Raw genomic sequence first — 72089 nt, 5'->3', positions numbered from 1 at the left:
CGGTAAATAATCCTGTTGAATGTGATGAGTATAGGAGTTTATGTGATGCTAAAAGGCTACGAACATTTTTGTCCAGGAATTGTGGGATGTCAATACAAGAGTTGATCTCCAACTTTAAATTCTTACGCATCTTATCTTTGTCTTACTCTCTTAACATAAAAGAGGTTCCTGAAACTATAGCCAATCTTATACATCTCCGTTCATTAGACCTTTCAAGCACAGACATAGAGAGACTTCCCGACTCAATTTGTTCACTTTATAACTTGCAAGTGTTGAAGCTCAACTACTGTTAACCTTCTGAAGGAGCTGCCCTCGACTTTGCATGAGCTCACTAACTTGCACCTCCTTGAACTTATTGGAAGTTCATTAAGAAAGGCTCCGGTTCTTTTAGGAAAGTTGAAGAATCTTCAAGTATGGATGGGTGGGTTTGAGGTTGGCAAAAACAATGAGTCCAATATTGAACAACTAGGAGAACTTGATGTTCACGGAGAGCTGTCAATTAAAAATCTTGAAAATATGGTGAATCCCTGTGATGCATTGGCAGTGGATTTGAAGAATAAAACAAATATTGTGGGGTTACATTTACAATGGAGTTTGAAGCAGAACACTGACGAATCAATAAAGGAAAGAGAAATACTAGAGAATTTGCAACCTTGCAGACATTTGGAGAAGTTATCAATCTATGGCTATGGTGGAACACAATTTCCCCGTTGGTTATCTGATAATTCTCTATTGAATGTTGTGTCCTTAACTTTGAATACCTGTAAACATTGCCTGCAGTTGCCTTCCCTTGGAATTTTAACATCTCTCAAGTACTTGAAAATTTACTGCCTTCATCAAATAGTGAGGATAGATGCTAATTTTTATGGGAATAGCTCATCTGCATTTGCATCCTTGGAAACATTGATCTTTGATGATATGCCGAAATGGGAAGAATGGGAATGCAAGACAAGTGCTTTTCCAAGTCTTAGACATCTTTCAGTGTGGAATTGTCCAAAACTGAAAGGGTACTTGTCAGAACACCTTTCTCATTTAAAGTATCAAACTATTGATGTCTGCAAACAACTTGAGGCTTCGACTCTAGAAATTGAAGGTGTGGAGATGGAGACATCTTCAGTTGATATGCTCCTATCTCATACTCTTCTTCAATCCTTAACTATTTATTGTTGTCGGGGCATTAATATTCCCATAAACCATTGCTACCATTTTCTTGTAGAATTGCGTATCATTAAATGTTGTGACTCTCTCACTAACTTCCCTCTAGACTTGTTTCCGAAACTCTGCTACCTTAGTTTAGGCAGATGTCATAACCTGCAAATGATATCACAGGGGCACCCTCACGGTCATTTGAAGAGTCTGATAATTAAAAAATGCTCTGAATTTGAATCATTTCCCAATGAAGGATTATTTGCACCTGAGCTAGAGACATTTCATATTGAAGAATTGGAAAAATTGAAATCAATGCCTAAATGCATGTCTTCCCTACTTCCATCTCTTAGTTATCTGCATATAAAGGATTGTCTAGGAGTGGAGTTGTCTGACGGATGTATGCCATTAAATCTAAAACACATCTATCTCTTGAATTGCTCTAAAGTTGTTGCCTCACTAAAAGAACGGGGTTTGGGGAACCAACCCTTCCATACAATCTTTGTCTATTGAAAAGGAGGATGTGGAGTGTTTTCCGAGTGAAGGTTTGCTCCCAGTCTCCCTTACTAAGCTACACATAAAAGATTGTCCAAATCTTAAGAAACTGAACTACAGGGGTCTCTATCACCTCTCTTCTCTTCAGAAATTGTTGCTCAGTAACTGTCCAATACTCCAATGTTTGCCAAAGGAGGGCCTTCCAGAATCCATTTCACAACTCAAAATTACAAATTGTCCGTTGCTCAAACAACGGTGCAAGAAAAATGAAGGTAAAGACTGGGAAAAGATTACTCACATTAAAACTATATGGCTTGATAGGAAAGCGATAAACAAATATTGTTGAAGAGATTAATAATATTTTATTACTGTTTAAACAAATAATCAAACATAACAAAATTATATCAGATATACTGTAATAATATATTATAATTTTATTGAAAATGACAAGTCACAATTATGTCAACCTCTTCTGTTTTTATTTTCTCTTGTTATTCACACACTAATCCTTTTCTTTAGGTTGAGATATAAATTTCCCACAGATTCTTTAATTTTCTTCTTGCATTCATCCAAATAAGCCTTTTTTTTTCTCTCACCTAACCAAACACAACACTACAAAATAAAGGTTATTTAACATTTTTACAAGTTCCAGTTTAACTTTACTGAACTAAAACCTCCTTTCAGATCCTTTCAGATTTATTGACTTGAATTTTTTAGTGTTTTTGATGATTTCCTCTTGTACTAGAAATTCATTGTACTATATACTTTTTTTTCATATTTTATCTCCACTTTGCTTATATCAGTCACAAAGTTAGTATTCAACATTCAGAGGTTTTTATGTTATCAAGTTACTTCTTTTAGAAAATTGAAAAAATCTAACATCTTATATTGGAATTTTTTTCATTTATATTATTTTCATGGGTATGTATCCTGTAAATAACTCAAATACTTGTTAATTACGTATTGATAGTAATCAGTTATCAAGCCAAAATAGTGTTAGCTAACAATTAGATGAAATTATCCCATACTAAAATAGTGTTAAATAACAGGAGAATAAAAGTAGTCTCAGATGCCAAGTAGTACATATTATAATGAAAGAGATTTTATTTCAAAAATTGACTTTTATGATATGTTGTAAATATAAATTTCATACAAGGTTGATAAAATTCTAAATAAGGTTGATTGTTATTATTTTTTTATTATATTATAATTTTATAATGTTTTTTCCTGAATGTCTATTATAATGATGATAGTAAAATTTATGGTGATATTTTTTTTATTATTATTACTTTATAATATTTTTCCTCTAATATATATTATAGTAGCTGGTAAAAAGGTAAACACTATCGCAAATATATGTTTATATTTTTATTATATAATCAAAATATCAATTGTCAAAATAAAAATAATAATTATAATATAAAGGTATAACAAAATTTGTTCTGAGGTGAATTTTTTTCAACTTTTTTCATCTTCCCTTTATAATTTTTTATTTTTGTATAATATTTAAAATTGAAAATTTGTTTCTTGAATTTCTACAACTTTTACCTGTGACAAACAAAAAATTAAAGAAAAAATTTTGTATAAAAAGAAACCCATTACTCAGTTTCAAAAGAAGATTTCACTTATTGCACTCAAACCTAGTGTGAACATCGTAGGCAGCAAACAATACCTACATAGTTTTGTTTTGTGGTTTTATTTGTTCGTGTCTTTTGCTCCTAAAAGAACATTAAAATTCACACCATTTTTTTTTAATTTACACTGATCATTTTCATTTTTTTATTTGGTTCAAATTTTAGAACTAATCTTAATTTTGTGAACGTGATTCTTACTATTATATTGTCTTTTTTATCCATTCCTGGAATTTTGATGGAATGATTATTCTCCCAGTGGAAAATCGAAAGTCGATAACTCTGTTAGAACAGCTTCATAGTTTTTACAGGAGTAAACTTGATGTGTTCAATTACTTTAACTTGCACAATCCTTTTTTAATATATTTATTTCTTACTAAATTTCTATCTAGGAAATAATTCAAATGTCCTTCAATTCTTATGATCCCAGATATTTCATCACTTTTTGAAAGTCTAATTAAAATGAGAATTCATTTATTACAAAGTACGAGAGAGATGTAACAAGAGTTACAGCAGTTTTTTTAATCAAAGCTGAAGTTAACAAAATTTGAAATGCAAGCTGGCCAGATAACTCACCATGTTTAAGCTTGAAAGGCAAAGTAGGTTACTTGTAATGCTGAGACACTTCCCAAACCAGCTTATCCATGAAATGGCATTTCTTGTCAAATCTAGGTTGCTCTGCATCATATTTCAGACCAAGCATAAATAATTTTGAGCATTACGCATTTATAGAAAGAATTATATCATATACTGCATCTACTACCACATGACCGAGAGATCGAATGGTTGACAAGGCCGAATAAATCTAAGAATAGACAATAAACTCATAATTAACTTTAATTAAACAAGTTTAATTATAAACTATGATTAAGGCATAATTGGGCCCAAGTCTGAATCCAAGAGCAAATCCATAACAGTTGAGACTCATCTCAAAGTTATAAATACCATAGGACATCTCGGAGAAGGGAAGTACAAACTGAAAATCACCATAAAAGCCGGGAGAACGAGAATACGAAGACAAAAGAAGTCATTGTAAGAGGAATCCGACCTTGTAAGAACACTGTGTTGGATTTAATAGTGCCAAAGTTCAAGAGGGGGGGTGAATTGACCTTTTAAAACTTTCTCGCAGAAACAGTGTTTAACCCAGTTTTACAGAAAATAAATCGATTTATGTGAAAATGAACAGATTTATTTCAGCACTGTTTTTATTTGAAAAGCTTTTAATACAGCAAGGTTAATCACAAGATTATGCAGATAGATTTTCCAGATGCACACACACAGATATCATATTGAAAAAACAGTGAAACACAAAAACAGCAAACCTTAATTCCAATTTGTGTGATTTAGGTTCAGTTAAGGGCTTGACAATTAGTGAGACAACCTATCACACACAACCTGTTTTATTAGCCTTTAACAGATTATCAGTGTTCTTATTGAAACCAGACACTTTTCCAGAAATTAAGAACAATGAATCACAGAACAGCAAGCTTCAACTTTAAGCAATTGTTTAAGGTTCAATTAATAGCTTTGACAATTTCTTGAGCAACCTATCACAGTCAATCTGTTCCAGTGGCTTTTAGCAGATTTTATATGTTCTTATCAGATTCAAACAACTTTTTCAGAAATTAAGAACAGTATGCACAGTGCCCAGAAAGAACAGATTTATTTTCAATTGAACAAATTTATTTCTTTGCTGTTTTATCAATTATGCAGAAACGAAATTGCAGAGAGTGAGAGAGAATGAACACAAGCAGTTATACTGGTTCACTCAACTGAGCTACATCCAGTCTTCACCAAAACCAGGTGGAAATCACTAAAACACAGTACAACCAAGTACAATTCCCACTGTTCTTGAAACCTACAAGAACTTAGGTACTCTTGCTGAAAAAACCTATTTCAGCACACACCCACTCTTCAAGAAAACCTATCAAGAAGAGTGTTCAACCAAACTATCACAAGAAATGAGAAGTGAAACGACTACACCTGATTGAGGATACAAAGATCTGCCTTAAACCAGTAGGCAAGATTGCTAGAACAGTAGCTGCACCTCACACCAAGCTTTTGGAACCAAAACAAGAACAAGCACTTTGTGATTTTTGAAATCTTTGAAGAACAAATGTTAATCCTTTGTAAACTTTTGATTCTCTGCTGTCAAAACTTGTTTTTTGCAAATGTATGAACGATATTTAAACTCAGAAACAAGTTTGCATTTTATAGAAAACCAACTTATAACAGATTTTTGAAAAACAGTTAAAGCTGTTATAAAATGAACAGATTGAAAATAAAATGAACAGATTTATTTTCAAAATCAGTTAGAGAATTTGTTAAGTGAGGAGACTTAGTCAACCATTCTGGTGCTGAGATAAAACTGAAAATCGTTTAAGCTTGACATGGCACCAGAGACAAAAAGAATCTATTCATTTGCAGATGAACAGATTTATTTTTCAAAACGAAAACAGAGAAAGTTTAACTATTTAAAACTCAGTCGTTTTGAAAGATAGAAGACTTAGCCAAAATACATGATGCACAAAAACTAATTTTCACAAGACTTAGCCAAGGCATCAGTGTAAAAATGAATCTGTTTATTTAGAAAAGAACAGATTTATTTTTATGCAGTAAACGTGTTTTTTGTAAAACATGTGAAAAACAGTTTAAGAAAACTTATGCTTGTTCTTATCACATGGCCAGTGGTTATGAGGTGAGTTACTCAGCAAAAAGCCCACTCTTAGACAACCTCTAAGCACTACCTAAGACATACTTAAAGCAAAGCAAAATACAAATGCAATGTACATAGAAGTCTTCATCAAACACAATCTTGAAGGGGCAGCAACCATCTTCAACACACTGCACATAACACTACAAGAAAAATTGGAATTACATACAGTCAAAATCCGTATGTAATGTAAAAAGTTTATTTTTTAATTTTTTCATTATTACTAATTATTATTAATCCTAGAGGCATTCTGACCAGACAAGTTCTTTGGTCATATTATCATTTTTATTATACTTATACATAATAATATAATTTATACATATTAATATAATTTATACATATTAATATAATTATTATTATTAATAATAATAATAAAATAAATTATATTTATATTATTAATATTATTAATATTTATTAATATTATTAATATTATTAATATTTATTAATATTATTAATATTATTAATATTTATTAATATTTATTAATATTATTCATATTATTAATATTTATTAATATTATTATTAACATAATATTCATATTATTAATATTATTATTAATATTATTAGTATTAATATTCATATTCATATTATTATTAATATTTATTAATATTATTAATATTATTATTAATATTATTAGTATTAATATTCATATTATTAATATTATATTCATATTATCAATATTATATTCATATTATTAATATTAATTTTGATATAAATATACATTTAGATATTTATTGTGTGTGTATAGTAGTTTTATTTGACTTGAGTAATATTACTTTTATCCGGATATAGATAGATAGAGAGAAAAAGGAAGAAATTATATAATATTAATATAACTTTAATACTATAAATACATATATATTGATTAATATATTTTTTTATTTAATCATTAATTTTTTAAAACTCATGGTTAAATTTAAATTTACTTTCATATTATATATATATATATTAATATAAAATTATTTGATATCTTATTTTCAAATATAGGTTATTATAGGTAGTTGTGAAGTTTTTGTTAGATGGCTATATAGATGCTTGTATCTTACACTTCTTTTCTGATTTGAGATTCTTGTATAAGGATTGAAATATCCTTAAAATGTTTCCTTTAATTTTTTTTATTCTTTGTCGATAAAAGAAATCTTATTTTCAAATATTTACTTACATAGATTAAAATTGATATAATGTATAATTTTTAAAGTATTTTAAATTATAAATTATTTAATCACTTTGTCATTATGATTTATATATTAGTAGAAAGGGTTATTTAGTAACAACTTTTTACATAGATTTATGGAATAATTAATATAGTTTAAACTATAATGATATGCTAACTAGTAATCTGTTTTTGAAATTTAATTAATAGTTAATGTAAAAGTCATCATTCTATGTTAAAAGATAATATTGTTTGTTGACAATATTCTTTACTATAACACACAAGTAAAACCAACTACCTATAATGAACTTAATTAAGTCAATATGATCGTAAAATAATAATTAATATGATAGTTGATTTTAATGTAATAGGTAATATGATGACTATGAGTATGACATATATTAAATGTGATTCATACTAATAGATAATATAATAAATTATGTTTAGATTCAAGTAGATTATAGATAAATTAAATGTGATTCATATGTTAATATTGTTAGTATCATTAATATTGTTAGTATTATTATTATTGTTAGTATTATTAATATTGTTAGTATTATTAATAATAATAAGTATAATAAAACTAAAGAATTTGCTTGGTGTAGTGGTTAAATTTTCTTTAGTTGTTGAAGGATTGCTTAAGGAACTTGGCTTCGAATCCCATTCATTGCTAATTTTATTTTATGGTGCCAATATTTACATACGGAAAAAATCCGTATGTAATACCTGTTTACATACGGAATTAAATCCGTATGTAATAATCTGTATGTAATTCGCGTTTTTCTTGTAGTGTAAAGCATCCAAAACAAACAACAGGTTTTTTTATATGAATGATCGTGTGTAGAAGCGTCTAGGTCCTCTCGTAAGAGATTTCGAAGAACGTTTAGGCTTTGGACAAAGGGAACCTTTAGGTGACTTCCGATTATACCAAGAACAATGATAGAGAATTGAGAAAAGGAAACAAACTGCATATATTATTCATATCTCAAATAATAGTTCAATACTCTATTTATAGAGTACTAAAGATTACAAATGATAAAGATAAATGATAAAATCCTAACTAATTAAATAAATGATAAAATTCTAACTAATTAAATAAATGATAACATCGTAATAAAATCCTAACTAATTAAATCCTAAAACTTTAGAATATAACAATGCCCTCCCCACAACAACATTCTTGCCCCCAAGAATGGAACAATGGGTACTTTACAGGCCTTTTGTTGACAGGATTAACTCCCTGAAGCAAAGGAATATGATGATCATGGCCTGGTCGAAAATGTGGTAATTGTTGTGGTTCTGGAAAAACATCTGCAAATTCGTGGAATGGATTCGCGATCTCAGTTGGAATCTCCTTTTGTGCGGCATACAAGGAATGCAACAACATCTCCTCCTTTGCACCAATGTGAATCATAGATAAATGCACATCTTCAAGAAAAACTTTACTCAATTGTTGCTTGGGTGTAAGTTTGATCTTGGGGCCCACAGAGCCACGTAGAACATGTTGCCTTCCTTGTACATTGAACTCCATAGTGAGTTTGTCGAAATTCCATAAAATATCGCCCAATGTTATGAGCCACTCAATTCCTAGCACTAAATCGCAACACCCCAAAGGAAGGAGTAGCATATCAGCAGTAAAAGTTGTGTGCTGAATTGTCCAACTAAAATTTTTGACCACGTAAGATATCTTGATCTTTGACCCATCTGCTACCACAACATTCAAAGGGGCAATCGTCTCAATTATGCACCCATATTTTTAATCCATTTGGGTATCTAAGAAATTATGAGTGTTGCCACTATCAATGAGAATATGTAAAGGTCGTGTTTTATGATATCCAGTTATTCTCATAGTTTTGAACCCAGCCACTCCGGTTAATGCGTAGACTGAGATTTGTGGCTCCTTCCTTTGCAATAATTCAGTCGTTTCACTGGGAGGACGATCAAGGGGGTCATCTTCTTCCTCCATCTCCATGACGTGAAGTTGTAATTGCTTGTGTACCCTACTGTGCTCCATTGAGTAGGGTTCATCACAAAAATAACAAAGGCCTTTGGCTTTGCGTTCTGCTATGAACTCCAACGTTAAGTGGCATTTTGGGTTGGGTGTGGGGGCCGCATTGATTGGAGCAAACGATGACATAGGCACTGGTGTTGGACCCAAGACTCCCCTATCTAGGTTGGCCAACGAATTGCTTGAATGGGCTACTTCATACGTCCTGGCCAAAGTAAACGCATGTTGTAGAGACGTAGGATGGAACATGTGTACCATCATTTGGATGTCTTGCTTTAAGCCACCAAGGAAGCAGTTGAGAATATGATCATTAGCTAACTTCAACCTTGTAATGATTGAATCGAACTCTTCGTGATAGGCATCAACGAAAGTCTTTTGTCGTAGACACATCAACGCAACCATGGGATCATCGCCAATTGCACCAAACCGATCTTTTAGACTTTTGGTGAATCCTGGCCATGAAGGTGCATCCATATCTAAATCAGAGTTCATAAGTGCGATATGCCATTGCAAGGCCTTGCCTTCTAGATGCACAAGTGCCAACTGTACCTTGAATTCCTCTGGAGTCTTGTCAATGAGAAATTAATTTTCGCATTGGTAAATCCACTGGTTAACATTTTCGCCATTGAATCGGGGAAAGTCGATGCGTGTCAACCGCGTGCCACAAACATAAGAAGACCCCGTGCGAGGTCCGCGCGTGTCATGTGAGGGTCCAGGGGAGCGTTCACCTCGAGATTGAGTAAGTAAATCCTGAATGGTGTCTTTCATAGAAAGAGTCAAGGTTTCCTTCAACCTAGTCGCGAGTTCCATAAACCTATTATCCATCCTTTGGCAAATTCGATCTTCCATCTCTTTAGTAGCTTGAGCGGAGCGTGTTGAATCTGCCATTGAAGTACTGGAAGGTCCTAGCTGATACCAATTGATATGAACGATTGTGTGTAGAAGTGTTTAGGTCATCTCGTAAGAGATTTCGAAGAACGTTTAGGCTTTGGACAAAGGGAACCTTTAGGTGGCTTCCGATTATACCAAGAACAAGAACAATGATAGAGAATTGAGAAAAGGAAACAAACTACATATATTATTCATATCTCAAATAATAGTTCAATACTCTATTTATAGAGTACTAAAGAGATTACAAATGATAAAGATAAATGATAAAATCCTAACTAATTAAATAAATGATAAAATCCTAACTAATTAAATCCTAAAACTTTAGAATATAACATTTTTAACCTTCCGAGTTCCATTGTAGTTCGTTTCAACATAAGAAAACTACTTTAAATTGAAGATATAACTAGCTAAGCAGTAACCCTAACCAACCACTAAATATCTCATTGTCCATCATTTAGTTAATACTTTCTTCTGCTGTACATAATTTCTTTAAGTTAGTAAATTGTTTATTTCTTCCGAAGAGGTGACTGCAGCAACCACACCATAGAAACTCAGCCACACGAATAACAAAAATAGAAGTTACAAACATACCATTTTATATATGAAGCCCGCTGAAATAACAAATAAAATCAAAACTAGATGAACTTTTAGAGCACTGCAAAAGAATAATCCAGGGAATTTTCAAATAATTCATCGAGCAAGCTCCAAAGTCCTAACTTTTCAGTTATAATCAATCTCTTATGCGAAGAAAATTGTTAGCACACAATTATATGCTTGTAATTTTAATGAAGAATCTGCAGTCAGATGTGGATAACAGAGATAGAAGGATTATAAATCAATCTCAGGACAAGGAAATTAATGCCAGACTCAGGAAAACAAAATCCTCAACACAACAAGATTTAGACATTAGATATACTCACCATCTGCATCATCTCCAACATATGGCCCTATATCATCTTAAGCATCTGCATCCATGATTCAACCAAGCCTTTCATCCATATTCATCCCTTTGTTCCTCTTCTTGTGCCTCGGCCTCTGCCCCTGCCTCGGCCAAGCCCACCCCTCTCTCTAAACCCTATTCCTCTTCCAGTTCCACCTACATCATCCTCCCCTTCTGACAAAAAGTTTCATGCATTCCATTTATAAAAGCAATTGTCGTCTTTTAACTTGTTCTTTCTTAACCTTTTCTACATGGAAGAGCTTCCATTTATTGAAGTCCAAAAAAACCATTGTAACTTTTGTATTATAAAGGATAATGTTAGACTTTTATTATCATTGTCCATCATTAAAAACCATTGAAAGTTTGGTGATTATCATTGTGTTTGGCCACAAAATCATCAAGACGCTTATGTAATTGTTCTGTTGCACTTGTTGAGGCACTTGCAAGTTCAATTATATCATAAAATTTCTTGCACAATGATGACATTTTACGGTAAGTGCACCGCGTTTGTCAGAAGTAATAATTGTCCTTAAGGACGGATATCGATCCCACAAGTCTATCTCACAAGTAATAATTAACATTTCAAGTCTATCTCTAACATTCAAATATGTTAAGTATTGATGTTTAGATCTAAACCCTAAAAATACCTCTCGATCAGATTTAAGATTCTCAATTTGTTACGGATAGTTAAAAGTAAAACAACAATACCAATAATCAATCAAGAACTGAATATTAATATATAAGATATCACCTCAATACATAAGAGTTTGAGCAGATTACTCCCAATCCAAAAGGGTAGAATTAGTCACGCATACTTCTAGCACCTTTCATTCTCCCAATTGGGTTACAATTCTCTCTATGGTGTTTTCCTCTCAATCTGGCACACTAGGGTTGAACCTCTAGCCCCCTATTTATTCTACTTTTCTAGGGTTAGGTGGCTTGCTGTGTCGCGTTAATGGGCTAAGTGATAAAACATAAAAAAGGCCCAATCTTTCTTTGCATGTTTTTCCATTCTAGGACCTTCCAGCTTCCTCTTTTTAGCTCAAATTATTCTCCTTTACTCTAAATCTTCAATCGTGCCTAAAAATCTGCAATTAACACCAAATTTGGGAATAAAATACTCTTATTCAAATAAAGATCATAAAAAATGTAAAAAGATATAAATTCATAAATTAGGGATTATTTTATATGTAAATTAGCAATAAATCCTCATAAGTGTCTATATTTTAATATGAAATATTACTGAAATTAGACACTTATCACACAACCTGTCATATCTATCAATTTGTGGATCATTGTCCTTCATCCCATATGAAGCTCTTATGTATGTGTGTTTTCGGCGAAGATTTTTACTCCATCTGGTCAACACATATTTCATTGGTACTTGTGCCACTTTTTCTTGTGCTAGAACAACCAAGCAGTGTCGACACAATATTCCCCTAAACTCAAATAACAAGCATGCGCAGGAAATATGAAGGTTATCCCGGTTAAAACATACGTCAAAGTTCATGTGTTTAGTTTTTTCATTACAGAAGGAATCTTCAACAACATTGAACCGACAACTTTGTCCCTCAACAAACACATTATGAGCAACACAATTCATTTTCAATCTAAATTCTTCTTGCACTTCACTGAATTTTGCATGTGTGTACTCCATTTGGAATTGTCTTTCGATGCTAGACTGGGATGTGCAAGGAATAATGGTGTTCAACAAAGCAAAGTCTGATTCACATTCTAATTGTGCTTTTTTTTTTGTAGTGCATTGTCACATTGATGTACAAATTGTTGGAGTGAGGTCATTGAATTGATATACCCATAAAAAAAGGTTGGTCATGATGATTAACACCAACAAATGGTGCAAATGGCATGTCATATTTATTAGCAAATACGTAGTATCAAAACATAGAACATCCCCAAAGCTTTCCCATGTTGCAGCACGACTACGTGCATCTGCCCAAAAAATATGACGAAAGCGGTTATCAATGTTGAAATCAATGTCGAAGAAAAAGTGTTGATTAAGCTCCCTCATACGAGAGAAATGAGTTAACAGTGATATCCCATCTCCTTCCTTTCACAAAACCCTCCTTTGTTTCCTGACATAGTTTCACACATCTCGTTCAACAAATTCTAGATTATCATAACCACCAGCTGCTAAAACAAATTATTGAAAACTCTTATTAATTTGTACCCCAACATCGTCATTCATATCAAGCGCCCTCTTTGTGTGTAAACTAATTATTCTATTACCCCAAAACAACCGTGACTTTGTTGGGCTGAGGTCATGTGAATGTTCTTGGTGCACAGATATAATATACCACTTTCCATTTTTTATCCCAACAGTTATTCGAGCTGGACATTCAATTGTTTGAGTTGGTTGGGTATTAACTTCGGTCAGAATAGGCGAGACATATTTTCCGGCTCTTGCACACACCAACATGAAGTACTTTAGCTCTTTGTCCGGTCCTTTCTTAGAACTTCATGTTTTGATGCTAAAACCCTTTGAAATGGCATATTGTCAACAAAATTTTTTTAACACTATCAGCACTATCAAAACACATGCCCATTGTAGGAACCAAATCATCATCAATATTAATTCCTTTGTTATTCTCCATTTCTTCAAACAAGGGAATGTCATCAAAGCTGATAGTCTCCATTTCGTTAATATTCTGCATTATTAAAATCATTATTAGATGGAAGTATGAATATACTACATTGTAAAATAAAGAAAAGAATATTATCCCACCTTGTATGCTATTGAATCTAAAATAAAATAAGTAACAAGTCAGACATAAAATCTCCATTTCGGTCATAGTGTACAATGTTTAAAACATTTTTGTATGTAAGTATTAATATACTACATTGTTTAAAAAATAAAAGAAAAATGTCCCACATTCTATGATATTGAAACAAAAAAAAAAAACAAGTATGAACTATTACTCAGATATCAAAACTGTAATAAATGGGAAAAAAGTATGACAAACCATGAATGTGTGGAGGTATTGAATGTCTAGGTGAAGAAGTATCCAAATGCATTGAATGCAGCGTTTGGGAATGAGCTTCACATTGAATGCAAACGTTCAAAATCACCTTCTTGTACCTGTGTATTGAAAGAAACTATTAATGGAGTAAATGGAAGCATTCCACCAACACCGTTCTTGTTGTGGGTATGTAGTAAAAGAAGCAGTTAATGAAACGAAAATGATTTTTCAACACCCCCTTCTCTTTTTGCGCCAGGTTACACCTTGCTAAGGTAGCTATGAAGCTAACGTGGTAAGGGGTATTTTTGTCAAATGAAATAGCACAGGATTTTGTTTTGAAAAAACCCTATTGAGAGGTGCAGCAGGAAAAGAGAAGAAACTTGAGAGCGCGAAAACGTTGAACCCTTAGAAGGCGCGGACTGTGTGGCGGAGTCCGAAGAGGTTTCATTGAGAATGCAAAGAGGTTGTGGGTGGTTACTTGAGCCCAGAGTTTTCGTTTGGCGAAATCGCGAAGACGTTGAACCCTAAGAAAGTGATGATTGTAGGTGGAGTGCGGCGGAGTCCGAAGAGGTTTCCTTGGGAGTGCGAAGAGGTTGTGAGTGCTTAAAGGTTGTGCCTGCAGTTTTCGTTTGGCAAAAAGATATGTAGGGTTTATTTTTATTTTTTAGTTTTTTGTGGTCGCTTTTTGAATGCATTGGTGTTGTGGCCGTTTTGGTTTTGAATGCATTGTTTAGGTTTTAGTGTTTATTTTTGGGAAATCCATGGTTGTAACAAAATGTGATGAATGTGGGTGACTTTCTTAATAACCTGCCCTATCGAAGTGGAGAAAGTAGTATGAATTTTGAGTTATTTTTCATGTGTCAATATAGAGCTCTGATTTTTTGGAAAAAGCTTTGGACCTAGCAGCCCAAGAATTAATAGCACTTGCATCACCAGGACAAGGTTTAATCTGTCTTCTTGGCTTCCTTTTGTTAATCCTGATATCTGCCAAATTAAATATAGGCTTCCCACAATGGCAGTTTCACAGATACAGCTTGACCGTGCCAAGGAATCCACGAAGTCTGCAATACTAATGAATTTGGAGTCCAGAGTATGATCTCTCTTCCCACTCTGGAATATAATATTGTGACTCTCTTGCATCACTGCTTCCTTTTATATTATCTATCATGAATTAATTTCTCTACACATTTTGTCACAAATAGAAGGAGAATTGTGTTGGTCTTATTTCAAGTAGTTGTCATTTGCTTAATACTCATTACTTTTGCAGATTATTGCATCAGAGGATATAGGAAGGTAGATACTGACTTATGAAGAAAGGTAAAAAATCAATCAGAGGCCTATTTTTTATTCAGTCATCAATTCCATTTTTTTTCCCTCTTATTTAAATCCTCCTCCCGCTACTTTAAAGTGAGAAGTATCCCTTAAGTCATGGGCATAATCTGTGATATGAGTATTTTGTGTTGTGACCTTTTTCAGAGTGGAGCAGTTCTTAGAGGCAATCACTTTGAATGATATCTCTGAATTTTCTCAGAAGATTATTTCCTCGCCTCTCACTATGGCTCAAGCATTAGGTTTGGTTACTGATAATGTTGTTGCAATGTGCTTCTCTTGCAGTTATGAATGTCCCCAGCTATGAATTCGTTAGCAGCAAGTTCCATGCATAATGAAATTGCTTTTCACCCTGACCAATGCAAAATAAACCCGAGAGATTTTTTGTATGGATTTGAGATTAACCTTTTATGTTTTGGTTTGAGTATTCTCACCCATTGAAATACCACGACATTTTCCTTCTTTTTCTCAAGTAATTAATTTTATGTATTTCTTTTATTATTAATTTTTAGTGATTTGGTTTTTACTTCTGCAAGAAAAATGTTTTATCTGGCATCTTTTAAGAAAAAAAGTTATTTCTATTTAGTTGTCTATTTAAAAATTTAAAATAATATCAAAGATGACTTTCTTAATTGTTTCCAAAAAAATACAAAAATAAAATATGTTACAATAGAAAAGAGAGAATAAAAGATATATTAAGAAACTAGTGATACTTTTAATAAAAGGAAGGAGACTAATCACTAATTTCTAAAATTTAAATCCACTCTAAACTAAAAATTGGTTGTAAAATTTATGTTTTTTTAACTTACATCTAAAAATAGTCCTGAAAGTTTATGAACGTTTATAGATAACGGGGTAAAATACATTAATTTTAACTTTCTTTTCATCAATGTTAAGAGAATCTTGAAACAAATTTAAGACAATTAATGTTATGAATTAAAATAATTCTTTTACTTCAATAAGCACTGTGAAATGCATTGATTTTAAGTGTTTGTAAGTGTTTTCTTAATGTTAAAGGTAATTTTGAGAAAAAAGAAAATATATTTAAAATATATTTAATGTTGTCAAATAAATTAAATAATTACTTTAAAATTGATACTTTTTTTAGACCCTCCAAGCTCTAGAAAAAATACATTATTGTTGGCACTGACTGGAAGACTTGGGAAAGATCTAAGAATAAGGATGTGTGAGTTTTACTTTTGTTTCAGTAACTATTCAGATGAACAAGAATCATTTAAGAACCCTTTACTTTCACACACTACATTTCAAGCTCGTCTTACAAAATTTAATTACCTAATCTCCAATGACCTCACTTTACTCTCATTTCAACTCTCACAACACAAAAAAAGGACATGCAAATAACTTCTTCATAGGTCACCACTTAAAAACAAAGGGGTCACCACTTACCTCCACTCAATACATTTCAAGCTACCATTACAATATTCAATTGTTTAACCTCCAATCACCTCAATGAACTCCCATCTCAACCCTCAGAACACCTGAAAATAACATACAAACATTCACTTTGATGGTTACAGGACAGTGCATAAAGTTCTTCATAAGTCACCACTTAAAAACAAAGGGTTCACCACTTGCCTCCACTCACCACATTTCAAACTACCATTACAATATTAATTGTCTAACCCCCAATCACCTCACTGGACTCCCATCTCAACACCTAAAAATAACATGCAAACATTCACTTGGATGGTTACAGAACAGTGCATAAAGTTCTTCATAGGTCACCATTTAAAAACAAAGGGGTCATCACTTACCTCCACTTACCACATTTCAAGCTACCCTAAGAATATTCATTTCTCAAACCTCCAATGAGGTAACTAGAGTCTCATCTCAACCCTCACAAGACCAAAAAATGACATGCAAACATTCACTTCAAGGATTACATAATAGTGCATAAAGTTCATCACAGGTCACCACTTACCTCCACACACCACATTTCAAGCTACCCTTACAATATTCAATTGCCTAACCTCCAATGATCTCACTGGACTCCCATCTCAAGCCTCACAAGATCAAAAAAGCACATGCAAACATTCACTTCGAGGGTTACATGACAGTGCATAAAGTTCTTCACAGGTCCCTACTTAGATTCACGTACCACAATTGAAGCTACTCTTCCACTATTGAATTGCCTCACAACACAAAAAAAAACACATGCAAACATTGATTTGGAGGCTTACATGACAGTGCATAAACTTCTTCATAGGTTCCCACTTAAAAACAAAGGTGTCACCACTTAGATGAACATACCACAATTCAAGCTACTCTTCCACTATTGAATTGCCTAACCTCCATTGAGCTCACTGGACTGCCATCTCAACCCTCACAACACCAAAATTACCACATGCAAACATTGATTTGGAGGCTTACATGTAATGCATAAACTTCTTCACAATTCCCCATATAAAGACAAAGGGGTCACCATTTAGATTCACATAGTAGAATTCAAGCTACTCTTGCACTATTGAATTTCCTAATCTCCAATGAGCTCACTGAACTCCCATCTCAACCCTCACAACACCAAAACAAACACATGCAAACATTGATTTGGAGGCTTACATAACCGTGCATAAACTTCTTCACAGGTTCACACTTAAAACCAAAGGGGTCACCACTTAGATGAACATACCACAATTCAAGCTACTCTTCCACTATTGAATTTCCTAACCTCCGTTGTGCTCACTGGATTGCCATCTCAACCCTCACAACACCGAAAAACCACATGCAAACATTGATTTGGAGGCTTACATGACAGTACATAAACTTCTTCACAATTCCCCACTTAAAGACAAAGGGGTCACCACATAGATTCACAGAGCAAAATTCAAGCTACTCTTGCACTATTGAATTGCCTAACCTCCAATGAGCTCACTAGACTCCCGTCTCAACCCTCACAACACCAAAAAAACCACATGCAAACATTGGTTTGGAGGCTTACATGACAGTGCATAAACTTCTTCTCAGGTCCCCACTTAAAAACAACGGGGTCACCATTGAGATTCACATAGTAGAATTCAAGCTACTCTGGCACTATTGAATTGCCTAACCTCGAATGAGTTCACCAGACTCCCATCTCAACCCTCACAACACCAAAAAAACCACATGCAAACATTGATTTGGAGGCTTACATGATAGTGCATAAACTTCATCATAGGTCCCCACTTAAAAACAAAGGGATCACCACTTATATTCACTTAGCAGAATTCAAGCTACTCTTGTACTATTGAATTGCCTAACCTCGAATGAGCTCAATGGACTCTCATATCAACCCTCAAAACACCAAAAAAAATGAGATGCAAACATTAACTTAGAGACTTACATGACAGTGCATAAAGTTCTTCACAAGTCCCCACATAAAATCAAAGGGATCCCCACTTAGATTTACATACCACAATTGAAGTTATTCTTCCACTATTGAATTGTCTAACCTCCATTGAGCTCATTGGACTGTCATTTCTGTTGAACCAAGTGGTGTTCAAGCTTTGAAGAATCCAAACCCTTTGAAGGATGTTGAAAGCTTGGTTGTGCTTGCTGTTTTAGTTAGGATCTGGGGTAGATTATTTTGTAATCCACTCTTGATTGAATCCAAAGCATAGGCATTCTCAATCTTTTAAAAAGAAAAGTGTTTTTCATACTAAGTGAAAAACAACCGATTGTTTTGTCGAAACAACCGATTGTCTTATACTTAGATGTTTTTAGAAAAGATTGAAAACTGTTTTTCAAATGGTTGAGCTGTTAAAACCAAAACAACCGATTGATTCGAGGAAACAATCGATTGTTTGTTTTGGTACCATAACAAAAAAATAGTTTTTGTTTTGACTGAGCTTTAAATGATTCTAACTGTTTACGCTCCAGTCTTTAATGCTTTGACCAATCTTTAAATGCAATGAATAAGTTTGTTAAGATTTGATAACAAACATCTTTGAATAAATTCAGTAAAACAGATTTGAGAAATAACAATCTTTTTTAGAACAACAAGATTCTGAGTTTTTCAAAGAGTTGAGATTGCTTAGAGATTGAGATTGATCAAAGAGTGTGAGATAGGATTTCTGCTTGTATTGATTTCAGATTTTCTTCTGTAACAAGTGTAATCCTTGTATTTGTTGAACAAGTTTCTTCTGTATGTTTGCTGAGAAGTGTTGTGTGCTCTTGAGGGGATCAAGATCAGCATTCTTAGTGTTGGTGTGTTGGCCAAGAGAAGTGTGTGTCTTGAGGGGATCAAGGTCACTTTCTTGGTTGTGTTGTAAGTGATTTAGGTTTGATTGCTTAGTGGAATTCCTCAGTGGTTTCTGAGAAGACTGGATGTAGCTCTGGGTTTAGAGTGAACCAGTATAAATCCCTATGTGCATTTTCTCTCTCCCTTAACTCTTTCAATTCAGTTTTGATTTTTGTAAACTGGTATAAACAACCGATTGTTTTTCTGGTGTTGTGCTTTTAGCTTTGGGTTTTGGCATATTGAATTCTTTATCAACTGAATCTGGAAGAAAGTTCATTCAAGGCCTAAAAGTTTTTTGAAATTCCTCTTTAAACCATTCACCCCCCCCCCCCCTCTAGTTTAAAGCCATACTTTCTAACAATCTCAACCCTCACAAGACCAAAAAAAAAACAACCACAAGCAAACATTGAATTGGATGGTTACGTCATAGTGCATAAAGTTTTTCACAGGTCCCCACTTAGAAACAAAGGGGTCACCGTTTAAATTAACATACCACATTTCAAGGTACTCTTGCACTAATCAATTGCATAACCTGGAATGAGCTCAATGGACTCCCATTTGGACCCTTAAAACACCAAAAAAACCACATGCAAACTTTTTATTGGAGGGTTACATGACAATGCATAAAGTTCTTCACAAGTCCCTACTTAAAAACAAAGGAATCACCACTTAGATTCACATACCAGATTTCAAGCTACTATTGTAGTATTCAATTTCCTTAAGTATTGAGAAGTTGTGCATAAAGTATTCACAACCTGACCACCACGCACTGCAATTACTACCATCACATCCACTGAACTCAGTTTTACACAAAATAGAATTGACCACATTCACTACAAAGTTCAACAAAATTTTTTGAACAATACACAAGAATCAGAAATATAATTGCAAAGCTCACAAAGTCAATAAACAATGTTGAATGAATCACAAAATAAATCCAGTCACACATTCAGAGTTTCCAGAATAAATAAATCCTCAACAAAAATATTTGTTACGACAATTTCATAAAAACATAAATTGTACAATACCACATAAATTACAATCGTTTCAACAATGTTAATAAACCATAATCCACTAACTTAAAAGCAAAAAAACCTAAAAACATATCAATTAACCAACTACTTAAGCATAAGTTTTTGGGTTTTTTCTCTTCCTCCATAAATATGTTGTCTAAGGTGTTTTCAAAACAACAGTCTTGAAACGTTTCCTGGGTTCACAGTTCATTTTAGAAAACATGTTGACTTCTTCATTTGGCTGGTTTTCATCTCCATGTAAGTCTTTCTTTTCATCTACATCTTCATGACTACTTTCTGGCATTTTGAAGTATGTGCAATCCACTTAAAGAGGTTCAACTTCAACTACTTCTGAACGAATATCATCAGGAACAAAATTTCTTTTTACAATAACTCAAGTATGTTCTTAACCTCTCTCCATACTTGTGATTAATACCTCCTACTCCTCACATTTGCGGATTAGTTCAACAACTTTCACCGTCATTGTACGAACTTCATCCTTTGTTGCTTTCTTAAGTGCTTGTTCACAACACCCAAACACTTTGACCTGCAATTATGCCTAAACACCTGTATGTCAAATCAAATACAAATACACTTTAATGCATAAAATTATCAAAAAATAAATATACCATCATGTCTACATTAAAACAAAAATCATCATTTCAATCAAACCTTAGGTTGAGGCTCGAGATGAGGACCAATCGTAACAACCTCCTGATCTGAACGTTTGCTACTTGACAGTATATCCTGAACAAGTAATTACTTAATCAATTGAAAACCATGAACACCATAATTCAATTCTAACAAAACCAAAATAAATATTGCCCCAGCAAAATACATGCAAGAAATTAATAAAAGCATATGAATTTTAACTATGCAAAAACGTGGTACCTATTCCCACATAGCTCACCTCTTGCCCATCCTCCTTGCCCATCTCAACCCTCATAAAACCAAAAAATCAAATCCAAGAATTAAGTTGAAAGGTTACAAGACAATGCATAAATACCTACACATGCCACATTTAAAGCTATCATTACAATAATCAATTCTCTAAGCTTCAATCAGCTCACTACACTCCCATCGCAACACCAAAACAGCACATACAAACATAACACTGGTAAGACAATATGATAGTGCAAAAAGTGTTTCATAGGTCACCACATAAAAAGAAAGGGGTCACCACTTACCTACACATACCACATTTGAAGCTACCCTTACAATTATCAATTGTCTAACCTTCAATCACCCTAAACCTTGCAATATCACTGCTCTATAAAATAAGAGGTAAAACTTCATAGGAATGTTTAAATTTCGCCTTGTCAACAAGCTTAAGAAATTACTATGTGCAGACAAAATTTGGTAGGGCAAAATCATAACTACAATGATGATTGATGAACTACTACCTACCATAAATTTGGATGTTCCTTCGTTAGTTAATATAATATTTCAACAGCAAATTAATGATTCATTCTTACAAGTTGGAAATAGATAAAATCGTGGTATAAAAACCATCACCAAACCAACAAAATATGACCAAACTTTGCTTCCATCCACCACCATTACAACACACACGGTGTGTACAAACATGTAATTTTGGTGGGTGCATATTATCAATGGAAAAAGGACCCCCACCCTCCCCCTTCTATTAAAATAAACCTTGGGACAACTTCACATATCTACTTCATATTTAACTTTCGATTCTCCATTTTTGTAATTGCTCCACTTTAATTTCTATCAGTTTTATATATACCTATAATAAAAAATGTCACCTCTTATGACTTATTTGTATTTGAATTAAAATTAACATAGTTGTTTTTGTTTTCAAAAGTAATTATAACATGGTTGTTTTTTAAAATTTTCAAGAAAAATAACTTTTGTCAAAAGTAACAATATTGTGTTTTCGAAGAATATTCAGTTACCTTAAACGTAACTACATACAAACATCTATTTAATTGACCCAAAGTGGGAAAACTATTTTTCTTGAGAAAGTTATTATGTGATGATTTCTACAATGATGGTCGTTATCACAACTCCATGTCATTTTATACTTTGCAGAAACATACATAATGCAACAATAATGATTTCAAGTTCAAATTAAATCCAATTCAATATTCATGTGTCATACAATCCTATGACCGGTTCATACTCTAACATAGTAACATCTCTATCTCACCAAAAAAATAAAAAATAAAAGACCAAAACAGGACATGCAAACATAACACTGGTAAGACAACATGACAGTGCAAAAACTGCTTCATAGGTCACCACATAAAAAGGAAGGGGTCACCACTTCCCCATGTCAGTGTCAATAATTCAGGACATTAACATTCACATTGAATTCTATCACCAGTAACTCGGTCCCTAACCTTCTGGACAAACAAAAACTTCAAAACCAGTCACAAATTCGCAGAGCACAAAACAATGAAATCCAAATGCATTCAAACTTCAAAACTCAAAAACCACACACCAAAAAAACAAACGAAATTAACTTACACTCAACGCTAAAAAACGGAAAGCAAAGCAATAGCAAAACAATTAACAAAATAACCCCGTACCAAACGAAGCAAAATACATACCTCAATTGAAATCCCATTCCTAAACATAAACCCTAAACTCCTCAAGATGGCAACACCCCTCTCCTATGCTTCCTTCTCCCTTCAAAAACCGTCGCAATTGAAAACCCTAATCCTTCCAAATCCCGTTGTTGCTTTCGCTGAACGGCGCACACAAAATCGCACGTCTTCGTTTGCAACCAACAACCCTCAAACGCAAACGGTCTCCCTTCCCAGTCCACAACCCTTAAACAAAATGTTCTTCCTTCTAAATCCTACCTTTCAAACGCTTTTCATTCTAGAAACGCACCCTTCAAATGCAATTTTTTTCAATTTTTATACCTCGACAATTGGGACCCACACACTATTTGTTTAATATTAAAACCACTATATCATATTGTTGTATTCTTGAGCAATGCAAATAGGAGTATCAAAATATAGATATTCTTTTATTTTTGTAAGGGTCCCAATTTTTGGACAACTCTAAATGAGTTGCTTCACCACACAACTACCAACGTGGCACAAAAAATATTATTTTATTTGAGTTGTGGGGCCCACGTAAAAGTTGAACATTTAGTATTTGGGTGTTTCAGAATGTGAAATTAGGTTTTAAGAAAGAGAAATTGGAGTTGAATTTAGGTTTATGCTTGTCCTCCACATCCTCTTCCAGTTCTCCGCAAGCTATTTCTTCCAAGTTCTCCACAAGCCATTTCTTCCAACTTCTCCGCAACGTTTATCTGCAACAGCGTTCATCGTCGTCCTGGTGCATCTGTTTTCAGGGTGGTTTGGTGGCGGTGTCGTCTTCGACATTCTCCTTTCACGGTGTTTGGGTGGAGGTCTCGTCTTCGACATCCTGTTTTCACGGTGGTTAGGTGGCATTTTCCTCTTGGACATCCTCTTTTCAAAGGTAATACATTTATTTTTTCATTTGTTTAGGGTTTAGAGTAACATTGATCTTGTGTGATTTTTGTTTTTGGGTCATTTGTGTTATTTGTCCTATGGTGACCCAAAGCTAATTTTTTGCACACACTGTTAAGATAAATGTATATTTGTATTTCATGTTGGGTTTACTTTGTGGGTCTGTATTTGACTAATATTGTAGTATTTTATTTCATAGTAGCATGTTAGGATACACAAAGAAAAAGGATCGGTGGAGCAACTCATTTAGAGTTGTCCAAAAATCGTGACCCATTTTTCTTGAGTATGACTTAATTTTTTGTGGAAAATATTGTTGTTAGAAATATGTGTCTTGGTGTATAAATAATGCATATTGTTTGTTTAGAATGTTAGGTTGATGAGATACGAAAATTTTAAAGGAAATTTTGTAATGTTGACATGGATAAGAAAGGTAAAAAATGAGCGTTAGTGTTTGTGTTACTGTTAGTGTTTGTGTTAGTATTAGTGTTGATGTTGGTTGGGGAGGGGCACTTCCTACACAAACCCAACAAGGGAACTTTTTCTGGAAATGTCAATTGTGTTCGTGTTGGTTAGGGAGGGACACGAGGTGGGTAGAAAGTGGGTTAAATGAGTTATTTAGAGGCTGTGAGAGTAGGACCGTGTGAAGTAACCACAAAATTTAGTCAAATTAGAGAGTGATAGTATGTGGTGACCCTTTAGGGAATATGTGGTGACCCACTTTACACTTCCTACACAAACCCAGTCGATTTTTTTTTCTAGATATGGGAAGTGAGTGTTCGTGTTGGTGAAGGGTGGGCCACGAGGTGGGGAGAAAGTGGGTTAAATGGGTTCTTTAGAACCCATGAGAGTAGGAAAGTGCGAACTAACCACAAAATTCACTCAACTTAGATAGTTGCAGAATGTGGTGACCGTAGAGGGAATATCTGGTGACCCACATTATAGTTGTATCACAGAGGCAAGGTAACTTTTTGTTAAAATCTTAGGTTTGTTCTGTTATTAGTTAGGGTGAGGTGGGGAATAGTGTAAGTTTTTTGTCCTTCTTATGTTCCTTGTGTTGAACCAAAGTCAGTTTATTTACAACCAACATATAAAAAAAAAGGACTATGGTAAAATGAAGGTGAAAGTAGTTGATATGCTTCGCCAAGTGCAGGAACAACAGGTTGTCATAAGCAATTTGGAGAAGGAGTTGAAAGAGTTACAAGAATTTTTAAGTGTACATGCAAAATCTTATGTGAGTGATAGTCCTTCTGCAGATGATGACGAACATATGCAGACGTCTTACGTTGATGATAAAGATGTACCCGATGAGCAAGGTGTACCCGAAGAGCAAGGCGTACCCGAAGAGCAAGGCGTACCCGATGAGCAAAGCGGACCCAAAGACCAAGATGTACCCGAACAACAAGATGTATCCCAAGAGCAAGACGTACCCGAAGACCAAGATGAAGGAGAAGAAAAAAGTAACATATTCACCCGAGTGAAGCATAGAGGTAGGAAACGTGTGAAGTCGGTTGTGATGAAATCACCATAGACTAGGTATGGAAGGGGAAAAAATGATTTTGTTAGTCATAATTGAAAGGGATCGTACATGATGTGTTTAGTACTTAAGTATGTTTATTATGAAGTAGTTGTTAGGAATGGTGAATGTTTATTTCATTGGGTGTAATGTGGTTAGAGAATTTAAGACATGTATTTAGCAACTGCGTTCTAATTTTACTAACTGTAAATTGGTTGGACTTTCTTAAGTGTTTTTGAATTTTAATTGTGTTCCATTTATGTGGTTGAAGTGAACGTAATTTTTAAATTTGAATGTATGGTCGTCTCATCACACAGAAACTAAGTTCATACAAACTAAGAAAGACAATGTGTTATTCGGTTATTTGTACTATAACTTATTCCAATATGTTATTCAGTAAATTTGTTATACATGAAGATGTTTTAAAGTCATGTTTGTTATTCCATTGCAGGTAAAAAACAACGCACTCAATAAATTTTAACAGATGTGACAATGTATTAAGGATGGAGTTTATGAATGACACATGTACAATTTTGTTATGTAATCTTGAATAATTGTGGTAGATGTTCAGCCACCCACATGCAATGACTGGTTGTATATGTTTGTATGAAATTTTTTTGACTGTATTCAAAATATTTTGTAAGATTACAGTGTACATGGTTATCCCCAAAATGCGGTAAATTTATTCTAAATCGATGAATTATGTGAGTAGTCTTAGCAGTGATGCCTTTTCCCTTGACACACGTAATTTGAGTCTACCCAAAGGAAAACATTACTTCTATTTAAGCACTAATGCTTTTTGGCATGCACTAAATAATATCCTTGAAGATAAATATGTGTAGTGGTCAAAGGGTGCGTTTTTGGTCACACTAAAATTAATGGCTTCAAAGACATTCATGGAGTGTTGAAGGGGTGCAGTTTAGGTTGCATTACATATATTGGATTCAGATGAAATTCATCGACTCCTCAATGGTTGCACTTTAGCTTGTACTAAAAAATTGGATTGGGCCAAAATGTTAAATTGCTGAAGGGGTCCACTTTAGGTTCTACTACAAAAAATGGATTGAGCGAAAATGGTGCAGTGCTGCAAAGGGGTCTAGTTTAGGTTGCACAAAAAAAATTGGTTTGAGCGAAAACGGTGCAGTGCTGAAGGGGTCGAATTTAGCTTGCACGAAATAATTTGGATTAAGCGAAAATGGTGCAGTGCTGAAGGGTCGAATTTAGCTTGCACGAAATAATTTGGATTAAGCGAAAATGATCCAGTGTTGAAGGGGTCCAATTTAGCTTGCACGAAAGCGAAAATGATCCAGTACTGAAGGGGTCGAATTTAGCTTGCACGAAATAATTTGGATTAAGCAAAAACGGTCCAGTGCTGAAGAGGTCCAATTTAGCTTGCACGAAATAATTTAGATTAAGCGAAAATGGTCCAGTGCTAAAGGGGTCCAATTTAGCTTGCACGAAATAATTTGGATTAAGCGAAAACGGTCCATTGTTGAAGGTGTCCAATTTAGCTTGCACGAAATAATTTGGATTAAGCGAAAATGGTCCAGTGCTAAAGGGGTCCAATTTAGCTTGCACGAAATAATTTGGATTAAGCGAAAACAGTCCATTGTTGAAGGGGTCCAATTTAGCTTGCACGAAATAATTTGGATTAAGCGAAAATGGTCCAGTGCTGAAGGGGTCGAATTTAGCTTGCACGAAATAATTTGGATTAAGCGAAAACGATTCAGTGCTTAAGGGGTCGAATTTAGCTTGCACGAAATAATTTGGATTAAGCGAAAATGGTTCAGTGCTGAAGGGGTCGAATTTAGCTTGCACGAAATAATTTGGATTAAGCGAAAACGGTCCAGTGCTGAAGGGGTCGAATTTAGCTTGCACGAAATAATTTGGATTAAGCGAAAATGGTTCAGTGCTGAAGGGGTCGAATTTAGCTTGCACGAAATAATTTGGATTAAGCGAAAACGATCCAGTGTTAAAGGGGTCCAATTTAACTTGCACGAAATAATTTGGATTAAGCGAAAACGGTTCAGTGCTGAAAAGGTGCAAACGGTAAAAAAGTTGCCAAATTTTGAACTTTAACTTAATATAACTTTAAAATTATTTTAGTGTAGCAAAATGGACAAATGTAAATATTTATAACTTTTTTTACTAAGTCCAACGAACTAAGAACGAAGTCATACTTAACCATGGACAACCGTTAAATTAACCTTCCACAGTATGTGGCACCTGCTAATAGATCCTTTAGGTTTCAATACGAATAAAACCATTTGTGGAAAACTTGTCATCATAATTAGAAATGATGGAAAGTAATATTAAGTGTAATTAGAAGGTTTGTTGCATCACATGGGACAACAATTAAAAGGTACTAAATGTTGTCTAATCCTAAAACAATTATCATCAACACTCCACCTACTAATCAATTCGCGAAGAAGGGGACTTGATATGTCCAATTCTTGTTCTAAGTGGAGCATCCACTTAAAAAGGGTTGCCTCTATTCTTTGTCGTTGCAATGACGTTAAATTTCTATTGATGTTAACAATATGTTCAGGTTGCACTTTGTGTCTAACTCGAATCTTCAAAATAAACGTGCAAGGGAAATGTTTAAATTGAATATAATTACACAATTTCATAATTAACTATCAGCTATCAACCTAGTAATATAATAAATCAAACCTTCATTTTGCTTCCTTCATGATCAAATTTTTCATCGTCATACTTCCCCATCGAACCAGGATAAGCAATTTCAAAACTTTCCAAAAGAAAATATATCAACCAATTTATCCAAAAGAAAATAAACAAATTAAGAGAGAACGTATTCTGGAAATGTGTGTGTGCAAGAACACCTTATTTAATTCAGTTTGTCCCCACCTCATGCCCCTCCCCAACAAAGACGAACACTCACTTCATATTTCCCAGAAAAGTTTCCTTAGGTCTATGCAAGAAGTGTAATGTGGGACACCAGATGTTCCTACTTGGGTCACCACATACGACAATCCTCAAGTTGAGTGAATATGTGATCACTGGACACTGCCCTACACTCATGGACTCTAAAAACCTGATCTAACACACTTTCTGCCCACATCATGCCCACCCAACCAACACGCACTTCAAATTTCCAGAATAAGTTTGCACTGGGTCTGTATATGAAGTGTAGTGTGGGTCACCAGATGTTCCTACTTGGGTCACCACATACTGCAATCCACTAAGTTGAGTGAATTTGTGATCACTGGACATTGCCCTACACTCATGGACTCTAAAAATCTGATCTAACTCACTTTTTGCCTACATCATGCACATCCCAACCAACACGCACTTCACATTTCCAGAATAAGTTTGCACTAGGTCTGTACAGGAAGTCTAATGTGGGTCACCAGATGTTCCTACTTGGGTCACCACATACTGCAATCCACTAAGTTGAGTGAATTTGTGATCACTGGACACTGTTCTAGACTCATGGACTCTAAAAATCTGATCTAACTCACTTTCTACCCACATCATGCCCACCCCAACCAACACGCACTTCACATTTCCAAAATAAATTTGCACTGGGTTTGTACAGGAAATCTAATGTGGGTCACCACATACTGCAATCCTCTAAGTTGAGTGAATATGTGATCACTGGACACTGCCCTACACTCATGGACTCTCAAAACCTGATATAACACATTTTCTGCCCACATCATGCCCACCCCAACCAACACCAACATGCTTTTCACATTTCCATAATAAGTTTGCACAGGGACTGTGCATGAGGTATAATGTGGTCACTACATATTCGTCATCACATACAACAATCCTCTAAGTTGACTGAATTTGTGATTACTGGACACTGCCCTACACTCATGGACTCTAAAAACCTTATCTAACGCATTTTTTGCCCACATCATGCCCACCCCAACCAACACCAACACACACTTCACATTTCCAGAATAAGTTTGCACAGGGACTTGCAGGAAGTCTAATGTGGTCACCACATATTCCTACTAGGGTCACCACATACAACAATCCTCTAAGTTGAGTCAATTTGTGATCACTGGACACTGTCCTACACTCATGGTGCATACTGTGATTTCGGTATATAGATGGATAAAAACAGCTCTATAGAAAGGATATGGTGCAAACTATGTTTCTTTATATTTATTGGGTTTATTGAAGGGTTATCCAACTGTATATAACCAGGGGTAAAATCAAAGGAAAAAAGTATTGTTGGAAATCATTAATTGTAAAATTGGAAACAAAAAGATCTTATTGTAGTATAAGATTTTACCCTGTGGGCATGTTTGGTTGCATTATGGTGCCCTACGTCATAGAAATAGCATTTTTTATACATACAGAGATGCAAAGTCACACGTTCATATTTTTACAATGAGCTTATTCAAAATTAAGAGCATCTCATGGTATTTTTTAAATATAGATTACAAATTTAGATTCTCATTCCCTTTTGTCAACCACCACTCTCTTTTTGAGCATTTTATAACAATGCTTTGTTAAAAAGTATCTGTTGGTTAAAACAGTCTATGCCAGATCTAGGTAACAAACAATTACAATGACACTGGACTCAAGCTTCAAAGCTTTAATGTAATGTTTATTTTGCATCAGGGTATTGACAGCAGAGCGCCAGCTTGCAAAGATTTTGGAGTTGCAATCATTTAATGACTTGGGTTTTTCTAAAAGATATGTGAGATGTTTGCAGGTATGCTATTAAATTCTAGCTCAAAAATTAATGTATAGTGTTGAGTACTATAGAGAAAACCTCTGATTTGTTATGCTATGTATTTTCTCAACCCTTATATTACTTGCTACAATGCTTGACAGATTTCAAAGGTTGTCAACAACATGAAAGACCTAATACATATCTGTGCAGAACACAGAGTTGGGGTAATAGGTAATTTGCGTGTAGTTTTTATGATGATGTTACCCTATTGTGTTCTATTTTCAATTAATCTAGTTGTACAAAGCTGTTTTAATTTTGGCTTTTGGAATTATATTTTTACATTGGCCATTGGCCTTGCCTGTAGAGTGTTTCAAAAATTATCCTCTACTAACAACAGCCTCAAAGCTCAAGATGCAATACATGCAGGAAATTGAGCAGATGGAAAATGTTCATGGTCTCCCAACTGATAGAAACACACTCAATAAGCTGATGGACTCTAAAAACCTGATCTAACGCACATTTTGCCCACATCATGCCCACCCCAACCACATATTCCACTAGGCTAACCACATACTATCAGTCCCTAAATTGAGTGAATTTTGTGCTTACTTGACACTGCCCTACACTCATGGCTTCTAAAAACCTTATTTGACCCACTTTCTCCCTACCTCATGCCCCACCCCAACCAATCGGAACAGTCACGTGACATTTGTTGAAAAAGTTTTCTTAACATACTGCCACTGTCTTAGTTGACTTAATTTTGTGGTTACTTTTCCACCTAGGAAGAAGGTGGTTGCTATCTAAAATACTTCATCGCAATACAAGTGGCTCAATCCAACGAAAACATTGAGAACTTATGCCTTGGATATCCTACAAAAAAAACAAGCTTAATGGATTGTAAGCTTATTAACAACCCCATCGGTCCAAATCAAAAGTTAGCAAAGCAATCTTAGACAAAATGAAATCCTAAAATGTCTTGGGAAACAATTGGAAAACTCATTTGTCTTAACAATTACCAACAATTACCAAACTCGTTTGTTCAACGATTAGAGCATACAATTTATATGCTCTACCTTCATCACTGTGAAAAACATATATCAATTTTATATCAGTGTGTCTAGTAATATCAACAATACCAACAGTTCATCATTCATGGAAGAAAAGCTTCAAACTTCCTTCAACAGGAAACTCAAAACTAAAACTGAATCATCAAACCATACTATTGTCACTCTAACAACTGTTGTAACATGACAATCCTAGTTAACGGTCTAGAACAACATCAAAATCACACAACATCATCAAAATCACACAACAACAATGTTTCACTTCATAATCCATTGAATAAAAAATGTATTACCTTTATCACCTAACCACCGTGAAAAGAGATGGAGAGCTCCACCTTGCAAACACCGACCCACGACGACGACAGTGAAACTTGAGGAAGACCAAGGCACTGAAGAACTAAAGAAGAACATGAAACCACGAAACAGAAACCAATAGAAGAAGAAAGTGAAAGAGAGAATGATACACTGAAGAACCACGAGATCAAAACAAGAAGAAATTGAAAATTAAATGAAAGATTAAACCTTTTCAAAAAATATTTATGAACCCACAACAATATTTAAATATTTTTTTTTTTGACACCTAATACACTGGAGCAACTAAATAAGCGGTCGTTCAATCAAACATTTTTTTAAACAAAGAGTTTGAAAACTCTTAAAACATCATAACGGACTCTAAAGCGTCATGTCATGTCATTCTACGATAACATACGACAACATGATAGGTTAAATGAAACTTAGACGTGACGTAAGACCTCAAAACCATTAATACTTAATAAGTAGGATTCCCATCGATTAGAACACCTATACATTGGATTGAGCCTTTTCAATCTCATAAAAAGAAAGTGCTACTTGTTATTAGCAAACAAACTTTGGAAGGAAACTAGCCATGTGATTGAACAATTAGAAAGGTAATTACTTTTTAAGACTAAAATGCTGCCGATAATCTGAATAAATATTTAAGTAAAAAAAACAATTTTTCAAGTGGTGGTTTTCTCAAAGGGAACTTCGTTCAGCAGCTTCACCATCTCATCCAACTCCCTCTCCGAGCTTCCACCATTCCCAACTGCCCGCAGCGCCGCGTCCCTCAACTCTTCAGCCCTCACCCGTTCCTTCGTTCTCCCCAAAGCCTTCTCAATTCTCTCCCCCAACTCCCTAGCCTCTGGAAGCTTCTCACCTTCAGCACCACGAATCCCCATACCCAACTCATCCACCAAGAGCCTCGCGTTTGTATATTGATCCGCACCCATCGGCCACGTCACCATCACCACCCCCGAAACCAACCCTTCCAAAACCGAGTTCCATCCACAGTGAGTTAAAAACACCCCCACCGCGCGGTGGCTCAGTATAACCAACTGCGGTGCCCACCCCTCTATCAAAAAACCCCTCCCCTTCACTCCCACCCGATCCATGAACCCACACGGCACCTTACCCTGCTCCTGCGCCACCGCTCGCGCGTCCGGAACCCCAACCGACAAAACAAAGTTGACCCCACTGAGTTCCAAAGCACGCGTCAACACCTCCATCTGCGAACTCGTGAGAATCGTACGGCTCCCGAAACACACGTAGACAACCGAGCATTCCCCGCACGAGTCCAGCCACTCAACGATGTCGTTTCGCGAAACGGCGCTGTTCCCACCATGCTCTTCCGGTATGGCCGAACCGCTTTGAATCGGTAAGACCGGGCCCACCACCCAGACTCTTTTGTGTCCGAGGTCTTTCTTCACGTGCTCTATGTGAACTTGTTCCAACTCGGTGAACGTGTTTAAAACGACACCCCAGGAGTCGATGTTGAAGAGCGTGTTCTCTCGGTAAAACTCCCATTCGGGTCCTCCTCTCTGGCTCCCGGTGAACAGGTGCGTGATCTGCCACCAAGGATAAACCGGGGAGTTGGGAAGGTAGGGGAACGAAACGGCGGAATTTGGGTCTTGGGGGTTGTCGTTTAAGGGGGCGTCGCGCCATAGGGATTGGGAGAGGGAAAACGCAGCGGCGCCGGAGGGGGAGAAAACGAGGCGCGGCACGTTGAGGTCACGTGCAAGGAGGAGGGTCCAACCGAGAAAGAAATCGGAGATCACGGCTGAAGGGGGAATGGGCTGCGCCTGGGCCCAGTCGACGATTAAGGGGTGGTGGTGGTGGCGCATGAAGGTGATCGTGTTGACGAGCCTATTTAAGTTGGGGTTTGAAAACTGAATTTGGGGAAGGAGCAGGGTTTGGAGAAGAGGAGAAAAGTTGGTCGGTACCAAGGGATGGTTTTTTGGGGTGACGAGAATTGTGACTTGAACGCCGCGAGAGACAAGGGCCTTGGAAAAGTCCAAGAGGGGGATCAGGTGTCCGGAAGTAGGGAAGGGGTATGCCAGCACGTGACTTCTTGCAGTAGACATGTTTGGACTTTGGCGTGTGTGAGTGTGAGTGTGAGTGATGACGATGATGAATGGTTGAAATAGAATGAAGGAAAGTGGAAAAAGGCATATGCCCGTTTATGAAGGATGCTTCATCTTGGGTGGAAGACATTGGAGTGTTTTCTCTCTTTTCTTTCTAGTTAGCCGTTGTTGACTTTTTGTCATAACTAATCAAGAGGCTATGTAAATTTATTATTATTGTATAGGACAAAGAGATATTATTGTTATAGAAAAAAATATTATTTGATTTTTAAAGTTTTATAGTAGAACGCCAACCACTCCATTACCATGTATTGCCGCCTTGCCTTTTCTTCTCTTTACAAAAATTAATAATAAATTTAATAAAAATTAAGAAGCCATTATAAAAATTGAATATAAACTATAAGAAAACAAAAACATAAGACATATCATTAGATTTTTTAGAATAAACAAAAAAGTCCACTAAACCCAGCCGACATTTCTTTAGGAGAATGAACTCTTGGAAGCTATACTGTGTTTGTAGCTTGTAACTAAATCATAATTTGCAGTTTATTTTTTGTTGTTTTTATATTTTATTAAATTTTTGTATTATCTTCAATTACTTTTATTTAAATATTTTTAATTTTATAGAATCAATTAACTGTTATATTATTTTTATTTATTACATTTTAAATTTAAATATTTAAAGAATATACACCCTAAAAAAGTAAATAGAAACATTAAAATTTTAATAAAAAATGATTTTTTTAAAAAAAATCTAAATATTATAATTATATAATTTGATATAAAAAACAAAAAATTTATTTATAATAAAATTTATATAATGATATACTTTTGTATCGTTTTCATTTACGAATTAGACTATCAATTAGATTTACCCAATATTTTTTAGCTAATAAATTAATTTATCAACTTAAAACTTATAATTAAAAATGTATCAATTAGTAACTAGTTTATCAACAAAAACTAACTTAATTATTACTTAATTTATCATATATCTTTTACTATAAATCTATGAAAAATCATACCCTCGACCCATTTCTAAATTGATTTTTCTCTTCTCTTCTCTACTAAAAATCGCGTCCTACAGACTTTTCTATTTTTCTAAGTAATAAATTTTATAACATTATTAAAAAGCTGATATATATATATATATATATATATATATATATATATATATATATTTTAAATTTAAAAGTGATATATGAAGTTTATAATTATTACAAACTATTTTTAATACAAATAGTTTAAAGTTATTAGAATGATATTAAATATAATTATGAATAATAATATTAATTTACAAATATTTATATGAATAAAAATAATTCAATTTAACAATTTAATATCAGCTTTTAATACTAAGTGTTATAATCATTTAAAATTAATATTAACTATTTTTTCTTAAATTTTATTTTTGGAATTAAAATTGTTCTTTAATCATTCTTGACACATTTGGAATAACCTCCAAGAAGTTGAAAATATTCTTGACTAAACATCTACTATTTTCATAATAAAATACTCATCTAACCAAATTATTAACACAATTAATTCATTTAGATCTACGTTAACTTTAAATGTTTCCAATAAGTGTAATCTAATAATTCATAAGAGGTTTAATTATTTTTTTATCTCTATTTTAAACGTAAAAAGTCACTCTAGTTTCTTGATTTTTAAAAAGTTTAAGATGGTCCCAATATTATTTAAATGATTTAATTTGGTTTTTTTTGATAAATTGGCATTAACAACATTAAAAGGATGATGACATGACACTCTGAGGTACACATGTATTAGAATAGGTGACTTAAAATTAGAGGGATGAATTGTTTTCATAAGATTTTTACAAAAATCAATAAAATAAATTAATGTATTAGAATAGGTGACTTAAAATAAGAGGGATGAATTGTTTTCATAAGATTTTTACAAAAATCAATAAAATAAATTAATTGATTTATATGCTCAACTGATTATAAAAAGCAAAACAAACATTTATTCAAAAATTAAACCAATTATTATGAGAATTCAACCATTTGATTTAATTGCAAAACACTATAAATCAATTTATAAAACAAATATCAAAGTGAAAGAGAGAGATTGTACATGAGATTTATATTGGTTCACTCTTAACTAAGAGCTACATCCAGTTCTCAGCAAATCACTGAGAATTCACTAAACCAAACACACAAGGTTTACAAAAGCAATCAAGAGTGTTGATCTTGAACCTTAAAAGAACACACAACACTCTTAACCACACACAAAATTCAGAAACCCTATTTGAATCTGCTTACAACATAATACAATAAAAAGTTTAAGATTTGAATACACCTGGATTATTACAAATGAAACACAGCAAAAATGTAAACCCAGAAACCTTCTTCACATAATAAGAATGATCCAAAACGCAAATTTAATCTCCAAGAATGCTTTAAAACTTTCTATTTGTCTCTTTATGAAAAGTGTTGTTTAAAATTATCAGAAAACATCCTTATATAAGGTAAAAAAGATTGTTAAAACAATTTGATCATTTATTGAAACCAGATGTATTAATTAAAAACAGTTTGATTTGTTGATTTTGGCTTAATCCCAAGTCCCACATTGGTGGGTTCATTGTTTGGGAATGAGGTTTGAGGGTTATAAATTAAATTCTCCTCCTTCACTGTTATATATCCCAATTTGTAATATTTTCTCCCATAATAATAAAAGTGAGTTGTTTTTGCTGTGCTCGGAGATTAGGCTAAACAGGCCGAACTCCGTTAACAATTTTCGGGTGTGTTTTTTCCTCTTTATCTCTTTTATTATTCCGCTTTATTTATTCAATATTATTTGTCGGGTAGCTCTGTTAGGGTTCTGTTTTAGTGGGAAAATTACCCGTTTTTCCCAACAAGTGGTATCAAGAGCCGAAGGTTCGCCTTGGGTTGTTTGAAATTATTTGTAATATTGAATACTATATTTTGAGTTTGTAATGGCAAATCAAGAAGAAGAAGCGAAGGATGTATCCAGAGTGTCGGGCTCCTCGTCATCATGGTCGAGGTTCCCGATGTCCATTTTGAAATTGGCGGTGGAAATATTTGATGGCACTGGACATTTTGGCATGTGGCAAGGAGAGGTCTTGGACTCTCTTTTTCAGCAGGGTCTTGATATTGCTATTGAAGGAGAGAAACCAAAAGAGGTAGAGGAGAAAGACTGGAGCATCATCAACCGGTTGGCATGCGGAACTATTCGATCCTGCCTGTCCAGAGAGCAGAAGTATGCTGTAAAAAGTGAGACTTCTGCACACAAACTGTGGAAGGCATTGGAGGACAAGTTTCTGAAGAAGAGTGGTCAGAACAAGCTCCTGATGAAGAAAAGGTTGTTCCGATTTGACTACCAACAAGGTACTACTATGAATGCACACATCACTATGTTTAATCAATTAGTAGCAGACCTGTTGAATTTAGATGTGAAGTTTGAGGATGAGGATTTGACTTTGATGTTGTTATCATCTCTTCCTGATGAATTTGAACATTTGGAGACTACGCTCCTTCACCGGAAGGAGAATGTGTCGTTAGATGCTGTTTGTTATGCTTTATATAGTCATGAATTGAGAAAGCAGGATAAGATGAAAACCAAATCAACGACATCAGAAGAAGCATTGGTGGCAAGAGGTCGTCAGCAAAGCCAAACAAATGGGAGAAGAAGGAGGTCTAAGTCTAAAGGTCGAGCCGTTGCCAAAGATGAGTGTGCTTTCTGTCATGAGAAAGGACACTGGAAGAGAGACTGTCCAAAACTGCAGAAGAAAGGGAAGGCTCCACAAGATGCAAATGTTGCAGAATGCAAAAGTGACGTGGAATCAGATATCTCTTTAATTGTCTCGCTTTCAGCATCATCGTATCCAGATGAGTGGATATTGGATTCAGGTTGTACCTATCATATGTGTCCCATTCGGGATTGGTTCTTTGAATTTCAAGAACTTGATGGCAGGGTTGTTTACATGGGTAATGATAATCCATGTAAGACAGCTGGGATAGGTTCAATCAAGCTGCGGAATCATGATGGATCCACCAGAATTTTGCGGGATGTACGGTACGTGCCAAAGTTGAAGAAGAATCTCATCTCATTGGGGGCTTTAGAATCTAAAGACCTAGTTGTGACGATGTGAGATGAAATTCTTAAAGCAAAAATGTAAACCCAGAAACCTTCTTCAAATAATAAGAATGATCCAAAACGCAAATTTAATCTCCAAGAATGCTTTAAAACTTTCTATTTGTCTCTTTATGAAAAGTGTTGTTTAAAATTATCAGAAAACATCCTTATATAGGGTAAAAAAGATTGTTAAAACAGTTTGATTATTTATAGAAACCAGATGTATTAATTAAAAACAGTTTGATTAACATAACAAAATTCTGTTAAAAATATTTAATTGATTTATGAAAATAACTGACCATTTTCTTTAATAGAAGAAATCATCAGATTTTAAACTAGTTCTTTTATCGAAATAACTGATTGATTTAACTTAACAAAAAAAATAAAATAGAAAACAATTTATTTTTAAATCTTTAAAATCATTAAGTGTTTTCAATCGGTTGATACGATATACTTACTATAGTCAGCAAAGTTGAATAAAAGTAATTTCAACTGATTAATATATGAATCAACTAATTAAAATTAACACATATTTGAAAAAAGAAACATTTCAAGGAGATTACTATTCAAGTAACTTGGATCATAATTTAATGCAAAGTTACATAACAAAATCTACCTAACCAAACACATACACACGACAAGTCTTCAAGACAGATTTGGATTCATCAAAGCTTCTTGATCAACAATCTCCCCATATTTGATGAAGACAAATCTCTGGTGTTGTGTTGTTGATTTTGATACAAGGAGATCCTTCAAAAACATAAGGAAAGACCAAATAGTACAGAATATACAAGTACAACAGGATAACCAAACACAACCTATGCAGAACCACAATTTCTGCCAACTGTAAATAATAATACAACAAACTTATGTAGGAATAAAATAGTAAAATATTACAACAAAACATCCAAATATTCTCCCCCTTTTATCTCAGGTGCAATGTGCAAAATATAAACTGATTTAATTCATCATGCGTTGTTGTTACCTAGTTTTCATCATTTAAAGCTTCAATTACAAATTTTGGTTCAATTTGTGACACAAATGCCATATGTCCGCAGAGATTATTTAGAGAAAGATGAATAGATATTCCCTTACCTATTTGTCCAATTATTTGTCCAGTGATAGATACCTTGGAGTTCTCCATTCCTTTGGTAAGTCATTCTATCTCGTGATTTCAACTAGTTGAATCGCATAATCATCTAGTTGATTTTCTGAGCAGATCTTTAATTTCTAAAATCCAACATCTTAATCATCTTCTTTTGTGATCTTTCTTGAAGAATCTATTGTGCCTCTGCCAAGGATCATCCCTCGGTTACTGTCACCATAAGTCATCCCCCGTAATTTAGGAATTTAAACATGTTTACATATTTTGTGATTATAAGATGAATGAGAACGATTTATTCCCAAATTTGTGTTAATTTCAGGATTCTAGGGGAAAATGTTGATGAAAGGGCTAAAGGAGAATGGATAAGATGAAAAGGGAAAGTTGGAACATTGGAAACTCGCCCTAGCAAGATCACTCCAGAGGAACTCGCCTAAGCGAGTTCATTCTAGTGAAGTTGGGCCTTTTCTCGTCAAACTCACTTAAGCAAGTAAGAACTCGCTTAAGCGAGATGTCACTTAGCCAAGCCTAACTAGGTTAAATAGAAGGCATGAGGCATAATCCTAGACATCATTAGGAGAATGGAAAGAGATAGAAAACCCTAAAGGAGACAACCGTCAAGGATGAACATCCTGGATCTTCTTTTCTTGCTTTCCATGCTTGTAATGGTCAACATGAGTGGCTAATTCTTCCATTTGGGATTGAAAGTAATCTATTCAAACTCTTATGTATTGAGGTGATACTTATCCATAATATTCAGTTCTTCATTGATGATTGCTATTATCATTTTATTCTCAAAGCTTGAATTATTCATGACTTTGATCCTTAGTTTTGACTGAAAAGTATTTCTAAGCATCTGACCTAAATGATAATGGTTAACATATTTGAATTCTAGGAATAAATTTGAAATGTTAACTGCTTCATAAAATATGTTCGTAATGATAAGGAGTTTTTATAAATATGAAAAGAATCAATATTTAGGAGACTCTCTTAATAATTTTGTATGCAAGGAATCAATATGAATGATTTTTATATGTGCTTCAATATCAATCAAGATTGAATATTATAATCTTTTGAAAAAAATACAGACGAGTGAGAAGGATAAACTCCAATTCCAATTTTCCCAATTGACTCATACAAATCCTTTACTTTGCTTTATTTAATTTCTTGCAAATTCATCATACAAGCAACTTTTCAACAAACTTTGACATTTGTCTTAGATTTAGTGAATATTATACTTGAGAATTTAACTATTTCTTGTGCGTTTGATATTTGTCCTTAGGGACAAATTATTATTTCTTACATGGTACACTTGCCGTAAAATAGTCATCAATTACCTAGACACATTTTCCCCTGTGGCCAAACTTACAACCATAAGAAGGCTCCTAGCCATTACAACAACACAGAACTGGCACCTGAAACAGCTAGATGTGAACAATGTGTTTCTGCATGGAGAAATGAATGAGGAGGTTTACATGTCACCTCCACCTTGAATTAAGGTCAAAACTGGATAGGTTTGCAAGCTAACTAAGCAAGTAGAAATGGTTTGCTAAATTTACTTCTTCTCTTAAAAGAATTGGTTTCACTCAATCTGTTTATGATCATTTGTTATTCATAAGACACATTAAAAATATTTTTACTATATTACTGTTATATGTAGATGATATTATTCTTGCACAAAAATGTATATCAGACTTTGAACGAGTCACACAACAACTAGACAAAGACTTAGGAGATTTAAAAAAAAATTGGGTCTTGAGATAGCTAGATCTAATAAGGGTATTCATATTTCACAGAGAAAGTATGCTCTAGACATCATCAATGACGTTGGTCTCCTTGTTGCTAAACCATGCTCCACACCTATGATGAAGGATACAAAGAACATGTTTCAAGAAGGGATTCCCATATAGGATGTTATTGCTTACCAAAGACTCATTGGGAGACTAGTATATCTTATAAACACCAGACTAAACATAAGCTATTGCATCTTTTTAAGTCAGTTCCCGCAGACACCTACTTAAGAGCACCACAATGTTGCACACCGAGTCCTGCATTATATTAAAGGGACTCTTGGACAAGGGTTTTTCTTCCCTACTAATTCTGATCTTTAGCTTAAAGGCTTTTATGATTCAAATTGGGCAAGTTGTTCGTAAACTAGGCTGTCAACAACTGGTTTTTGTGTGTTCGTGGGCTCTTAATTGATCAGTTGGAAATCAAAGAAGATATTTATTGTGACACAATCATCATCCGAAGCAGAATATGGTGCTCTCTAACTTGTGAGATTCAACGACTGAAATATTTGATTGATGAATTCAAGATAAAGGTTCAGACCCTAGTTATTGTCTACAATGATAATCAATCCACAAGATATATATCTCACAATCTAAGCTTTCATGAGAGAACGAAGCATATAGAGATAGACTATCATGTTGTATGTGAAAAGCTTCAATCCAAGCTCTTTCAGTTGTTACCGATCTCTTCCAACACTACAAGAAAATCATTAAATAGAATTTATTGGTATATAAAGTAGTTTCTAAATTGGTATCTAACCTTAGCTACCAAGGCTTTAACTACTAACTACTTTATATTCTAAATTAGTCTTTATTAGTCTTTAGAGACTAATTTAGAATCTAAAATATTAGTAGCTAAAACCTTGGTAACTAATTTTGATATCAATTTAGAAACCATTTTATAAATTTTTATTAATTATAAGAAGTACTTTAGATACCAATAAATTTTTAGTCTCTAAAATAGTATCTAATTTATTCAATATAGTAACTAATTATTTTTTATTTCTGAATTTAGTTTCTATTTAATGATTTTCTTATAGTGCAATAATCCGTTGACGTTCTCACAAAACCACTTGAACGTGGTGCATTCATTTATACTATTTCCAAGCCTGGGTCGATAAACATCTCTCGCTAAGTTGGAAGGGATATTAAGTTTTTTGAAAGTTATTTTTATCTGTAACTCTTTGTTCAGTTAACGCAACTTTTATATATATTGTATTCTCTTTTCATTTTTCATACATAATAACAAAAATACTTTTTTGTCTTCTTCTCCACTATCTCTCTCCACCTTATCATCTAATGCATGAAGAATGTATAAGGACGTTGTCATCTATCTCATAGTCAAATATAATATTTCATCTGTCTCACAGTTTAATGCACAAGGAGATAGTATTTTGCATCGTGATTGCTCATGGTTACCAGAATCCAATTGAAGCTCCTTTGCTTTTGCTTTTGATTGCCTTGGCATGAAAAGCTACTGCAGTTTTTAGTTGTTCTCGATTTGGGGTTGCGTTCGGTGTCGTTCTTTACGTTGGCAATGCAACTCAACTATATTCCACCTGTGGATTTTGCTTAATGATTTGCATTAGGTTGTTGTTTGCGCATCTTGTGTCCCTTTATAGTTTTTGTTATGATCATTAGAATATGTGGGACCCTCTCCGCTTTCTGTGTACAACTGAAATGAATTTCTCACGCAGTATTTGAATTGAGAAATGATATACTGACAACCTGCTCCAATATACAATCTCGGATTAATAATATGAAAAAAAAGATATTTTCGTTATTTTATACCAAAACTGAAAACTGAAATCTTAATTAAAGAAATAGGGTTATATATTGGAATAGGTTGTTAATATATATTTTTCATTTGAATTAGAGAATTTGTATGAAAAAAGTAATGTGACCCGCGGTTGGAGGTGATTTGGAAAATGAATACATGTACTTGTGGGCCCGTGTTTGCTCTATTTAATGAGGAAGATTTGCATACATAATGATTTACGTAAGGGAGAGAGAGTGTTAGGGGCCACGTTCTTTTATGCATATAATAATTACTTTTGGACACCTCTTGCTGATGTTCTCATTTCCAGCAACTTTCCTATTTGCACCAGTCCGTAGTTCTGCTACTCGCACCCGCGGATTTAATATCCGCACTAATCTTATCCAAATAAGCCTTGGCCCATTCGGCTGTCTCAGCACTGTTGTTATCTGCCAACCTTTTTTATTTTTATACACCCACAGTTACTAATTTCTTAAAAAAAATAAAATAATGCAATAATAATAATAAATATTTTAAAATTTGAATTTCTACAATAATTATTTGAGTATTGTATGCCTTTACTCAATACTTTTTTTGATAAAAAAATATAACAAACATAAAATCCAAAAAAATATAATAAAAATATTAAAAATAAAAATACAAACAAACAAACTTTTTTTTAAATAATTGTCTAGAACTACGTGATCTTTGATTTTCTATTCCTAATAGAAATATGTAGGAACGAGGTTGATCTTTATTGGATTCACTTTTCCAAAAAAGTCTAGTTCCCACTGCCAAAACTATGCGATTCCTGATTTTCTGTTATGAACATAAATACGTAGGAGCAAGGTTCATTCTATCGGGTTCACTTTTTCAAAATTCCGGTTTCACCTTTCTCAAAAGCTCAGCTCACATTGCACACCCTTTTTCAAATAGTTAACATTTAGAAATACGTAAACCTTGATTTTTTGGTATGAACGAAAATACTTAGTACTAAGGTTTATACTTGTTGGATCCCAAATAAAAGATTCAAAAATATTTTCTTTATGCATTTTGTTTCTATTTTTGAGGAAAAATTAAATATTTTGAAATATTTTGGTTTGCCCCTTATCTAGGCTAAAAGGACCGATGATGTTCATCCTCCAGATAGCGAATGACCATGGAGACACGATGTTGTGGAGTGCCTCGGGTTTGAGATGGGACAAGGGATCGTGCTCTTGGCATTTGATGCATTTCTTCACATACTCTGCATAGTCGCTCTAGATGGTTGGCCAGAAATATCCGTCCCTGAGTGCCTTTGCAGCCGTGGTCCTTATGCTAGAATGACTTCCACAAACTCCATAGTGGATCTCTTAGAGGATGTATCCTGCTTGTTCCTCGGTGACACACTTCAACAGTGGTTTGGAGTACCCTGTTCTGTAGAGATCTGGACCAATTAATGTGTACCTAACACATCACTGTCTCATTGCTTTCTCCTCCTCCGGCTTGCAAATGTCGAGATCTAGGTATCTCGTCATCGGCTTGGCCTCTCCTACGCTAGGGTTCCGTAGGCAAATATGTACAATAGATTGATGGTGGCTCTTCTTCTTTGTCGTAGCTAGCTAAGGCAATGCGTCGATTCTCATATTATCCTCTCGGCGGATATGCTCCATTGTCAATCTTTTGAACCTAGTGATGAGATTTGAGACCGTGTGGTAGTTGTTAGAATATATGGCCTTAAACGAGAGGGGGGTGAATTGCTTAAGAGGGATTTTCACTAACTTTGAAGGTATAATGAAAATCAATGTTGAATTACAGAGAAAAGAACCAAGGAAACAAATACCCAAAACTATTTTAAGATGATATCAGAAAAACAATCGGTTGTTTTGTCAAAACAATCGATTGTTTTTATTAGCAGTTTATAAAAACAACTTAAAAACATAATTTAAAGAGTTAAGGGTAAGAGATAAGCACACAAGCAATTTATACTGGTTCACTCTTACACCAAGAGCTACATCCAGTCCCCAGAAACCACTGGGTATTCCACTATGCAATCAAAACCAGATTACAAACACCACACACCAAAGTAGTGACCTTGAACGCCTCAAGAAACACACTACCTTTGGCAAACCACACCAAGAATGTTGATCTTGAACACCTCAAGAACACACAACACTCCTTGGCAACACAACTAAAGAAATACAGTAATCAAGGAAGAAGGGAATAGGATACACCTGGGTATTACAAAGCTTAAAGTTCAAAAGTACAACACAATCCTATTCCACACACTTAAGAATGATGCAAAGCTCTTTCAAATCTTGGAAAAACTGTTTTGATAAACTCTTTCTGTTTCTTCAAGATTAGGAGCGTAAAACCACCTTTATATAGACCCCCCAAGTGGTCAAAAACATTTAATAAAGGAGCCAAGTTAGTTAGGATCATTTAAAACATATTAAAACAGCTTAACAGAATTATGTTAAGGTTTTCAGGAAAACAATCGGTTGTTTTGTCGAAACAATCGATTGTTTTGGTTTGACAGCAAAGTCAACCAAGTTTTTCAAAACCTTTTCAAAAACTGCTAAGGTAAAACAACCTGTTGTTTCGAAAAACAACCTGTTGAAGTTTTGACAGCTTTTTAGAAAACACATCTTTTCAAAAGGTTAAAGATTCAAATGAAATTGGATCATCTTAAGGAGTGAATTAACAAGTTTCAAACAACTAGACAAAACACACACACACCCAACAGCAAGGTCTTCAAGCTTTCCTCTTGGATTTGGAGACATCAAAGCATCTTGTTCAACAGTAGTACCTTTGTGGTAAAGGCTTTTTCACCTCAAGTTCTCCCCTAATCTGTCTGATCATCAACTGGAGTTGCTTTTGCATGTTATTTCGCGAGCTCCCATATCATGTGCTAAGTGCATACTAGCAAGAATGGCTTCGTACTTGACCTGGTTATTAGTGGCATTAAACTCGAACTTCAATGTTTGTTCGAGGACAAGGTCCCCCGGCCCCTCGAGGACGACACTGGCTCCGCATGTCGTTTTGTTAGAGGATCCGTCAGCGTATATCACCCACTTAGTCGAAAAGTCCTTCTGAGAGGTCAATTAAGCTGAGAAGTCTGTTAAACATTGAGACTTTATTGCTCCTCTCGGTTCATAATGGATGTCGAACTCCGACAACTCTACCGACCACCTTATCATACGTCCTGCAAGATCTTATTTAGAAAGAATTTTAATGATTGGGTAGTCGGTTCTTACCATAATGACATGATTCTAGAAGTAAGGCCTTATCCGTCTTGTTGTGAGAACCAGGGCAAATGCAACTTTTTCTATCATCTGGTACCTCATCTCCGCTGCATGGAGCATTCAGCTGACGAAGTAGACTGGTCGCTCCTCCTTGTCGACCTTTTGTACCAAGGTTGCGTTGATTGCCTCCTCCGAGAACAAGAGGTAAACAATGATAGGCTGGTCAAACCTCAACTTCTGAATCACCCCCGGTGAGGATAGGAAAGCTTTCAACTGCTGAAAAATGTCTTCACATTTATCATCCCAGTTGCATTTGGCCACCATTTGAATAAGCTTCACCATGGGTCTCGTCCGCTCGGCAAGCTGAGGAACGAACCTTGACAAGGCTGTCAGGTAGTCAATGAGCTACTGGACTTCTTTTACATTCTAAGGGCTTCTCCTCTCAGTTCTTGCTCAACATTTTTCCGGGTTAGCCTCGATCCCCTGGTGGGTTAGCATGAAACACATGAAATTCCCCCTTCCACCCCGAATGCACATTTCCCCTTCGACGTTTCGACCTATCATCCCCTTAAAACTTTTGTCCATCAGCCTCTACTAGGTTGCCCCAGCGTTCTTCAGGTTGAACGACATGACTTCATAATAGTAGTTGGCTTTATCTGTTATGAAGGCGGTTTTTTCCTTATCTCTCTGATGCATGCTTATCTGGTTGTAGCCAGAGTACGTATCTAGGAAGCTAAGGATTTTGTGACCAACTGCATCATCCACTAGTCGGTTGATGTTGGGGAGAGGGTATGAATCTTTCGGGCAGGCCTTATTGAGGTTGGTGTAGTCGACGCACATCCTCCACTTGTGATTCGCCTTAGTCACCATAACTACATCGGCTAACCAAGTAGTGTAGTGGGTCTCTCGTATAAAGCCTGTCAATAGGGGCTTCTTAGCCTCTTCCTTTATTGCCACCCTCTTCTCTTCCCCAAGCTTGCGCTTCTTCTAAGCTATCACTCAAACCTATCGGAGCTTACCTCCGACATATCAGATGTCGTCCAAGCAAAGAGGTCCACATTCTTCTTCAATGTCAAATGAACGACTTCGACCTTTGTAGCCGCTAGCGACATTCCCACGCTAGTGGTGTGCTCTCCATCCAGCAGGGGAACTCGACGTAGGTCTTCCCCGGCCTCAAGCCTCGGCTCGGTTGTCCGGGGATCTAGGTCGACTAGAGCAATTGTATGCTCCCTTCGTTCTGTCTTATCCTCTCTACGAGGGGATTTCCATCTTCGTGTGAGCTTTCTTCAGGGGGAACGATCTCCATCTACTTGGTCAGAGTCATTCCGGAGGGGTTCCACTCTTAAACTGACCGCATAGCATGTTCATGTAACCTTTTGATCCACGTGCACTGTGAGAATATCTCCTGAAACTGAGGGAACTTCATAGCTAGGTGAGGGTAGACACGATCGCCCCTAGCCGATTGAAGGACGGTCATCCTAACAGAATGTTGTATGAGGTGCTGACATCTATCACCAAGTACCGGATTTTGATAGTTTTACTCGTTTTGCTCTCACTGAACATGGTGTAGAGCTTGATGTAGCCTCGGGTGCCTACCTTTTCACTCGAGAAGCCAACACCTGATTGTCGTACGACTTCATCTCTTCCTTAGCAATCCTCATCTTCTTGAACGTTTTCCAGTAGAGGATGTCCATCGAACTCCCCTAATCCATCAACGTTTTCATGATGGAGAAGTTACCAATGTCAACCGTTATAACCATGGGATCATCATGCGAAGGGTAAATATCCTTGAAGTCTTTATCAGTGAAGGTGATGGGAGACATCCTTGGTGAAAAGAGATGGTGTTCACCTATTGCACTGCTCACAAATGATTCTTTCTTGTCAAATTGGAGTTGCCCCCTCCCGCAAAGCCTCTGACAATGCTATTGATGACCTCTCGGCCACCCCATCCTTTCTTGGAGGCTCCTCTCCGATGCTCGAGTTGATGATCGTCTTTGTTTGTTCGTCGAGGATCGTAATCCCTTTGCTCGGTTATCTCTTCCCTTCTCAGAGGAGATCACTTCGAACTCCTGCTTCCCCTCTCCACGTACTGACAGAGATGTCCGTCTTGGATTAGTTCTTCAATCTTATCCTTTAGCGCCTGACATTCCTTAGTGGTGTGCCCACTATTCCGATGGTACCAGCACTTACGAGATCGGTCAGCATTCTCAAGGCTCATAACCCTTCTCGGTGTTGGGATGAGGTCGACACTCAAGGCTTCATCCATAATCCTTCCCTTGTCAACATTCAAAGTGATAAACCTTGTAAACCGGGGTCCCCAGTTCTCCCTGTGCCTATCTCTTCAATCAATAGCAGGTCGGTTCGAGTGCTCCTTCTCCTTATCTTTCCTCTTCTCTCCGCTTGCCTCGGCCCTGGCCTGACTCCTATGCTCCCTCAACTCCTCCAGTTGCATATAGTTAGCAACCCTATGCCTAAGCTCGTAAAGGTTTGCAGTTGGCTTCTTGCACAAACTATTAAAAAATGGCCCTTGTTGTAAGGTTGTGACCATGTGATGCATGGCCACGTTCGGACACAGATTTCAGATGTTTAGGGTCACCTTATTAAACTTTTCCATAAACAACCTAAGATATTCTCCCTTCTCCTAACGAATGTTAACCAGGGCAATAGAGATCAGATGCTGCGGTCGGCTAGTGGTGAACTGTGTCCCAAACATGGACACCAAGTTCTCAAAATAGGCTATGGAATACGGGGGGAGTCTCGTAAACCAACTAAATGTTCCTTCTTTCAACGAGGTTGGGAACACTCAGCACAAAACAACATTGTCTGAGGTATACAAACTCATGTGAGTAGTGTATATGTCTATGTGCTCGTTGAGGTCATTTGTCTCTTCGTAACGATTTATGTTCATCCCCTTCCACGTAGGTGGAAATTGCGCTCCTATCACATAATCAGTGAATGGGTTCCTTCAGAATGCGTCCAACACACCCGACGGGAGAAAGGAACTGTTTGGGTACGATTAGCACATAGTCTCCTGAGTACGAGTGGGTCTTGTCTCCTCGACAACCTTTGTGCCGGTTGAGGTTGCATCAGGTCTCCCCACAGGGTTACTTGGCCTGCCAGAGGGACCCTCCTTGATTAGCTTTTTCTTCATTTTCTCTTCAGAGGGCCACAATCTCTTCCTTGTTCTTCTTCTTCATCTACTCCTTCTCCTTCCACAAAGACAGTATCAGCGCCATCTACTCAGTCTCCGACATCTTCTTGTTCACCCTGCTTCTTGTAGAACCATCTGACTGCTTCCTCCTTCAAATTCTCTCAGCCCCATGGTGGGCACCAATTGTTCTCGAACGGAGTTGGAACCAAGAGAATGATGCCCTCCTTGTCAGTTTTTGGTCTGCTCTTCCCTCCCTCTTGAATGCACTCTTTTTGCATATCTCGCCTCTATACTCCTCGCCTATGTGATCTCCAGACTCAGATAGTACCTGCAAAAGACACTCTGACGTACCTAATTCTTGCACTAGTACAGAAAGGCAAAACAAGGGCGCCTTATTAAGTGCTGTTTTACGAACCGACGCACTCGTAAAAAACGTGGTGGCATTTTTGAAATTAAGTTCATTTACAAATGCAACTAATTGTAACAGCCGCACTCGTAAATCATTTTTACCCTAACTTCACTTCAGAAGCGCGCCATTCACTACTCTTTCTTTCTCCAGAAGCGTTTCGCGTTTGCACTGTGCTCTCATTTGTGCTTTGCGTTTCTCTCTTCTTGAAGCGCTCGTGCCTTCGTGGTAAGTTTGTGAGCACTCTTTCTTCTTCACCAATGTATTTTCGTTCATACAGCGTTATTGATATTGTTCATATTGTTGCATTGCCTTTGTAGGTTCCTTTCTTCTTGCTTGTGTGCTTTGTCGTTGCTTCCGCATCTATCGCCTCGTCTGTTGTTGCCGCCGCCGTGCCACCTTGGCAACGTTGCCTTCACACACAAGGTTGGTTGTATTTTTTGATTTTTTTAATGTTAGGAATTTTTTTTGTGTATTATAATTTTTATTTTTTAAAATTTATATTATTTAGTGTTTATTTTAATTTTAATTTTAATTTATATTATGTTAGTTGTTAGTTTAGAATAGAATTATCGTTTTTGTATTGAGTCTGAGGGTGTTCCATCCTCGGCAATTGATACATGCTGGTATTGAGTCCGAGGGTGTTCGACCCTCGGCAAATGCGTTTGGTAGAACACTGATTAAAAATCATTTGCATGACTATTTCAGAATAGAATGGATCGAAATTGGATTAATTCTCTTCGCATAAGTGATGAGTACGAAAGAGGAGTAGAAGAATTTATACAATTTGCACAACATAACGCGATTAATAGTGGTCATGATGGAGCAAAGACCAGGTGTTTATGCGTTAACTGTTTAAATGGAAGGATACTGGATGTTAAGATAATGAGGGAGCACCTTCTATGTGATGGGTTTCTTCGATCTTATAACACTTGGACATGGATGTTGAAGATGGTTGCTGCCCCTTCAAGACATGTGTTTGATGAAGACTTTTATGTACAATTCATGTATATTTCCTTTTGCTTTAAGAATGTCTTAGGTAGAGTTTAGAGGTTGTTTAAGAGTAGGCTTTTTGCTGGGTAACTCACCTCTTAACCACTGACCATGTGATAAGAGCAAGCACAAATTTCTTAAACTGTTTTTCACATGTTTTACAAAAAAACACGTTTACTGCATAAAAACAAATATGTTCTTTTCTAAATAAACAGATTCATTTTTAAACTGATGCCTTGGCTAAGTCTTGTGAAAATTAGATTTTATGCATCAAATATTTTGACTAAGTCTTCTACCTTTCAAAACGACTGTGTTTTAAATAGTTAAGCTTTTTCTGTTTTCGTTTTGAAAAATAAATATGTTCATCTATAAATGAATAGATTCTTTTTTTACTCTGGTGCCAAGTCTACCTCAAATGGTTTTAAATTTGTCCCTGCACCAGAATGGCTGACTAAGTCTCCTCACATAACAAATTCTCTAACTGCTATTTGAAAATAAATCTGTTCATTTTATTTTCAATTTGTTCTTTTTATAACAGCTTTAACTGTTTTTCAAAAATCTGTTATAAGTTGGTTTTTTATAAAAAGAAAACTTGTTTCTGAGTTTAAACAATCGATCATACAATTGAGAAAACAAGTTTTGCATCAGAGAATTAAGGATTTACAAAGAATTAGCATCTGTTCTTGAAAGATTTCGAAAATAAAAAAGTGCTTGTTCTTGTTTGGTTCCAAAAGCTTGGTGAGAGGTGCTGCTACTGTTCTAGCAATTTGTTCTACTAGTTTAAGGCAGATTTCTGCATCCTCAATCAGGTGTAGTCATTTCACATTTCTTTTCTTGTAAAAGTTTGGTTGTACACTCTTCTTGATAGGGTTTCTTGAAGAGTGTGTGTGCTGAAATAGGGTTTTTCAGCAAGTGTACCTAAGTTCTTGTAGGGTTCAAGAACAATGGGATTTGTGTTTGTTTGAATTGTGATTTAGTGAATTTCACCTTGGTTTAGGTGAAGACTGGATGTAGCTCAGTTGAGTGAACCAGTATAATTGCCTTGTGTTCATTCTCCCTTAATCTCTACACTTAAATTTCTGCATATCTGTCAAAACTGTTAAGAAATAAATTTGTTCAATCAATAATAAATTTGTTATTTCTGGGCTCGGTTCATACTATTCTTAATTTCTGGAAAAACTGTTTGATTCTGAAAAGAACATCTATAATCTGTTAAAAGCCACTGGAACAGGTTGATTGTAATAGGTTACTCAATTAATTGTCAAGCTATCAATTGAACCTTAATCACTTGCTTGAAATTGAAGCTTGTTGTTTTGTGATTCACTGTTTTTCGTTCTAATATCAGTGTGTGTCTATCTGGAAAATCAATCTGCATAATCTCGTGATTAACCTAGCTGTATAAACGTTATTCAAACACAAACAGCGCCAAAATAAATTATTTCCAAATAAATCGATTTATTTTCTGTAAACTGTGATAAACACTGATTCTGCGAGAAACTTTTAAAAGGTCAATTCACGACGTCTTAGGGCTCCCCTAAGGTCATTCCAATATTCTATGGGAGGCTCCCTATGAAGACGTCGGTCTCTCTCTAGAGAGGTCCACCAATACATGGCATTACTTTGGAAACTAAGGGTTGCTAAGGGTGCCTTCCTTTCTTCACTCACCCTATGGCAAGCAAAGAGTTGCTCTACTTTCATCTCCCAATCTAGGTATACCTCTACATCTTCCTTACCATAGAAATGGGGTAGGTCTACCCTTACTTCCCTTGGGCTCTCTTCCTCTCTTCTTCTATTTCTCCTAGGGGGTGGTTGGTAGTAATCATGGATTCTAAGGCTTCCCTCCCCTAGAGATTCTTGGATTTGTGAAAGAGATGGATGGCTATTGGATTTTTTTGAACTTTGGGATTTCTCTTCCTTGGCTCTAGCTAACTCATTGATTTTAGACTCATTTTCCAATTGTCTATATGAAATGTGTTGTACGTCCTTTGCGATTTGTTTTAAAAGAGATTTCATGGACTTTACATCACTTTTAATAGACTTTGCAGAATGAGAAGACATGGCTAGAGCTTTGTGTATAAAAGTGTTTTACTTTGAGAAAATTTAGGGAAGTCAAAGAAGGTAGTCTTCGAGGTAAGGGAGGTGAGTCACAGTGGACTACTTAAATACCAAGCATTTGCCTTAGCCAAAAACTATCCCTCAATGTCTTCACACAAAGCTTTCTCTTAGTAAACCACTTAAAACACAATTAAGTTGGAGAAATAAGATTTTAATGCAAGAAAACAATGCAAACTATATAATCAACCAAACAGTTTTAACAAAGCTTAAACAATACAAAACAGTTTGATAAGTGTAGCTAATGAAGGCAAAAAGATGCAATTAAAGACAATTAACAAAACTAAGCTAGATAGTTCTAACTAGTCGGCCCTAGGTGAGGCTTCTTGGACACTTGGAGCCCTTGAAGACACACTCACCGTCTAATTACGTAATTAAAGAAGTAATTAACAAAAGTTAAGTTTCAAAGAAAATAAATGAAACTCCCTTTGTTGATCTTTTTTTTTTCTATTGGCACTTGGTTGTCTCCTCTTTGTTGGGCCTTCCAATGTATGTGGTGTTTTTGGTAGGTGTTTGTTTCTGCCCTTGCCTTTGTTCCTCTTAGAATTAGGGAATTAATTCTCCAATCCAGCACCTATCAAGCAAGCTAGACCTCACTCAAGTCAAATTTCCAATCAAATAAGCACCAATTGAGAATCAATCCACCACCAAATTTAGAGGTCAAAGAATTAAAGTAAGAAACAAATTAATTGGAAAAACAGTAACACACAAATGGAATTAAAATGTGACAACTAGAAAGAGTTCCAAAGAAATATTAGACAAGCAAATAAAAGGTACTCAAAGAAAGGTAGGCACACAAAATGGATCCTAAGAATAACACTATAATTGATTTCAAAATAAAAAACAACACCACTGAAAAAAAAATTGTTGTGGGCCAGAGAGCGTGATTTTCCCCGATTTATGCTGAGCTGCCCTTTTAAGATTTGCTTCTGAAAATTTATATGCCAATAATTCAAGATCTCAACTAAATTCTGGCGTTGGTTTCACTCCAAACGCATGAACAATTTTTTTTTTAATAAATTTTCTAAAATCAGTGTTCAGTTACGCCAGTTGTAGCGCCAAATTTGCACACTGTTTTTATAATATTTATCATTTTTTTCTATTGACTTTTTTGAACTGATTCTTTTTTTGTCTTTTCTGTAGCACCTCAATCTTGCATAATCCAGAGGATCAGAAATTTCCTATGTGGGAAAATAATTTTCTTAAGCAAAACAGCCAGCACAGAGTTATGCAAAACAGGGGATTCTGCAAATTTGGAAAAAACAGCAAGATATACCAAAAGAAAAACACAATGGAATTGATGAAAAGGAATTTGTGTAGATCTAAACACAAATATGAACTCAAGCTAAAAATAAAAGGCACCAAAGGATAAAAAACACAGCAGATTCAAATCAAACATTTAGACCAAAATCAAGAAACAAATAAGCCAAACAAAGTACTACTATGATTTGATGACATTTTGGGAAAAACATGACTAGACAAAACACATATAGATTTAGAAATTAAAAGACTCAAATGAACATAAAATGAACCAAATAAAATTGCAATAAGGACTCAAATACCTAAAATAAAAACAGCAACACAAAGTGTATGGAATCCTACCAAAAATTGCACAAAGATTGCTCAAGAACAATTGAACAAGATGCACCGATTGGAATTTCCAAACATCACACCAATTCAAAGCAAAAATTAAAAAACAACAAGACAAATATGGAAGATGAAGAACAACACGGATTAAAGAAGAACTAAAAAAGAAAATGACCAGGAAATACTCATCTTTGAAGAACCTTTGCTCATGATACCAAATGATGGCATTCTCAAGGAGCTCTTCTTGGATGTTTGGTAATATGGTGCAGAAGCTTATGTATGAAATGGGCAAGGTCCTCCTAGGAGTTGTGGTGACCTTGAAGGTGCATGAAGAGTATGGAAGAAGGGAGGTTCGGCCAACCCTTTGATAGATGGTGAAGGAAGATTAAAACCTAGAAACTAGGTAAGGAGCAAGTATGGCACAAAATGGGCAGCATAACATTACTCTCATTAATATTGCAAATACAAGTGATAGGCATCTCCTTTTATAAGCTAAGGAGGCCGTAAATGTTAAGCTAAGTGCAAATGAAATGTAAGCAAAATGAAATGGAAATGTGAGGCACATGGCACATGGAGAGCACATGGAGCACATGGGTGCACATGGCTTCACAAAACCGTCCCTAGATTAGTGAAGGCTTCTAGAAACCTTTAGCTAATCAAGGTTAACTCCTCCTTAATTCTAATGTGCAGAAAAATAAACATTTGTCCACATGGCTATGCTATTTACACCCCAATTAAAGCTAAACTACACTTGATGGGCCTTCACGGAAAATGTGCTAGTATGCCACTCTCCCATTCATAGCTTTGATCCATGTCTTCTTGTCCTAGACGCTCCTAGCTTGTCCTAGACGCTCCTAACTTGGTCTTCTTGTCCTAGACGCTCCTAGCTTGTCCTAGACGCTCCTAGCTTGGTCTTCTTGTCCTAGACGCTCCTAGCTTGTCTTAGACGCTCCTAGCTTGGTCTTAGACGCTCCTAGCTTGATCTTAGACACTCTTGACTTGGCTCTTGCCTTTCATGGAAGGTTGTGCTTGGCCCTCTTCCATCACCTTGAGTCTCTCCTTGGCTCACAGAATGCTGTTTTCAATAAAAATGGTCTTGGTTATATCCCTGGAAATGTAACCAATGTCAAAAAGCTTTCAAGTTTTTTTGTTCCAGCAAAATCAGGTTTTTCAGCTTTTAACAATGGCAAAAGGCATCTCATGTAACCTGTTTTTACTGCATGAAATCTGGTCATACCTCTAGGTCATGCATTGCTAGAAAGCATCTTGTTCCTAAGAATTTAGCAAAATGGCTACCAAAGATAAGGTTTTAATCTGTGCTAGACCCCATACTGAAAAGGGTACCATTTGTATCATTTTTATTCTGTTTTGCAGATAAGCAACAAGAAAAATCAGTGGTACTTGGACAGTGGTTGTTCCAAGCATACTGGAGATCTTACAAAATTCACTAGCTTAAAGCTCAAAGCAGAGGGACATGTAACCTATGGTGATAATAACCGATGAAGGATTTTGGGCAGAGGCACTGTTGGAACAGGTAATTCAACCACTATTGAGAATGTGCTTTATGTAGAAGGACTCAAACATAGCCTTTTCAGCATAAGTCAACTTTGTCACAAAGGATACAAGGTGAACTTTGAGTCAAAAGGCTGCACAATCTCAAGTGATTCATCTAATAAGGTGTTGTTTACTGGTAAGAGAGTGAATAACATATATCTTTTGAATATCATGGAAACTAACTCTTCAAATGAGTGTTTGTTGTCTAGAAGTGATGAGTCTTTGCTGTGGCACAGAAGGTTAGCTCACATACACACTAATCACTTGAATAAACTGAAATCTAAAGATCTAGTTTCTGGTTTACCTAACATTAAATTTCAGGATAACAGGCTCTGTGATGCTTGTGTGAAAGGTAAACAAATCAGATCCTCTTTCAATTCAAAAGATATTGTTTCTACAAAAAATCCATTGGATGTATTGCATATGGACTTATTTGGACCATCTAGAGTTGCTAGCTTGGCTGGAAATTTGTATGCTTTAGTTGTTGTGGATGATTACTCTAGATTTACATGGACTTTGTTTCTTGCACATAAACATGATGCTTACATTGCTTTTAAGAAATTGGCAAAGGTTCTGCAAAATGAAAATGGTTGCTGCATTAAATCAATTCGAAGTGATCATGGGGGAAAGTTTCAAAATGCTAGATTTGAGAGGTTCTGTGAGAAGCATGGGATATCACACACCTTTTCAGCCCCTAGGACACCCCAACAAAATGGTGTAGTTGAAAGGAAAAACAGATCATTAGAGGAACTAGCTAGAACCATGTTAAATGAATCTAAGCTCCCTAAGTATTTTTGGGCAGATGCAGTCTATACTGCAGCTTATGTGTTAAATATAACCTTAATTAGACCAATTCTTAAGAAAACTCCATATGAATTATATAAGGGCAGAAAACCTAGTGTGACCCACCTTAGAGTTTTTGGGTGTAAATGCTTTGTATTGAATAATGGCAAAGAAAATCTTGGTAAGTTTGATGATAAATCAGATGAAGGTGTGCACATTGGTTATGCTTTGAATGGTCATGCATATAAAGTCTTTAATAAAAGGTTGCTCATAGTAGAAGAATCAATGCATGTTGTATTTGATGAAGCTGATCATAGCATATCTAAAACTATTGTTGATGACCTTGACAGTAATGAATTTAAATCTGTTTTAAATCAAAATGAATCGATTCATTTTGATACTACTGATACACATGCTATGCAAGAATCTACTGTGCCTACAGGTTTGCCAAAAGAGTGAAAAACCCTAGAGACCTAACCCTTGATAATGTCATTGGGAACATTGGGAAAGGAGTATCAACTAGGAAATCCTTGAACAACTTCTGTGAAGCAATGGCTTTTGTATCTCAAGTGGAACCCAAGAATCTGAATGAAGCTCTCAAGGACAGCAACTGGATTTTAGCCATGCAAGAGGAACTGAATCAATTTTCTCTTAATGAGGTATGGACTCTTGTTCCTAGAATACTTGAGATGAATATAATTGGGACAAAATGGGTATTCAAAAACAAGATGGATGAGCATGGAGTAATTACCAGAAACAAGGCTAGGCTAGTAGCTAAAGGGTATAATCAAGAAGAAGGAATAGACTATGATGAGACATATGCACCAGTGGCTCGGTTAGAAGCTGTTAGATTGCTACTTGCCTTCTCCTACATCAAAGGGTTCAAGCTATTTCAAATGGATGTGAAGAGTGCCTTCTTGAATGGTTATATAAATGAAGAGGTATTTGTTTCACAGCCACCAGGTTTTGAAGACCATCAGCATCCAGAATACGTGTTCAAACTCAAAAAGGCTCTCTATGGGCTCAAGCAAGCTTCTAGGCAATGGTATGAGAGGCTAAGTGATTTCCTCACCTCACAAGGCTATGACAGAGGCACATCTGATAAGACCTTGTTCATTAAGAAGAAAGGAGATGACACAATTCTAGTACAAGTATATGTGGATGATATCATCTTTGGATCAAACAATGAAGAATTGAGTGAAACTTTGGTGAAAGTCATGAAGAGTGAGTTTGAAATGTCAATGATGGGTGAGTTGAACTATTTTCTAGGCTTGCAGGTCAAACAACTCAAGGATGGCATTTTCTTGAATCAAGCTAAGTATTGCAAAGATCTGCTAAGGAAATTTGAAATGGACAAGTGTAAACCAATCAGCACACCCTTCTCAACTAGCTGTCACTTGGATCATGATGAAGCTGGAATTGCTATTGATGAAACCAAATACAGAGGACTCATAGGATCACTACTGTATCTCACTGCTAGTAGGCCTGACATAATATTTGCAGTGTGCATGTGTGCTCGGTTTCAATCTGCTCCTAAAGAATCACACTACAATGCTGCCAAAAGGATTTTGAAGTATTTGCAAGGAACTAAAGAAGTTGGCTTGTGATATCCAGGTAACATTTCATTAAACTTAACTGGATATTCTGATTCAGACTTTGCAGGTTGCAAAATTGATAGGAAGAGCACCAGTGGAACCTGTCACTTGCTTGGATCAAGCTTGATCTCATGACAATGCAAAAAACAGGCTTGTGTTGCTCTCTCCACTGCTGAAGCAAAGTACATTGCAGCAGGGAGTTTATGTGCTCAAACTATATGGCTAAGACAACAATTGAATGATTTTTGTATCTTACTTAACCATATACCTCTGTTGTGTGATAATACAAGTGCAATCAACTTAACCAAAAATTCTGTCATGCATTCAAGAACCAAACACATTGAAATTAGGCATCATTTCCTAAGGGAACACATTTCAAATGGAACTTGTGATGTTAAATTCATTGGTACAGATTTACAACTTGCTGATTTGTTCACAAAACCATTGGCTAAAGATAGGTTTAATTTTCTGCTTAATGAATTGGGTATTATAAATGTCAATTGTGCCTAGCAGTGAAAAATTAAATCTGTTTATTCGTAATTGAATGTGTTTATTTTTGGTACTGATATGCTTTGATGACTAGGAAAGAGAAATTTTGATCTTTGACTGTTTGACTGACTTAGTGGGCATTAACCTCTGTACCTTTGACGGTTTTGGTCATGGTTATGTAACCGATTTGATGGTTTGGGTGCTCAATGAAGGTATGAGTTGTGTGCATCGTGACCCTAAATATTTGTTGCATATTTTCAAAGATTCTCTGCACAATTTCAGAGCATAAAATCTTCATGCATATCCATTCATAACTGCCATATCAACCTATTCATTTTTCTATATAAATCTGTGTGAAAATCTGCTACCCACATTGGCTATCCATTTTCTGTTCTCACCATTTGAAACCAAGAGAAAATTCTGGTTCAACCATGGCTTCTTCTTCAATGAAGAAACAAAAAAATAAGGGCAAGCTAAGCACTTTTCAAGGTGTACTAGAAGGTTGGTTCGCTGGAAATGAAGAAGGTATCAATGCCTACATCCACGAGACAAGCAGAAAGCAGATTAATATACCCAAGGTGTTGGATTTCAACTGGCTGAAATTAGAAAATTGGCATAAACAAGGGTTGTATTGAAGCACCAGAAACTGAAAAAAGCTGCTGGAATTAACGGGTAATGTATATCCTGATTTAGTTAAGGTGTTTTACACTAATCTAACCTTGGATGGAAAGAACATTGTCTCCTATGTGAAAGGGATCAAAATGAAGATCACAAGTGATGTTTGGAATTCTGTGGCTGGAATCAAGTATGCTGGACTGAAAGTGGGAAAAGGAAACACCAGTGGGATACAAGAATTCAATAAACTGCAATATTACAAGAGCTGTATGAGGACTCCTACCCAGAGCATAAGCAGATTCCATGCAGGTCATTTGAACCTTACACCACGTCTTGTTGACTACATTATAGCATGGCAACTCATCCCAAGAGGTACAAATCATGTTGTTTTACATGAAGAGGATTTAATCCTTCTATATTGCATCATGAACTAGATTAAGGTAAACTGGGTTTTCATTATCAATGAACACATGCTGAAATCCAAAAGGTTGGCTGATTATCGCTTTCCTTATGCTATACTTGTTTCAAAATTGATTGATTTCTTTGGTATTGATGCTTCAAATGAGAGAAACGAAACCATCAAAGCTGTGAGTGAGATTGATAACTCAACTCTCACAAAGATGGGATTTCACAAAGTAGAGGACAGTTGGGTGATTCTCAAAGGCAAGGATCCTCAAGAAGAGCGTGGAGCCTTAAACCTCAACAATGAAGATGAAGATGAGGCTGTTCCCATGGAGGATGACATAGTTCAAGCTGCAGAACACTCATGTTATGTTATCCATCACTCCTATGGGCAAGAACAATCTGTTGAACATGCTGGAAATCAAAGGATAAGTTCTCCATCTGTAGAAATCAGAGGAGACTCACCTGCTCCCCAATCAGTGCATGAAGAGGCTGCTGCAACCCATCAGAATGTCATTGTTGCCTATCAAACTCCAAAATACCGAGGTGAACCATTATCCATGTTTGAAAGGCAAGTTTTGTATCGCCTTGATGTCATGACTGCAGAACAGAGGGCATATTTTGAGACCACTCAAGCAAGGTTTCAGCACCTTGATGATCAAATTGAAGGAGTTCAGTTGCAGCTTGCAGAGTTATACTACAAGGATTAGTAGTATCTTGCTTTCCATGCTTTCTTTTATCAGTTTTTAATTTCTGTAATGTTGAACAATCTGTCTTTATTTTTTGGACTATTATGGTTATGTTTCTATTTTATCTTTCCCTATGCTTAAATGCTGTTTGATGAATCCAAAGGGGGAGAAAAATAGCTCACCATGCTAGGTGAAGCTAGCTGAAACAGAAAGTTACATTCTGCACCTTAAAATTGATTTACATGTTATGCAATGTTTCAATTTTCTGGTTTAGTATTTGGTGCAGTACAGGTTCTTAAAGCAACAGAGCTATAGGGATTTGTCTCCATCAAACAGGGGGAGATTGTTGAAGATGGTTGCTGCCCCTTCAAGACATGTGTTTGATGAAGACTTTTATGTACAATTCATGTATATTTCCTTTTGCTTTAAGAATGTCTTAGGTAGAGTTTAGAGGTTGCTTAAGAGTAGGCTTTTTGCTGGGTAACTCACCTCTTAACCACTGACCATGTGATAAGAGCAAGCACAAATTTCTTAAACTGTTTTTCACATGTTTTACAAAAAAACACGTTTACTGCATAAAAACAAATATGTTCTTTTCTAAATAAACAGATTCATTTTTAAACTAATGCCTTGGCTAAGTCTTGTGAAAATTAGATTTTATGCATCAAATATTTTGACTAAGTCTTCTACCTTTCAAAACGACTGTGTTTTAAATAGTTAAGCTTTTTCTGTTTTCGTTTTGAAAAATAAATATGTTCATCTATAAATGAATAGATTCTTTTTTTACTCTGGTGCCAAGTCTACCTCAAATGGTTTTAAATTTGTCCCTGCACCAGAATGGCTGACTAAGTCTCCTCACATAACAAATTCTCTAACTGCTATTTGAAAATAAATCTGTTCATTTTATTTTCAATTTGTTCTTTTTATAACAGCTTTAACTGTTTTTCAAAAATCTGTTATAAGTTGGTTTTTTATAAAAAGAAAACTTGTTTCTGAGTTTAAACAATCGATCATACAATTGAGAAAACAAGTTTTGCATCAGAGAATTAAGGATTTACAAAGAATTAGCATCTGTTCTTGAAAGATTTCGAAAATAAAAAAGTGCTTGTTCTTGTTTGGTTCCAAAAGCTTGGTGAGAGGTGCTGCTACTGTTCTAGCAATTTGTTCTACTAGTTTAAGGCAGATTTCTGCATCCTCAATCAGGTGTAGTCGTTTCACATTTCTTTTCTTGTAAAAGTTTGGTTGTACACTCTTCTTGATAGGGTTTCTTGAAGAGTGTGTGTGCTGAAATAGGGTTTTTCAGCAAGTGTACCTAAGTTCTTGTAGGGTTCAAGAACAATGGGATTTGTGTTTGTTTGAATTGTGATTTAGTGAATTTCACCTTGGTTTAGGTGAAGACTGGATGTAGCTCAGTTGAGTGAACCAGTATAATTGCCTTGTGTTCATTCTCCCTTAATCTCTACACTTAAATTTCTGCATATCTGTCAAAACTGTTAAGAAATAAATTTGTTCAATCAATAATAAATTTGTTATTTCTGGGCTCGGTTCATACTATTCTTAATTTCTGGAAAAACTGTTTGATTCTGAAAAGAACATCTATAATCTGTTAAAAGCCACTGGAACAGGTTGATTGTAATAGGTTACTCAATTAATTGTCAAGCTATCAATTGAACCTTAATCACTTGCTTGAAATTGAAGCTTGTTGTTTTGTGATTCACTGTTTTTCGTTCTAATATCAGTGTGTGTATTTGGAAAATCAATCTGCATAATCCCGTGATTAACTTGGCTGTATAAACGTTTTTCAAACACAAACAGTGACAAAATAAATTTGTTCATTTCCAAATAAATCGATTTATTTTCTGTAAACTGTGATAAACACTGATTCTGCGAGAAACTTTTAAAAGGTCAATTCACCCCCCTCTTGAACTTTGGCACTATTAAACCCAACAATGGCATGTTTTACTAGTTATTTACAACTTACCTCCTGGATTGTGCATGAAGCGAAAATACATGATGTTGTCTATGATGATATTTGGTCCGAAACAGCCAGGGAATGACATAGATGTTTATCTAAGTCCCCTAATTGAAGATTTGAAGTTAATGTGGGACCAGGGTGTTGAAGTATTTGACGGATTTGCTAATGAAACTTTCAAGCTTCATGCCATGTTATTTTGCATCATCAATGACTTTCCGACATATGGTAACTTATCAGGTTATAGTGTTAAGGGTCATAAAGGATGTCCAATATGTGAAGAAGACACTGCTTCTCAAAAAGTGAACATGGAAGGAAGACAGTATATCTTCGGCATCAAAGGTTTCTTAGAAGTCATCATCCTTACCGGAGATTGAAAAAAGTCTTTAATGGACACCAAAAGACTAGTGGTCCACCAACTCCATTAACTGGTGTTGAGATTTACGAAAAGGTAAATAACATAGACCACACCTTCGGTAAGTAAAAAAAAGTCATCTGTAACAAACATTTGGAAGAAGAAATCAATCTTCTTTGATCTTCCATACTAATCGAGGTTAGAAGTCAGACATTGTATAGATGTAATGCATGTTGAGAAGAATGTGTGTGATAGCTTAATTGGTACACTTCTTAACAATAATGGAAAGACGAAGGATGGTCAAATGCTCGTTTAGATTTGATTGAGATGAACATACGAGGCGAGTTGGCACCCATAAAAATGGGTAAGCGTACATATTTGTCCCCAATCTGTTACACCATGTCAAAAGATGAAAAAATTAGTTTTTGTCAATGTCTAAAGGGTGTGAGAGTGCCACAAGGACATTCCTCAAATGTTAAGAGCCTAGTGTCAATGCAAGATTTGAAGTTAATTGGGTTGAAGTCTCATGATTGCCACATCTTGATGCAACAGTTGTTGTCGGTAGCTATTCGTGGGATCTTACCAAAAATGTTAGACATACCATAACCCATTTGTGCTCATTTTTCTATTCCATCTATTGTAAAGTCATTGATCCATCAAAACTAGATGAACTTCAAAATGAAATTGTTGTTATCTTGTGTGAATTGGAGATGTTTTTTCCTCCATATTTTTTTGACATCATGGTTCATCTAGTGGTGCATCTGGTAAGAGAGGTTAGATTTTGTGGACCAGTGTACTTAAGATGGATGTATCTTGTTGAGCGGTATATGAAAATTTTGAAAGGTTATGTGAAAAATCATTATCGTTCAAAAGCTTCAATGATTGAAAGGTACATAGCTGAAGAAAGTATTGAATTTTGTTTAGAGTACATGTCAAAAGCAAATCCAATAGGTCTTCCAGCTAATTCATGGCACCACAAGCGTTCTACAAGTAAATGTTTACGTGGTGTGAATATTGTAAGCAAATCTCGATCAGAAGTCTTGCAAGAACATTTGTATATATTGAATAACACAGATGAAGTCATACCTTACATAGAAGCTCATAAAGCCATTGTGAAGGAAAATAACCCAATACAAACAGAGAAATGGGTCTTGATGGAACATAATAGAACTTTCATGCCTTGGTTTAAAGACGAGGTATTAAAGGATTCAACGACATCAGAGACCTTGACCTGGTTGGCTGCTGGATTGAAGTTTGATGTCATTTCATGTAAAGCATATGAAGTGAATAATTGTATATTTTACACAAAGTTTATGGATGAAAAGGGTATAGTTCAAAATTTTGGTGTTACTCTTGAAGCCGAGTCAATGCAGTTTTCAACTTCGAAAGATACAAATCCTGTACTTGGATCAATGACATACTATGGGTTTATAGAAGAGATATGGGAGGTTGACTACACTAGGTTTTCCGTTCCAATTTCAAGTGTAAATGGGTTGACAATAAAAGTGGGGTTAAAATTGATGAATTAGAATTCACACTAGTGGACTTTCGAAAGATAGGGTATCGAGATGAGCCATTTATAATGGTTCAACAAACGTCTCAGGTTTTCTACGTGAAAGATCCTATGTCAGAACATTGGTATGTCGTTTTACACGGGAAAAAACAAAGGAAGGTCATAGATGATATTGAAAATGGTGACCCCCGTTCATTCACACCAATGATAATTAATAAAGATGACGATGTACTTGATGATGTACATGCAACCCGTAAAGACCACAGTGAAGGAATTTACATATGAACATTCAACCCACATGCAACCCGTAAATACGCATTTATAATTTTATGTATTTGTTTTATATGATTTTAATTCGATGCAGATTAACTAATGTTTGTTACCTAATTTTTTTAACACAGATATAAATGACAATCAAAATCCAATCAAATCCCGATCCGGACGAGGTAGCAGAGGACATACTAGATTGAAGCGTCTCGCATTGAAACGTGTTGCTAGTGAGAAGACACGTGTTGACATTGACGCCAACACTGGAGTGGCTTTTGGTCCTCATGCAGATGAGTTTATGAGCTATCTTGGAGTTGTTTCTCGTGAAAGGCTCTCCATTTCGATTAATTCATGGGATGAGGTGTCAAAGGTCGATCAGAACATGATCTGGGAGGATGTTCTTATAAGCTTTACATTATTATTGTTACCATATAATGTTTTTTAATATTCATTGATTAATTTTAATTTGGTGATGTTATTTTGCAGGCAAATTTTGAAATTCCTGATGTGGAACCGCTTCAATCAAAGATTATATCCAATATCGGACTTAAATTTTGTCACTTTAAGTCAAGACTGACTTTGAGATATGTTTTTGGCGACCTTAAAGACGAAAATTCATGTTTAAAGTACAAACATATTGATGAAGAGACATGGCGTCTTTTTAAAATAAGCCGTGAAAATGAGGCTTGCATGGTAAATGAAGTTACCTAACTATTTTTATTTATATAACATTAATATGTTTATCTTATTTAATTCACTTTGTTTATTTCAATTATGACAGGATTTTCGAAAGAAAGCTCAAGAGATAGCTTTGAAGAATGTTACCCCGCACGTACTATCTCGTTCAGGGTATCGAAAGCTTGAGCAATCATTGATCGTGGAAAAGGAGCAATCTAGACAGGGGACGTCGTCTGAGAATGTGGAAACAGGGGTCAGTTCTCCTCCATCACGACCTTTTCGCCATGTAAAATGGAAGAGGGCTCAGATTAAAAAGTCAGGTGCACTAAGTTCTAAGCAATTCGGGGTTATCATCGAAAAAATTGTTAGTAATTTTTAGCTTTTTTCATTTATTTTAAAAGCATTAATTATATTAAAAACTGATATGATTTTTTTCTCTTGCAAGATTCCTTGGAATCCCAAGGTAATTTTGTTCCTGAAGGTCGTCGCGATATCCTGGTTGAAGCAATTGGACGACCTGAGCACTGTGGTTGTGCAGTTGGACAAGGGATTGGAATTAAACTATATTTTGGAGTTTCATAACGACAATCATCCTCCTCCTCCAAAGAGCGCAAAGCAGAAATGAAGACTAAGATACATGAAAAATTAATGGAGGAGATGAGAAAGGAGACTAATCGGATGCGACAAGAGTTTCTATCGCAACAACTTTGTCCTGAGCCGATTCAACTCCTTGTTAGTCCCACTCCCAAGAGCACAAAAGGGAGTTGTGTGGCTCCTACAACATCAGGGGAGGATATCATTGGGCATACGAGGGAATGCGAGCTACTGATAGCGGGCGACAAGCTTCCTCAGGTGGTGGCCATTGGAAAAGTCTATGAAGAGGCCACCACCTTACATAACGTCCCTCTCTCCCCTGATGTGGCGAAGGTAATAGTTGAAAAAGTACGAGTACCTGATGCTCGTGTTCCACTACCTTCAGACGAGGTAACCATTGTGGCCGATGCATTTTAGACATTCGTTGTCTGGCCCAGACACCTCATTCGAATTATGCGAGAACCTCATGTAATAATTTCATTTTATTATATTATATTAATTTATATTTATATTTATATATACATATAATTTAATACAAATGTTTTTTATTTTGTAGAAACCTCGTAGGAAATCAAGTCTGAAAAATAAGCATGAGGTTCCAGTTAACGGTTTTATAGCTTCCTTAGCTCTAGCTGCTAGACAGATCCTTTTGAAGTTCCCTGGGATGATAAGTTTTTTCAAATAAACACTGAACTGCCACTGTACATGTACGTGACAAATTTATTAGAATTTGTAGTTGGGGATCTGGAGCTCAATATAAATATAATTCAATTTTTTATGATGTAAGTATCTTTACCTATATTTCAATTTACTTTATGTTAAATTATTATTGATTATGCTTTAACTAATAACTTGTAGGTTTTTGCATGGAGTCTGTCTCACTGAGGAGAAGGAAAATGTGTATGGATTCTTAGATCCTGCATATACTAATCCTACTAGAGCAAAGGCAACTGAAACCCAATCATACATCACTAACACCTTGGAAAAAGAGGGAAAACAAATTTATTTATGCTCTTATATTAATGAGTAAGTTTAATTATATGTCGTCAATTATTACTATTTCATGTTTTAAATATTTACTAACTCTTTTCATGGATGATATAGGCGTCATTGGCAGTTACTTGCCTTATCAATGGTTGATAAGACTGTTGTGTAGCTATGTTCCCTACACAAGAAGATACCTTCAAATCTTAAGAATATCATTGATATGTACACTATAAATTTAACTCTGTATGTTACTAATTAACCATCTACTAACGAGCTCTTTTGTATTAACCAGTTCATTGCGTGGATATAACATCCTAAAAGGTCGATCCAGTTCAAATAATTTGAACTGGATAAGAATAAAAGTTTGTAATTTTTTTCTTTCTCTTTTCATTATTTATCAATATACTAACTTTTACTTTTTATTGAATTATAGTGTAATAAACAACTAGGAAGCTATGAGTGTGGCTATTAAGTTATGCAATGGATGATTACCATTGTAAGACTAGGCATTAAAAGTGGTTGGAAAGAGGTAACATGATATGTTAAATTATTTTTATAATTCTTTAACATATATGTATCTTAAAACTAATTTATGTCAACTATATTTTGAAATGCAGTTCTTCACGAAAGAAGTACCAATTAGTTCGGAAGCCATATCATATGTGAAACATTCTTGGTCCATATATTTCATAAATTTTTATAACTCTAGGATAGTTGATCAATAGTGTAGGGATTATATGTAATTTGATTAGTGTTTGTAATGTACATTTTGATCAATATATATTTGATTCTTTGAATTTATCTGAATTTATGTATTTGTCAGACTGGGTATATATAATTGAACAAGTTAATTTATATGGGAATTAGCACTAAACAAATTGCACTAAAAAAAACCAATATTTACAAGGGCGGCTATTTACCATAGTCGCACTTATAAATCCAGCACAGGATTTACAAGTGCGGCTATTACCATATAAATTAACCTATTCAATTACCATAGTCGCACTCGTAAATGTGATTTACAAGGGCAGTTATTTACCAAAGTTGCCTTTGTAAATCATATTTACGAGTGTTACTTTGGTAATAGCCACATTTGTAAATGCATTACCCCTAAACCCTGATTCAGAAGCATATACAAGTGCGGCTACCAAAAATAGCCACTCTTATAAATAGTATTTACAAATGCGGCTATATAGCCACACTTGTATCTCTTTGATTTACGAATGCGTGTTGATCAAATGTAGCTCTATAGCTGCCCTTGTAAATGTAAAATAGTCGCCCTTGTTTAGCCTTTCTGCACTAGTGTTGGAATCTGTGTTTATTTATATAATTATAATGGACGTTTTTTTATTGAGTCTGATTAAGGATTTAATTCATGATTAAGACGTCTCAAGTAAGGGCACTCGGTACACAATGTAATTAGTATTGGATAATGATGTACCTAATTTTTGGAATTTGTGTTTATTTATATAATTATCATGGATCTTTTGTTATTTAACCCGATTAAGGATTTAATTCATGATTAAGAATGTACTACTTATTGTTTGATCTTTGATTAGTCTCGTTAATCTTCTACTTGGGTGTAATGGTTTCAATCAATCTTAGTTAGATGTTGGACTTCGAATTGATCGTACGAACCAGACCGGTACAAATACCTTCAATCAACTATATCTTATAATTATGCTAAGTAAATATAATTTTTATTAATAATAGTATGATTCTCTACAGATCCGTTAAAAATAAGCTAATGTTAATAAAAAATATTATAATAAGGTTTAATTTAACAAATTGTTTCTTAAAATATCTTAACAAAAATTTAGATAAAGTCACATATTAAAATTAATGTTATTTTTACATATTTTACATAAAAATCATAAAAAATTAATTGTTAATAAAATAAAGATGGTTACAATTTTGCATTAAACATTTCTAATACGACTACCATTTATTACATCTATAATTTATTTATTTAGGAATTTGAATTATTTATATTTTAAAAATATTAAATTATTACAACTATTATATAATAATTTGTTTAGACAAAATATTAATTTTATTTATTTAATATATTCTAAAGTCTATACATTACATTATATTAAATTATTATAAAAAATAATGATAATTTAAATTAATATATATAATTTTATAATATTTTTTATTATAATTACTTTACGATATAATAATATAATATGTTTCTAATGTCTGTTTTGATATAATAAAATGTTTCTCCAATAATTAAAACATATAAAGCAAAATTATTTATTATTTTTTAGTTTTTAGTTTTAACAGACTACACACACACACACACATATATATATATATATATATATATATATATATATATTATTTTAAAATAAATCCCCTACGTTATGGGTAAAATCGCACTTCAATATTTCATGTTATTTTCTTTTTGCAATTTATGTTATGTTCTGCCATTATGGTATGCAACTATATGTTCTTTGACAATCATTTTTTACATTACCCATAATTTGCATTTTCAATTTTATTTTCTATTATATGTATTTAATATGATTTTCTGTTATTTGCAGGAGTCATATGTTTTTTTTAATAACTTCTATGTTTCCGCACTAAAAAATTATTTTGCCACTTCTCGTTTTTACGTATATATTTTGTGTTCTTACTTTTTGAGTTTGCTTTTTACCATTTCATTTTTTAAGTGTTATACATTGTCTTATTTTAAATATATTTACTTAATTTTTTATGTAGTCAACATTCAAAACTTAGTCGTTATATAAAAATACATTTACTTTTCATGTCTCATCCTATTTGTGATTTTTTTTTAAAGTTTGTCAATTTTATATCTATTAATTATAATTATCATTTTCATATCTATTTTTTATTTTCTAACTATTTTTATTTTTTATTAACTGCAGGACTTATATTATGTTTTGTAATTATATTTTAATTTTAGAAAATAATTACAATTTATTCTTTTTCTTAATATTATAATCCAAATTTTGTTATATTTAAACAAGTCCATGCGTTTCACGGGTGAAGTGCTTGTTTGATTCAATTTGCTTGAATTGACCAGAGAGAAAATTTTTGATCAGGGCCAACAATTTTGCATCCAATTTAATATGGTCACGGTGAATTGGATTGGCACAGTACAATTTGAAATGAAATTGATTTTTTTTTCACAGTGTGAAATCAAATTGAAAAGGAAATTTGATTACAGTGGTTGACAAGTTTAACTAAGATTATGATTTAGCGATTATGATTTAAGATTTAAAGTTTAAGATATTTGAATTTAATTATATAAACAATGAGAGGCAGCATGAATCGAGATTTTTTTTATTTTTTTTTTACAAACTTTGCACATGAAACAGCAGCGTGATTGAGGTAAAAATTAAAGCAATTGAAGAATTTTTGTGGGGCACACGAGAATTGAATTGAACAAATTGCAACAAACAAAGATTCTGGAAGTGAAATTGCACTTCGGTGGGTGATGTGTTCCCTTCATTGCTGCATAGGAGTAATCAAAGTCATATTGGGTCAGCAACATTTGGTCTTATGCTCCATTGATAAAAAAAATTGATATATATATTTTTTTAATCTCTTCTAGTGTCAATATCTAGGTAATTCTTTTTTTAGTGTTTATTATTTTTATAACTTTTAATTTTTTTGTTTATCTTAAATTTTTGGTAATTTTTGAGTTTGTCTGGTGTATAATTTCAAGTTTAACTTTCTTAATTTTAAGTTTTTTTTTATTATAATTACATTTTGGAGATGAAAATTATTTTTTAGTTGTGATTTTTTGAAAATGTTGATTTACATTGCTAGATAACACTTTGGAGAAGAAAAATATCAAGTTAAGAATAACTTATCTTTAGATAACAAACAAGTGGAAGTTCAAAAGAAAGAGTGATAAACACCTGAGAGAGATCAAATATCAATTTTTTTTTATAAAATCATATTGTCACAAACTTTGTGCTAATTCTTCATTTGTAATTTGTTTGCTTATTTTCTTTGTTTGGGAAAATGCTTTCAAAGCAATCCCATTAACAACATTTTTACAATAAGCATTTAGTCTTAGTGGAAATTTGTTAAGGGGCTTATAGTGTCACTTGCATTTTCACTTAGAATTTTTGTCTAGATTTTCTTGCTTTACTTTACTTTCTTCTTGTTAATTTTTTGTTTTTCTTTATTAGGTATCCGTGATAACTAGGCTTTAATCATTTCAAAATTAATAAATGACCTTGCTTTTATCTTTAGAATTCTATTGCACACACACAATTGGACAAAAATCTATTTTTGAAGTTTTTACGAGAGATTTTGTGAAAGTGATACTTAGGAAAACTCTTACTAGAAAATGTCAAGTACTTAAAATTTGTGAACCACCTCTCTTTCCTGAGAGTCTACTTGGTTAACTTTCAACAACTTTTTCTTTTAGAAACTTTGCTAAAATATAAAAACTATTTGTGAAAATCTTTATCACCCAATTTTTGATTTTTTTTTTGTGAAAAAATTTTAAATCTAAAAAATGAGTGATCATCATTATAGTGTGTATAAATATAAGAGGAATCATAAGGGAGAAATTTGGAGAGATGAACTATAAAATACAAAAAAAAATATCAATGCAAAAGCTAAAAATCATGGTTACTTAATACATATAATATCAAAATAAAGCCAAGGGCCATAGGGAAGAGGAACCTGGTCCTAGAAAAAGAAGGAGTCTTGACTCTAGAGACCAAACTCAGGTGTGGTATAGTCCTTATTTTGAAGATTATTATCCACCATCCCCAAGAGATTATTATAGACCCATATATGAATCTTTCCCTAAAGAACCAAGGTGATGAGAACCTAGGAGAGAGTGTGCCCACTGACCAAGCCCAGCCTTCCCGGTAGATGACTAGGAGCATGACTCAAGACACAGGGCTAGGTCAGGATCCACTAGTCAATCCTCAGCACCTAGCCTTCCACAAAGGATCACGAGGAGCAGGGCACAGACTTTGGGAGCTGAGCATCAACTAGTGTCTTTGTTTTTAATTTCAGTAGAATAGGGTTGCCTTTAACATAATAGGGAGGAGTGTGCTTATCACTTTAGCTTTTTTTTACCTAGTTTCTAGAAGAACAAGCCTAAGGTGCGGTTTGACTTAGTCAAACCCTAAAGGCAGCCCCACTTTTAGGTTTCCCATCATACTCTTGCTTCTTGTTTTCTAAGGCACCATCTCCTATAAATAGGGTGTCATACTCCTTGTATTTTTACACGTTGAATTTGAATAGAAAAGTTACTTTGTACAATTTGTGTGAGGTGTTTGTGAGGCTTGTTTCCTCTTATTATTAGGTCTCATCTTGAGTGATTTGGGAGCTCTCAAGTGGCGGTCATCAACACTTATCTTGGAGGAAAAACCACACTCCAAGTGGCGTGATCCATTCTCAATCCACCACATAAGCTTTCTTCTTCCATCCTTTTCCTTCATTTCCATTTCCACCGCTTTATTTTGTGTTCTTCTCTTGTTTCCATTCAGTTTTTCCATTGTGCTTATATGTTGTTCTTCCTTCATTTCAATTTGGCTATGCATTGTTTCATTGCTTTCTTCCATATCTTTCAATTTCAGCAATGCATCATCCATGTCACCTTATATTGATTTTTATCTTTGCCTTTGGAAGTAAACTTTCACACTTATTTAACCACTTGGTTAAATTCGTGTTCAGTGGGGATCTTCCCTAGGTTTCACCATTTTATTGCTAAAATCTCAATCTTAAGTAAAGTGTCACATTTAAAAT

General features: G+C 34.9%; 1 protein-coding gene and 1 pseudogene across 1 annotated transcript; one reads left to right on the top strand and one right to left on the bottom strand.

Moving 5' to 3' along the window:
* Positions 1-2107, top strand: part of LOC137824230 (putative disease resistance RPP13-like protein 1) — a 3822-nt pseudogene extending 1715 nt beyond the window's left edge.
* Positions 2108-32065: 29958 nt separating this feature from the next.
* Positions 32066-33916, bottom strand: LOC137817839 (UDP-glycosyltransferase 89B2-like). The gene has a single exon (XM_068621067.1). It carries the CDS (start codon positions 33609-33611, stop codon positions 32211-32213), a length of 1401 nt encoding a protein of 466 aa, XP_068477168.1. The 5' UTR covers positions 33612-33916; the 3' UTR covers positions 32066-32210.
* Positions 33917-72089: the final 38173 nt, after the last annotated feature.

This window comes from Phaseolus vulgaris, chromosome 11 (genome assembly GCF_000499845.2).
Source record: "Phaseolus vulgaris cultivar G19833 chromosome 11, P. vulgaris v2.0, whole genome shotgun sequence".
In the NCBI taxonomy this organism is placed as follows: domain Eukaryota; kingdom Viridiplantae; phylum Streptophyta; class Magnoliopsida; order Fabales; family Fabaceae; genus Phaseolus; species Phaseolus vulgaris.
The sequence above is the reverse complement of the archived record's forward strand: the minus strand, read 5'-3'. Positions and strand labels throughout refer to the sequence as shown.

Excerpts from the sequence above, each read along its gene's own strand:
- LOC137817839 (XM_068621067.1), bottom strand. The coding sequence starts at position 33,611 with ATGTCTACTGCAAGAAGTCACGTGCTGGCATACCCCTTCCCTACTTCC.